Source organism: Physeter macrocephalus, chromosome 11 (genome assembly GCF_002837175.3).
Source record: "Physeter macrocephalus isolate SW-GA chromosome 11, ASM283717v5, whole genome shotgun sequence".
NCBI lineage: Eukaryota > Metazoa > Chordata > Mammalia > Artiodactyla > Physeteridae > Physeter > Physeter macrocephalus.
The window spans coordinates 178,469,599-178,539,467 of record NC_041224.1 but is presented as its reverse complement, the minus strand read 5'-3'; the positions used below and the strand labels follow the sequence as shown (position 1 = coordinate 178,539,467).

General features: G+C 55.2%; 2 protein-coding genes across 6 annotated transcripts; one reads left to right on the top strand and one right to left on the bottom strand.

Annotated features, from left to right (window-relative positions):
- Positions 1 to 10,557: 10,557 nt before the first annotated feature.
- On the top strand, positions 10,558 to 14,577 carry RTL1 (retrotransposon Gag like 1). The gene has a single exon (XM_007111183.2). It carries the CDS (start codon positions 10,558 to 10,560, stop codon positions 14,575 to 14,577), a length of 4,020 nt encoding a protein of 1,339 aa, XP_007111245.2.
- A 15,917-nt stretch (positions 14,578 to 30,494) lies between these two features.
- On the bottom strand, positions 30,495 to 65,463 carry LOC114487239 (uncharacterized). Of its 5 annotated transcripts, none has more exons than XR_003682176.1 (7): positions 65,377 to 65,463; positions 62,742 to 62,847; positions 61,812 to 62,523; positions 60,041 to 60,154; positions 55,258 to 55,407; positions 46,099 to 46,171; positions 30,495 to 30,842 (listed from the first exon to the last, which is right to left on the bottom strand). XR_003682176.1 is itself a non-coding variant. In XM_055088719.1 (5 exons), exons 1-5 carry the CDS (start codon positions 60,701 to 60,703, stop codon positions 30,705 to 30,707), a joined length of 516 nt encoding a protein of 171 aa, XP_054944694.1. In that variant the 5' UTR covers positions 60,704 to 60,833; the 3' UTR covers positions 30,495 to 30,704. The 5 variants fall into 5 exon arrangements, 2 of the variants coding, with proteins under 2 accessions (XP_054944694.1, XP_028352193.1); XR_003682178.1 differs by having other exon boundaries at positions 62,769 to 62,847; XR_003682179.2 differs by lacking the exons at positions 61,812 to 62,523; positions 62,742 to 62,847; positions 65,377 to 65,463 and adding an exon at positions 61,544 to 61,791.
- Between the last annotated feature and the right edge of the window lie 4,406 nt (positions 65,464 to 69,869).

The following is a 69,869-nucleotide window of genomic DNA, read 5'->3' as shown; positions in this document are numbered from 1 at the left end:
TATGTTGAGCGCCTACCGTGTGCCAGGCCTTTTATCTTTCCCTTCACGAAAAGCATCAAGGCGACGCTTGAAGATGGCTGTCCCCATCCTGGCAGAGCAGGCGAGGGGAGTTATAGCCCAAGGCCACCCACCTCCTCCCAGGGGAGCCCACCCTCTCTGCCCCCACGAGCAGACCCCTTAAGCCCCCATCACAGACACCCCGGTTGTAGGCATCGCTCTGTATTACGGTGAGGGATTTTAACACCTCCCCGGGGGGGATGTATAACGGACAGACAAGAGTAACAGTGTCGTTCTGGATTTTTAGTTGTAGACTGTCTTAAGGTTGCGTGACGCCCCCAGTCTTTGAGGGCCCTACCTCCCAAAGAGGCTGTCAGTGTGACAGAGCAGGGCATACGTACCTGGTCTGCTTCAAGGTCAGCCTAGGAGGGCCTCACACTCCTCCGGGCAGGGGTGTGCCACCCTGGGGGCCAGGGCTGGGCCACGCCCTGGCCTCGGGAACCCACCGACCCACTGCCCGCCGGGGACAGTGAGCCTCAGCTGCAGAACAAAGGGCTTGAGTTAGTTCCCTCCTGAGGACTCTACACATGTACAAATTGTTCAAATGTACCAATCAGGGGTTAAAAAAAAAAATCATTTTTCAGACCTTTCTATTCGATCCTGGGCCAGGCATCTACTCCCTTCCTGGAGAAAACCGCCATCTCACCTCTCCGCCACCTGGGAGGGGAGAAGAGAAAATGCCCACGAGGTCCCCTGGCAGAGGTGCAGGCCACCTCTCTGAGCCGCTGCCCCGGGGCCTCACCTGCTGCCGGCAGCCCTACTCTGCTGTGCGCTAAGGGGAGGAGTGAAGGAAGGAGTAGCCAGTGCGGACTGACGTCGGGGGCAGAACAAAACACTACAGGGGTCCGGCAAGAACAGGGGGCTTGCCGAGAGCTCAGGAGTCACAGAGCAAAGGCGGGACCCAAGTGCCGCCGGCGTGGACCTCAGCTGGGTTGACACGCGGGCCCTGAGACCGATGAGATGTGCGGCCTGGGTCAGTCCCAGTTCCAGAAGTGAGATCGACCCATAGGGTCTGAGGTTTGTCTCTGGGCCTCAGGCTCCTCTTCTGCGAAATGGGGATAATAACTAACACCTTCACGGGGTATTCTGAGGATTAAGGGGATGAAAGCAGTTCCCGGCACATAGTAAGTACTCAAGAAATATCACAGAGGGACACAAACGTAGCGATGGGGGGACTGTATCACATGACGTGATATAGTCCCAAGAGAAAAGCAGGACAGAGGCTGTGAGTGGACTGTGGTTGCTACCGTGGAGAGTGCATGCACCTCCCAAACCTAGGCTTTCATACTTAAAGAAACCCATTTATCCAATAACTTTCTAGAAAGAAGCGAAGTTCCAGTTGACGGGACGGGAGCAGAGCCACCGATCGCCTGCATCAAAGGTAAGACTTGGGGTGGGGATCTCATGCTGACCTCCCCCTGGGGGGCCTGGGCCAGCGCTCAGGAGGAGAGGTTAAAGGGTTTGCTTGCCTGCAAGAAAAAACCAGGACATGGAGGACTCAACAGCTCTGCTCAAATACTTGAGCGGCTATAATTAGCAGGTCCTGGGCCAGCTGTCCTGTCCCTTTGCCCACAAGCAAATGAGCCAGAATGAGTTGGGGATGACCGCGTGAGTGAGATTTTCGAGGAGACGGAGGGGAGACACCGAGGTCCCCGTTCCTTTGGTCTGGGCTCCTGGCGGGCCATGCAATGACAGTGGCCCCTCCAGTCCTCAGGGCCCCAAACGGCCACTGCCCACTGCACCCAGGGCCTCGGCTCCTGCCCCTCCATCCACCAGTGGAGGGAAGAAAGCCTAAGCCTGGCTTTGAGCACTGCCTCTGCCTCTTCCTTCCTGAACTGAGCTCTCGGAATCCCAGTTAAAGCTGTGAGGCCAGAACACGCCCACCCCATAAGGAACAAAGTCAGTATTAGGGTCTTGCCTGACACAGAGCAGACACTCGGGAAGCATCCATTTTAATAAATGAGCGCTAATTACCCCCATCTGGAGGACACGTGCCTTCTGCACCCTACAGCGCCCCCCCGCCCCCCGTCCCTCACTGGCTCCAGTCACGGGCGGCTTATCGCTGGGGCTGTTCAATGGCCTGGATCCGAGCGCCTTCGTCACCGCTAATTACGGCTCCTGGGCAAAGCCGCTTCACCCTCCGGACCCTGGTCCACTCACTTGCAAGGCAGGGCGTCGTCACCTCACAGGGTTAATGGGAAAACTAAAGTTGACACCATGAGTGAAAACACTGTCTGAGTCTGCCTGACCATTACAATTATAGCGGGTGTTCTAAAAGTAATAATCATAAGAGTCCTAAGGAAAATAACAGGCACAGAAATTCTTGGGAGATTTGCCAAAGTAGATTTACCTACTCGTTGGTAGCATTTCACAGTTTACAAAGGGCTTGCTGTGCCCACCTCCCCTGGGAAGGCCGTGCTCCTTCCACTATGTAAATGGGGAGACTGAGGCCAGCCTCGGCCTCCCACTCCAGCCCAAGCTGCCCTGCATGTCCCCAGACTCCAGGCTCCTAGGCCTGCAGCCACCTCACACCAGGCAGAGAGGGAGCCCACCAGAGATGCGAGAAAGTCCACCGAGACCCCTCCCAGCCCAGCTGTCAAACCTGGACCAACACTAGAAGAAGCCACCCAGCCTGTGTTCCCAACCGTGGAACTAGTGCGAGAGCCCCCAGTTCGTAAGAGTGGCTGCTGGAACTAACTTCCACCTACTCAGCCAACGCCTCCCCTCACCCCTGCTCCCCGGGGTCACCCCTCGAGCCCCTCTCAGGACCCCAGAACTACAGGAGCCAAGTGAGAAGACCACAGCCCAGGCCTCCCCGCAGAGGTGGGGAAACTGAGGGCCCCGGGGGAGAAGGGCACGCTGAAAGTCAGCGGGGGCCCCAGCCTGGCAGCCGGTACGGGCTCCTTCTCCTGCCCGCTTGCCTTGAAAGGCAAGAGAAGCCTCAGGACCAGCTGATTGGCCCGGCCGATTGGGGCAGCCCAAAGAAGGAGGCCACCCTCCCCGTGACCCTCTCCCGGCCCCGCCCGCAGGTGGCACTCTCCCCCTCCCCGGGTTATTCTGGGCAGAGCGATCCAGCTGCCCCCGGAGCTGCCAGTCAAGCGGCGGCAGGACGGGCACTCTGCATCGGAGGGAACACTGCTGGGTCAGGGGCCCTGCCCTTCACCTTGATGGCCTGGGGAGGCGAGGGGCTGCAGGGACCCTCTCCAGGAGACCTCCACCTAGCCCGGGAGGGAGGCGGAGGTGGAGGCCAGGGGGGACAGCCCCAGCTCTGCCGTAACTCGCTGTCTTCCTGAGTCACCGCTTCCCCCTTCTAGACACTCAGTGTCCCCAGTTATGTCTGAGGCCCGGGGGGGCCTGACCGTCAAGGACCTCTGTCCAGGCCCCAGGGGGAGAAAGGGGAGTAACAGAGACTAGCCGTTCTGGGTCAAGGTGAGAAGGGTCTCCTATCTGTAAGGCCCAAGGGGTCTTTCGCACAAGTCAGGGAGGTGAGTGTCAAGGCAGGGTCTCGCAAGGGAGGGACCCCCAACTTGAGCTCTGCCAGGCCAGCAGCCCCTGAAGGTGCCATGGTCCGCTGGGACCCGGGACCCAACCCCAGGTCCTCTTGGGACCCTCGGGGGGCCACCCTCAGAAGCCCCACCACCCTTCTCCTCTGCTCCCAGCTATCAAGCCGAATGCGGAGAGGGACCACGCCACTGGGCCTCACCAGGGGAATCAAGAAGGACCCCCGGCCTCAGCCTGCTAAGGGCACAACTTGACCTTGACCTTAGTTTAACAGAATAACTAAGAACGGCCTGTTCTTAGTTGAAGCCCTCCCAGTGCCCCTGCGCGCCCACCCGCACGCCCACCCGCGTCGTGGGGCTCCATTCCATCCATGCCACCAGCAGGACTGGGGCAGTGGAGGAAGCACATGGAAGACACTCATTTCCAGGCGACCGAGCCCCCAAGGCCTGGCGGTTGTGTCCCTCGAACCCAAGTGGTTCTGAGCACAGCCTTGAGGCGGCGCAAGGCAGAGAGGGGTCTTCACCTGACAACAGCCCTGGCGCCCACCTGATGGCCCCGAAAGCCAGGGGGCTCCAGGTGTGACAGCCAGCGTCTGGGAGGCCAGAAAAGGGGAACACGAGAAGCCCTCCTTCCCCTTCCCCCCCTCAGCCCTCCTCTTTCTCGCTGTCCCACCTTCTCCTCAGCAACTTGGGCCTCCGCACCCCTCCCCTGTCCTAACCTCTCCCCTAATTCCTCCACCTCCGCCCCCTGCCCCAGGCTCAACCCTGCCCCTAAACATCCTCTCATCTCCTCTTCCAAGCTCTATTTTTAAAATCAGATTTCCTTTACTGTGCAAGTGAGCTGACGGGGAGAGGTATTCGCTGAGGGATTGCCCCCCCCCCCCTCCGGCTCCCCACACCCAACCCTTCATAGACACACGTTGGCAGCCCTGACCCAATGGACCACTTGCTCAGAGGCGAGCAAGGAGCTGACCTGACCGAGAAGGCTCCAGGCACCGAAGGTGGTGAGGCTGGGCTGTCTGTGTATGAGTGTCGGGAGGGGAAGAAAGAGGGTCCAACCCAAAGACCCCACACCAGGTGCACTAAATCATCCTGGATTTTGGAGGGTTGTTTTTTTTGGTAAGGTTAAGAATTTCCAAATCAGTAGACACTTCTGAAAGAAATTTTTGTGAGGCTTGAGACTTCAACCTGTATCCAGCTGCATTCGTAGGACGGAGAATGCTACTTCCGGAGAGCCCAGAGGAGAGGCAGGGGCAGCCCCTGGGCTGCATGGGGCTGCGGCGGGTGGGCCCGTGGAGGACAGGAGTCAGAAAGAATCCCCAGTGGTTGTCCAAAGCGGTACGTGGGTCTCCGGCGATGCCCAAAGCTCTTGCAAAGGGGCAGACGGCTGAGGCCAGTGGAGCTTCAAGGGGGGTGCTCGCCAGGAGTACTAGGAGACCCCCGCCCTGCCCCTCCAAGACCCCGAGCTCACCTCCAGCACAGTATTGAACACAAGGGTGTGGTCCTCATCTCTTTGCTGGTGATGTTCTGCAAGGTTGCCTCCATTCCTTTATCTTGGAGATCTAGCATAATGCCTGGTCCAGAAAAAAGAATCAGGACGTGCTGCATGAATTAATGAATCACAGGTAGAGAGATGAGTTTTAAAAAAACAAAAGGACCTGGGACAATGAAATCAAGATGTGTCTGGGGGGCAAGAAGTAAGAAACCCAGTCTTTGAGGCGTGAAGGGCGAAAGGAATAAGAAACTGAAGCTAAGAATCGTAGATGGTACAAAATGTTGGTTTCGTGCAAATTTAGGCTTTATACCCTAAGTAATAAAGAGCAATGTGAAGATTTTTCAGTACAACAAACACTTGGCCCAATTTGCATTTCATGCTCAGGCAATTGGATTGTATGTTACGGACATGCGTGTGGAGGGTTTTAAACTGAGGAAACCATGATTAAGTCTGGGAGCCACGCGAAGACAGGGAGACATTTTGTTAGTGATGAAAATTGACTAAAAAGATTTTAAGTGGGGGGTTTCATGAATAGATTTGGGGTTTGGGGCGAAGAAATCTGGACTTCATTTTGAGAAGTGACAGGATCAAACTTTTATAATCATGCTAAGGAGTGTGGATTCTTGCCAGTGGGTTTGAAGAAATGTGATGGGGAGATTTTTGCTTGTGGGAGGTAAGTCTGCAGAAAAACACAAAATATATTTTAAGGCTTTGGACTTTACATTACAGGCAATGAGGAAAAACTGGAAAATTGTACAGAGAAAAGTAAGAGCCACACATTTAAGTATCATGCTAAAACATCTGGACTTTACATGGTGAAGGGTGCCAAAGTCTGACTTTCAGAGCACACCAAGGAGATCTGATTGATGCTGACAGTAAGGCTGAAAGACTTTGATCAGAGCAGTTACATGATCAACATTGGGACTACGCAGAGAAATGTGGAATTTATTTTGAGGCTCTGACATGATGAGATTTTTGCACGTGCCCAGGAATTTGATTTTAGGCAATAAAAAGTTCTAAGAGCGTGACATGCTGAGTTTTGTTGTATTCGATGAAGAGTGTGCAGTGAAATTACAAAATAAAATTCACATTTGATGCTAAGATTTCGGATTTTTACTCCATAATTCCACAATCAAGAGACACTGTGAGATTTCCAGTGCAGTGACAAGATCAAACTTTATTGACTGTGCTAGAAAGCGTGAATTTTATTTTAAGGGATGACAAGATCAAATTTTTATATCATGCTAAGAAGTTTGGATTTAAGCCAATAAAGGGTTTCAAAGAATGACGGGGTGAGATGTGGCGATGTTTTCATAGACCAGTCCGAAGATAAATCACATGGTAAAACGCTGTATTTTACGATGAGTAGTTGGGACTTTATGTTACAGGCTATGAAGAAACCTTGGAAAGTTTTAAATTGGGGAGTTTACACGATCAAACGTACACATTTCAGCAGAGCTACAAGAGTGGATTTTTATGGTAAAGATAGTACGATCAGATTTTTATAACATGCCAAGGAGATGCGATTTTATGTGAGAGCTGAAGGCATTCAAGCATCTCATTCGGGGGAGGGCTATGATCTCGCTTTTGAACCCTCATGCAGAGGCATTTGGATTTTAGCCAGCAAAGGGTCTTAAGGAGTGACTGATGAGAGTTTTGTCTCCAGGGGAATTAGCTGGTAAAATATATTTTATGCTAAGGTGTCTGGATTTGATGAACCAGATAATGAAGGCACATCGCCAGCTCAGGGGAGGCACCCCTTGGTACAAGCGCACACTGTCTGTACTTTATGCCGAGGAATTGGAGCACTTATGGCGAGTGATATGGAGAGGCGGGGCAGGACTTTACACCTATACAGAGGTCATATGATTGAATTTGCACAGCATGCTAAGAAGTTTGGACACTATCTTGAGGAACAACAGGATCACTTTTTTGTGTCGGGCTAAGGAATTTGGCTGTCAGCCATTAAAGAGATTTTAAGAAAAATTTCTGTGTTTGATAAGAGCAGTCTGCAGAGAAATTGTACAGTAAAATGTGTATTTTATGCTAAGGAGTTTAGGTCCTATCTCACAGGTGACTAGACACATTATAAGATTTTAAGCAGAAGTTACAAGACCAAATTCATGCATCTTGCAAGGAAATGGGACCTTTTATGACATGGTCAAATTCTGATATCATGCCTAATTTAGAGGTTTGGAATTAAACCAAAACAAGTTTAAGAAGTGACCTGGTGGGCTTCCCTGCGCCTGCGCGTCCGGAGCCTGTGCTCCGCAACCGGAGAGGCCACGTACCGCAAAAAAAAAAAAAGAAAAAGAAAAGAAAAGAAAAGAAGAAGTGACCTGGTGAGATGTGGGGTTTTATATCCATGAGTTTGCAGATAAATTACATGATAAAAATTTTTATTTTATGCTAAGTGATTGGAACTTCATATTATAGGCAGTGAAAAGAAAGTTTTGTAAGCTTTAAATAGAGAAGTTATGGATAACTTTCATGCCTCTTTTGCTAAAAGTTTAAACTTTGATGTTAAGGAGTAGGAAGTGCAAGTTTTCACAACATGCCAAGGGTATTAGATTTGAGGTTGAGGTCGAGAAAGTTGAAGGATTCAATCAGGTACCTCATCAAATTTATAAACATGTTGAGAGTCTCGGCCTTCTTTTTTTTTTTTTTTTTTTTTTTTTTTTTATTTAAACTAAGCGCCAGGTCTTAGTTGTAGCATGCAGGATCTTTAGTTGGGGCCTGCGGAATCTTTTAGTTGTGACGTGCAGGCCCCTGGCTGCGGCATGCAGGATCTAGTTCCCTGACCAGCGATCAAACCCGGGCCCCCTGCATTGGGAGCGCAGATTCTTAACCGTTGGACCTCCAGGGAAGACCCAAGAGTATAGACTTTATATTAAGAAGGAGATAATCTAGTTTTTGAATCATCTTGCTAAGGTGTTCAGATTTTAACTGATTAAGGGTTTTAAGAGACATACTGAGATTGTGTATTTTACGTTTTAGCCAATTTAAATTTTTAAATTGTAAATTTCAGCCAATAAAGGATTTTAAGGGTAGTAAGAGACCTACTGAGATTTTATATTTTAAATTTTAGCCCATTTAAAATTTCTAATTTTAAAATTCAAATTTTAGCCAATTTAATTTTTTTAGTTTTAAATTTTGGCCAGTAAAGCACTCCAAGGGTTTTTAAAGACATACTGAGATTTTATATTTCAAATTTTAGTCAATTTAAAATTTTAGCCAATAAAGGGTTTTAAGGGTTGTAGGTGATATACTGAGATTTTACGTTCTAAAGTTTAAACGTTAGCCAATTTAAATTTTCATTTTAAAATTCAAATTTTAGCCAATTTAATTTTTTAAATTTTAAATTTTAGCCACTAAAGTGTTTTAAGGGTTTTAAGAGACAACTGAGATTTCATATTTTAAATTTCAGCCAATTTAAAATTTTTAATTTTAAAATTCAAATTTTAACCAATTTAAAATTTTTACTTTAAATTTTAGCCAATAAATCATTTTAAGGGTTGTAAGAGACATACTGAGATTTTTGTTTTAAATTGTAGCCAATTTAAATTTTCAATTTTTAAATTTTAGCCAGTAGAGGGTTTTAAGGGTTGTTAAGAGACATACTGAGATTTTTATTTCTAATTGATGAGTCTGCAGATGAATTATTGTGTCAAATCTTGTATTGCAATTAGAGACTTGGAATTTTACAATAATACACAGTTAACAGGACTTTTGTGAAGAGGAAATGAGTTCATTTATACAATGTGCTATATACATATTCTCATAATGGAGATGATGGTGATTATTTTACCTAAAAAAATGTAATCTCTGCCTCGAGGGAATGACATGATCAGAATTTTCTATTATTCTAAGGCCTTACATTTTAGCCAGAAAAAGATTTCGGTGAGTTTGTGTGTCAGGAATTTTTATGCTAACAGGTTTGGATTTAATATCGTAGACAGCAAATAAACAGCGAAAGGTTTCAATCAGAGGGACTGCAGGATCAAATTTAACTGTCATGCTAACAAGAATGTATTTAATTTTGAGAAACAGCAGATCAGAATTTCGTATCGTGCTGGAAAGTCTGGATTTTAGCCAATGAGGAGTTTTACACAAGGGAATGCGTTTTTTTTTTTTCTAATAGATTGGCCCAGTGGCTAAAAAAGAGAACTGAGAAGCAGCGAAAAGCGTTAAATGCATAAAGAGCAGTAACTGTAGAGCTAGTTAACTGGATAGCCAGAACTCAATTTGCTCGGCCCCAACACAGAAGTGTGCAAATAACCCCAACCAAAACATCTCTGTAAATTCAGCCTTGGCCCACCGAAACCACCCATGATCAGATTTTCAAAAATCCATCCTAAGTCACTCAGATGTCAAAGCTATCCGATGCCCTCCCCACACCCCGACCCCTTACTGGACATCCCAGCTCTACTAGATATACCCCGATGCTGGCGGGGAAACCAACCAGCAACAGAGAAGGGGCATCTGCTAGAGCAAAGAGATTGCAGGGGCGTACGAAGATTTTTGCACAAGCGGAACGGAGGCCGAATGTTTGACGTTCCTGAGCTCCCACGGACGGCGAGGGCAATCTCGGGAGAGCGCAGATTTTAGGAGGGGTGGGCACATGATTTGCAGGTCTCCTCGACAGCTCAGAGCTGGGGAGAACGCTGCATTGGAAGCTGGTGAAAGACAGGAAATCAGCAAAAACTCCGAGTCCGAACCAAGTCACAAACGCACAAGTCTCTGGCACACAGTAGGTGTTTTATAAACGTTTCTGGAAAAAAAAAAAAAAAAAAAAAGAAAAGCCAGAATCCAGATCACTACTTCTGCCTGCCCCCGATGTCTCCTTCGAATCTGGGAGAGGAAATAAGAGCTATTTTGGGCGTCTGAGCCAACCGACGGGATAGCAGCCAAGTGCCCATTTTCTCCTCTTGCCCTGAACTTGTCAAACAGTAGGCATCTCTGCTGGAGAGCCGCACCTCGCAAGCGAGGAGGCCCAGCCTGCCAGGAGCAGCTTTGGACGGCACTGAGATGCGACCTCTGTGACTTTCTGGTGACCAAGGAAGGGAAGGGAGGCTGACCAGGCCTGTGTGCCAGGGTTGAAATGGAGCGGCTAATGCACCCTGCCAGGTGCCTGCCTGCCACTCCGGGCCCATCAACTCCACAGAATTTATGGGCTGTGAATTTCTTACAGCCACGGGGGAGTAGTCAGGCCAGACAGGCAGAGTCAGCCCGGGAGAGTAGGCGGGAAGGTCAGGGGTTTGCAGATTTTTCTCTCCATGGGATGCCCCAAGTTGGACCCAGGGAGGCTTTCCCCAGCTTCTCTCTGCTCTGCCAAGTTGGGCATCTGATTTGTCCTGGAGACCCTGGCCTCGTGAGACCCTAAACCACTGCCTTTCCTCGCACCCCCTCCCCACCCCCAGGTTCTGATCTCTGCCATCCCAGTCACCGACCGGACGCATCACAACCTTACCAGTCTTCAGAGAACACTCCTTCCCATCCGACGAAATGATAGAACCCTCTGAAGACTCATTTGAGACGATGATGGAGCGTAAGAATCCATCATCAAAACAAATGGAGTCCTCCGAGGGCTCATCCAACACCACCGTGGAGACAGCAGGCAGCAGAGCGGAGGCGGCGGAGGCGGCGGCGGCGGCGGCGGGGCTGGCCGGTGGCCTGGCCCAGGAAGTGGAAGAGCTGCCCATTGATCTCCTCCAAGACATGGAGGAGCCATCCAGTGGCCCACATAGGGAAATAAAGGATCCACCCAATGACCTACTCCAAGACCTGGAGGAGTCACGCGATGGTTCACGTCTGGAAGCGGGGGGTCCATTCGGTGGGGCACCTGGTAGAATGGAAGAGGTATCAGTCAACCCACGGGGAGCCCAGGAAGAGCAAGACGACTACACTGACCTGGCTGGGCGGAAAGAGGAGGAGCATCCCGAAGGGCCGACGGACAGCTCGACAGCAGGAATCATGGGCACGGTGAGGTCCATCATCTCTCTGTACTTCCGGATGCAAGACCTCAGAGAGCAGCAGAGAGTGGCGGAAGAGATCCTGATGAAGGGGATCAGCGCCGGCCACCTGCCGATCCCAGGCAAGTTCTCGGGCGATCGCAGGGAATACCACGAGTTCGTCGCGCTCTGCCAACTGATCTTACAGAGCTACCCGAGGATGCTCTACAGCGACCGCCTGCGAGTGGGGTACGTCATCTGCCACCTCTCGGGCTTGGCCTTGGAATGGGCCAAAGATCTGGTGGAGAGAGAAAGCCCCCTGATCGACGACTTCCCAGCCTTCCTGGAGGCCATGTCCGATACGTTCCAGTACCGCCAGGCCCTGCGGGTGGCGGAAGAGGCCATGTTCAACCTCAGGCAGGGGGATCGCGCCGCCATCGAATACGTCAACGAGTTCCAGGGCCTGGTACCCACCCTGGGCTGGCCAGACGAAGTCCTGCGGGCCCACCTGTGCCAGGGGCTCAAGGAGGAGATCAGGCACTATCTGTTCCGCGTCCCTCAGCCGGATTCGCTGGACAGCCTGATTGTGCTGGTCCTGCAGATAGAAGAGAAGCTGGCAGAGAGAAGGGCGATGCTCAGGCTGCCCCCGGAGGCCCGCCCGCGGAACCTGACCTGGATCGACTCGCCGGCTCCAGAGCGGTGGGCAGTGAGCAGCTGGCTGCCCTGCGAGGCCCAGCCCGCCATCAGCCGCGACCACCTGTTCCTGCTGCTTATGGTGAGGGTGAACCCCTACCACAGCGTGGCGGTCCGGGCCCTGGTCGACTCGGGGGCGGGTGGCAACTTCATGGATGAGAGGTTCGCCCAAGAGCACTACGTCGAGCTCTACGAGAAGCCCTACCCGCGGTCGGTGCAGTCCGTGGACGGCTCGCTGGTCGGCCACGAGCCCGTCTGGCTCTACACCGAACCCCTGGTGTGCACCCACCAGAACCACCAGGAGTCCCTGGAATTCGACATCGTTCCGTCTCCCGACTTCTCCGTGATACTCGGCACCAACTGGCTCCGAGTGCACAGCCCAGAGGTCGACTGGGTCAAAGGCCGCTGCACCTTCCACTCTCCCTACTGCCTGAAGAACTGCTTCCGCCCGCCCCCACCATGCATCGCTCTGGAAAGACACGCCAGAAGCTTGCTGCCCGGACTGCCGCCCCTGTACTCCGACCTGGCCGACGTGTTTAACCCGAAGGAAGCAGATGAGGAGACTTCCAACCAGCCAAGCTCAGACGGATCCGATGATCTTTCTGAATCAGAGCCCTCTGAGCTTCAGCAGGCTGGAGACAGTGATCCCAGCGAGACCTACTACGAGCGTCCCTCCACCGCGCCGTGGGAACCTGTGGGAGCCAGGATGCAAGAAAGAGCCAGGCGGGAGGAATACTGGCACCCGCAGGACACGCTGACCAGCAGACACGACTACGTACAGATGATTCCAGAACTGTTCGACCAGTTACACGGAGCTACGTGGTTCACGAAGCTGGGGCTGCGCGGCACCGTCGTGGAGGAAAGCATGAACGTACGCCAGACAGAAGATGTATGGAAGGCGGCGTTCGGTTTGGAGCTTCAAGAGATGACGAGCTACCAGCCCTTCCTGATCTGCGCAGACCCCATCATCCCTCAGGGCGTGATTCACTTTATCCTAAAGGACATGCTCGGTTTCTTTGTCCTCTCGTACGGGCAGGACGTCCTGGTCTACTCAATGAGCCGGGAGGAGCATCCCCACCACGTCCGCCAAGTCCTGGTCCGCTTCCGCTACCACCACGTCTACTGCTCCCTGGACAGAAGCCAGTTCCACCGGCACAGCGCCGACTTCCTGGGATTCGTCGTGACCCCCAAAGGGGTGAGACTCAACAAGAGCATTGTGAGCACCGTAACCGGGTACCCCGTCCCTGGCTCTGCGAAGTCCCTGCGAAACCTCATCGAATTCGCCTTCCCGTACCGGCACTTCGTGGAGAGCTTCGCCGCCATCACGGAGCCCCTGGTGCGGCAGCTGCTGAGCTACCGGCCCTTCTACTGGGGGCGCGAGGAGCAGGACGCCTTGGAGCGCCTGAAGCGGGCGTTCCGCGAGGCGCCCCTCCTCCACCACCCCAAGCCCCAGAACCCCTTCTACTTGGAGACGGGCGTCACCAAGACGTCCCTGCACGCCTCCCTGATCCAAGTCGACGACCAAAGCGGCAAGCGAGTCTGCTGCGCTTTCTATTCTCGAAACATCTCCCCGATCGAGGTCGAGGCCTCGCCGGCGGAGATGAAGATCCTTCCAGTACGGGCTGCCTTCATGGTGTGGTGCCGCTACCTGGAGAACACCGAGGAGCCCATCATGATCCTCCTCAACACAGAGGATCTGGCCTCTCTGAACGATGACAGGCTCACCGTACTTCTCCCCGGGCACTGGGTCTTCTTCTTCTCCCACTTCCACTTCGACGTCATGGAGCGGCCAGAGCCAAAGGGCGGCCGGCCCCTGCCGCCCGCGTGGAAACTTCTCCGGAGGAGAGCCCTCCAGCACCGCGCCGCCACTCGGCCGGGGATGCTCTTCGCTGTGGGAGGGCCCCCCAGGGATCAGGCCCCGGAATCGGGGGACGGAGAGGAGACCGAAGACGCCCTTCATCAGGACGGGCCAAGCGGGCAGAACCTCCAGCAGGAGGTCCTGGCTCTCATACCGGCCGACCAAATACTCCACAGCTTCCTCGCCCACCTCAGCGCGGCCCAGATCAGGGCCGGCCTCCTGCACTTCTTCCGAGGCCTCCTGTTCTGGAAGAACCTCCTGGCCGTGGCCGCCCTCCTGGTGCTGCTGCGGTCCAGAAGGCGCCTGGCCCTGCCGCCCGCGCCCACCCCGGACACGGCCCGGCCGCCACCACGGCGCTCCCTGCGCCTGCTCCTGGACCCGTCCCTCCCCGCTGGCCGCGCCATCGCCATCGCCACCGCCGTCGCCCGGCCGTTCGCCCAGATGCCCCCCGTCACGGGCGCCGACGCCATCCCAGCCGAGGAAGCGGCCGAGCCGTCCCTGGGCGCCGGCCGGCGGCAGCGCGACGCCCTGCTTGGCCTGCGAGCCGCGCCCGGGTTCTGGCAGATGCTGTGCGAGTTCCTGGCCCTCGGAGTCGCCCCCCGTGAGGGGACCCGCCCCCGCCCGCGCCCGCGCCCGCGCCCGCACCGCCGCCTGGAGCCGCACGTCGTCGATGAAGAGGGTGTCGTCTCGCGAGAAGCCCTGCAAGACGACCTGCAACGTTACCGTCAGTGTGGCCTGCATGACGGCCTGCAAGACACCTCGCAGGACGAGCGGGAGAGCGACGAGCGGGGGGCCCCGGGCGCCCTCGGGCCCCGCCGGCGCCTCCCCACCCACGCCGACGCCCACCGTCTGCTCTACAGCCGCGGCGCCCGGGAGCTGGCGGCCGGGGCCCCGACCCGCCTCCCGACCACCGTCCGCTCCCAGTCCACACCCAGCCGCGCCGGGGCGGGGGCGGGCCCCCCCAGGGAAGGAGCAACGCTGGGGGAGCTGCCCAGCGAAGAGGCGGACGCGGACCTCGACTGAAAACGCCTCCTCCCCTCCGCCCCGCCGCCCCACAGAACCTCCCGCCCGCCCCCCCGTGCCCCAGCCGGCTTCGCTGGGACCCCGGGCCCCCTTCCTGCCACTCCTGACCCAAGGGGAAACACTTGAGAAGGGCAAACAGTCAGCTCGCCCACCAGCACCGGTATCCGTGCCAACGGACTATCCAGCGCACTGTCCAACCATCAGAGACCCAGAGCCAGCTCAGGGCTACCCAATTCCGTCTTAATTCTCCAGGTCCCAGGCCTGCAACTGGGCGCGAGATCAATGAGAGGAGAGAGCAGTGATGGGCAGGAAATGACCCCATGACCCAAGGCCGGGCGAAGAATCGGCACAGCAGACGCAGCCGAGCAAGCAGATGCCAGGGACCCAGCCCCCTGGGGAGACGAGTGGCCACCCTGGGCCACCCTGGGACACCGACCTCGGGGGTTCCACTGACTTCTTCCACCTCCACCACCGGTGCCCCGGGCCCGACCCCGACCTCCCCCGCCGCGTGGGGCGCTGGGGCTCCTCCCCCGCCCCACCTCCCTGCAAAGCTGCGCCCGCCCCCCGCCCCGTCTGGTCCAGCTCCCTCGACACTGACTGTCTGACCCTGAGCTCTGGCTCTCACCTGGGCGGCGTTGCTCCACAGAGGGTCCCGACGTGCCCGTACTTACCGGACTCACTCGCAGCCTCAGGCGTCCCTGCGACTGTCCGGGACGCTGGCGGGGTGACCTCGCCCGGGCGGGCTCCCTCCCCCACCCCAACACTGACAGCACGGGGGCCTGAGGCCCGAGACAAGGGGAGGGGCTCCAAGCGAGACCGAGAGAGGCCCGAGACAGCCAAGCAGCCGAGAGAGCGCTCCTAGCAGACCACCGCTCTCCGCCACGGGGAGGAGACCCTCCCCGCCTTCCCCTCCTCACCGCTCCCCACCCCCCAAATAAAGCAGAGTTAAAAGATGATCTGACCCCGTGGCTTGTTCTGAAGGTGGAGGGCGGGGACGGGCAGGATGGAGGGAGAGCAGGTGGAGTGGGGGAGGGGCGGGGCTCCCCCGGGACCAGGCCCACCAGGCGCCTGGCACGCAGGCTGGGGGAGGCGGGGGGAGGAGGGCGACACGGGGAGCTGCCTCTTCCGGAGGGTCGGGATCAGGGACCCCAGAAATCCAAGTCCCAATTCGTCCCACACGAGAAATGAGGGGTGGGCCGCCTGTGCCCTGCCCCCCTAACTCGGAGGGTCTTCGAACCCAGGTCCCTCGGCTTCAGCAATTCCCCCACCACCACCCCTAGTGGAGAAGGCCAAGGTCACACGGCCGTGAAAGTGGCAGAAAAGCTGTTCGGAGGGTGCACGGCCGCGCGAAGGCAGGGGAGTCCGGGGCGGGAGGGCAGCGGTGACCGGGTCCCCGGACACTCAGGGCTCACCCTTGCCACAGCCCAGCCCCTGCTGACCGAGGGCCCCTCTGCCCGGCCTCAGGGCCCACCCATCCGGCGGCCGCCTCGGGCCTCCCAGATCCGCCGCCCCTCCGCACTGGGACCACTCCTCGCGGGGGACCTAGAACCTCCACCTGGGGAGGGCCTCCAACACGGAGGTCCGTGCGCGTGGGCCCCCGCACACCATGCCATGGGCCTTAAGTCCGCCCTCTCGGCACAGAATCTGCCCCTGACGGCCGCACCATGAGACCACCAAGCAGATCTCAGGTTCAAAGGTCAGGGGCTCTGCAGGGGCCCGACTCCCCGTCCCCCTCCCCACCCCTAAGGAAAGTCGTGTCCCTCTCGGAACCCCCCAGAGCTCTGTGCCCTCTCCGGCCCCACCCGGCGTCATGCCCGGCGCCCTCAGTGGTTCCCAGGAGCGACTGACTGACCGTCGCTCACCACCCACCCGTCTGTCTGAGGCATCTGCCCCCGACGGCAGCACCGAGAGCTCGCGGCCAGGATCCCCAGGTTCAAAGCCAGGGGCTCGGCTACACCTCTGGGCTCCTCACCGCCCCCCGGCCCCCTGCTGACCGGCTGCACCCCCTCTCCCAGCCCCCTCCTCCTCCTCTGTCGCTCCGACCCGTCGGAGCTCCTGTCACAAAGGAAGTCACACTCGGAGACCCTGTCCCTCCACCGCCCCCCATGCGTGGACTTCTTCTGCCGCTTATTCAGGAGACACTTGGGAAACCAAGGCCCAGAGAGGGCAGTTGACCTGATGCCGGCTGAGAAGGGGTCAAGGACAGAGCCGGGACTGGGGGCCTCCCCGGTGGCCCCCTCCCTCTCACCCTGGGCCCCCCCCTCCCCGCCACGCCCTGCACACCTGCAGTCACGGACCCAGGAACGACGCCCGCAAACAGCCCCCATCACCGAGGCCCCAGGAGCCCAGGGCACCCTACCTGTCTGTCTGTCCATCCCCTGACAGCAACTCCAAGAAGCCGTGGGCAAGCCCCGTGGGTCAAGGTCAGGGGCTCATCTCCAAGAACCCCAAGACCCGCTTAGTGGCCCTGACTCCACCTTGCTGGGTGACCCTGGCTAGCAGCTGTCTGGGCTTCAGGGCTGTTTTCCTATCATCAAATGGGGGGTGTGGTTAGAGGGGAGGGGAGTTTCAGGGGCAACGAGACACAATCTCCAAGGACCTCTGATTCCTAAAATCCCCTCTGTTCCCAGATGACGCTCTTCTGGGGGTTCCCGAATCCCGTGGCATGAGCTCCCCTGGAGCAGAGCCTGGGGTCATGGTGGGGAGGCCACGCCCAGCACTGGCCCCTCGCCCAGCCACCCTCGGGGGGGCAGGGGGGTCCTAGAGGCTGAACCTCCAGGGCACACCTGCTTGGTAGGGGCTGCCCTGGGCGACGGGGTGGAAGATGACCCCTCCCATCCCTGCAGCCCGGGACCTGCCAGGAGCGCCACTCTTTACAGCCAGGCCTGTGCAGGTGGAGGGGCAACGGGGCGGCCTCTCGGCTACGGTCAAACAGAATTCGCCACCGAACAACCAGCCCTGCCCTGCAGTGGGGAGTCCAGACGCCCCCTAAGGTGCACACACTTACCCACGGTGACACGCCTGCACACTCACACACACGTAGAGCGGTGGGGCCGCCGGCGCAATAGTGCTGGCACGGCAGTCTGGACACAGTGGACGGCGGTGTACTGGTCTAACTGGGGCCCCTGCCCCAGTCCAGCCAGAAGGGGCTTTATCCCCATTTACAGACAAGAGAGGCAGCTCCCAGGCAAAGGAGGACAAACTACTGACATGGGGTCCCCACCTTCCTAGAAAAAGAGTTTAGGGAACACAATACAAACCTTTTTTCTCCTGAAAGCAAGAAAAAAGTCAGCACTGAATGACATGCTGGGTTATGACATCACGGCACCACAACAAAGGTGGAAACTCAAGACACAAGACAGGTTACACAACCGCCTGTGCCCAGGTCCCCGCCTCCCTCCCCAAGACCACTGCCATCCAGTGAGCTCTGACAGCATCCAGGGACACAGGGGAGCCCCGATTCCAACCAGGTGAGGCTGCCAGCCTCTCTGCCACCTCCCTGCCCTTCCCAACCCCCCGCAGCCCCCCTCCTCCAACAGCCCGCCCATGGCCAAGAGCTCCAGCCTCCAGGCCTGGTACACGTGGACCTGTTTCTGGAAACACGTAACAATACACACTCCCCGGCAGCTGATGGCTACTCACCACTCGGATCCTGACAGGCCCATCCCTCCTGCAGGCGGCCGCAGGTCCAGCCTCTGTCGGGCCCCCCGACACAGGCTCCCATGTTAGGGGGTGTGATAGGAGCTTGAAATCCCCTCCCTGCCTGCCAGGGCGGTGCCCGCCTGCGCCCAGAGTAAGCAAGAAGCCAGCATCACACAGAGCCCATCCCCACACCCCGGCCCCTACTCCACCCATCCACCAAGCAGCACACGCTGTCCTCTCCTCACAGCTCTGGTTTCTATCCAAGGTCCTGGGCGGGAGGAGGCCTTTCCTTGGCCAACATCGAGGCCTCTCACGACGGGACCTCGATCTTCCCCGTGTCACATCTCGCTCCAACACACTGCACCTGACGGAGGCAAACACGACGCTCCCACCACCACCTGAAGTCCCCGCCTTTGCTCAAGCGGTCCCCTGGCCAGGAGGGCCTCCCTGACCTCAACAAGGACGTCCTGATGCTGCAAAGTGGGGAAGGATGCAAAGCCGGGTGGAGGCAGGGGAGGAGGAGGATGGCGGAAGGCCCTCCTGTCCTGGCTGGGGGCTCCGTGCTGCGGGCTGCCGTGGCTGCCTCGTGGGCAAATGACGCTAGCCGCGCGGGGGCTTGGTGCGGTCTCCTCCCGCCACGCGTGGGACCTAAGTTAGCGGGACAGCCAGAGTCGGCAGCCAGGGCCCAGGGGGACATGGGTCTAGCGCCCTCGGGCACCCAGCTTGGACAAGGAGAAGAAGGGGGCACCTACTGACAGCTTCCAGCCGAGAGACACGGGACCCAGGGTTAGGAATAGCTGGGGAGCCAGGGATGTCTCCAGATGGGGTTTAAGGAGAGAGTAGGAAGCAGCCGCCTGTGAGGGGCCTCAGCCTCCTGGTCATGAAAGAGTCCTGGGCAGAGGCTAAGGCCCCTCGAGGAGACCCTCCTCCAGGGGCAGTAAGAAGGGGCAGGCCTGGGAAAAAAGGGCACTGTCTCTCCGACGTCCACCTGTCTGTCCTAGGAGCTGGGTCCTCTCAGCCGCTGCCCCATCAGTGGGAGAAGCCCCAGGGCAGGCCCTGTGTCCACCTCTGGCCTGGGCCCAAGCCTGGGGAGTGTCCCACCAGGGGCATAACCTTCCCCTCCAAGGAGGGAACCTCAGAGATGGCCCAGCCCTAGGCCCTCCCCTCCAGGAACTCGAGGACTGCAGACCAGAGAGAAGACCATGCCAGGAAGAGGCTGGCGGGGCAGCAACGAGCTTGAGGACACGCCCCCGTGCAGCCAGGGGCTCAGAGGATGGGTGGGGAATGGACTCCACAAAATACATGAACGAGTGAGGGACTTAGCATGACACATGGGGGAGGGGCTCGCTGTAAAGCATGGGTGGAAGGCGGGCGCCATGTCACACACGACTGGGTGAGTGACTCAATCTGACACGTGAAAAGAGGGGCTCAGTGGGACACGTGAGGGGGGAGGGGCTCAGTGGGACACGTGTATGTTGCAGGCTCTCAGTGTAACGTACGGGGAGGGGAGGGACTGGTGTGACACATGAGTGAGGGAGTTTAGTGTGACACACAGGTGGAACAGAGCTCTACTGGCACAGCAGTGGAGAAGGGGCCTCGGTGACTCATAGCTGGGAGGAAAAGCTCAGTGTCCAGTGTCATGCCTGAGGCAGGAAGGGACTCGGTGTCACACACGAGCAGGAGAGGGTCTTCAGTGTGACAGTGAGCGGGGAGGAGATTCAGTGTGACGTGTGGAGGAGGGGCTCCATGTGACACATGGGAAGGGGAGGGGCTCAGTGTACACATGGAAGGGTTCCGGGGCACAGAGTGACACACTGAACGGAGGAGCAATGTGACACATGAGCGGGGAAGGAGCTCTGTGTGACCTGAACGGAGGGAGGGAATCAATCTGACACGTGACTGGGGGAGGGCAGGTGTGCTCAGGGGTGCAGAAGAGGCTCAGTGACACACAGCTGGGGTGGCATCTGGGTGAAGAGGGGCTCCGTGTGACTCATGAGCGGAAGTGACTAGCGTGACACACACGTGTGGGAGGGGATCGCGTGACACAACAGTGGGCGCTCAGTGTTACGTGCTGGTAGGGGAGAGAGTCAATGCGACACGCTGGCAGAGGGCAGACGTGACTCTGGTGGGGGAGGGTCACGTGTGACGCATACATAGGAGAGAGGCTCAGGGTCAGAGAAGAGGGGAGGGCGAGGTTTGACAAAGGGTCAAGAGTTACTCTGTGTGACACACGAAGGTGCAGGAATTCAATATGACACACAGGTGGGAGAGGAGCTCAAGGAGAAGCATAAATATGAGGCGCGGACTCGGCGTGACATGTCAGTAGGCAGTGCCGAGTGTGACACGTGGTGGGGAGGGGCCCACGATGACCTCTGGGAGTGCAGGAGCATTACGTGAAACGAGAATGGGGTTTGGGGTCAGTGCGGCTTAAGGATGGGGGGGGGACACAAGTGTAACACTCGAGTGAGGGGGCTCCGTAAAACTTGTGGGAGGAAGAGGGGAAGGGTATGACACATGGGTCGGGGAGTAGATCTGTGTTACAATTAAAAGAAGAATGCACACGTGGGACCTGTGAGCAGAGGTCAGCATAACACATGGGAGAAGGAGGACTTCATAGGACACATGAGCATGGAAGAGGCTCACGGTGACACGTCAGTGCGGGAGGGGGTCCGCGTGACGCCTGAGCGCGGGAGGGGGTCCGCGTGACCCCTGAGCGCGGGAGGGGGTCCGCGTGACGCCTGAGCGCGGGAGCGGGTCCGCGTGACCCCTGAGTGCGGGAGCGGGTCCGCGTGACCCCTGAGTGCGGGAGGGGGTCCGCGTGACACCTGAGTGCAGGGGGGTCCGCGTGACCCCTGAGTGCGGGAGGCGGTCCGCGTGACCCCTCAGTGCGGGAGGCGGTCCGCGTGACACCTGAGTGCAGGGGGGTCCGCGTGACCCCTGAGTGCGGGAGGGGGTCCGCGTGACGCCTGAGTGCGGGAGGCGGTCCGCGTGACCCCTCAGTGCGGGAGGCAGTCCGCGTGACACCTGAGTGCGGGAGCGGGTCCGCGTGACACCTCAGTGCGGGAGGGGGTCCGTGTGACACCTGAGTGCGGGAGGGGGTCCGTGTGACACATTGAGTGCGGGAGGGGGTCCGTGTGACGCCTGAGTGCGGGAGGGGGTCCGCGTGACCATTGAGTGCGGGAGGGGGTCCGCGTGACGCCTGAGTGCGGGAGGGGGTCCGCGTGACGCCTGAGTGCGGGAGGGGGTCCGTGTGACCCCTCAGTGCGGGAGGGGGTCCGTGTGACACCTGAGTGCAGAGGGGGTCCGTGTGACACCTGAGTGCAGGAGGGGGTCCGTGTGACACCTCAGTGGAGGGGGTCCGTGTGACCCCTGAGTGCAGGAGGGGGTCCGTGTGACACCTGAGTGTAGGAGGGGGTCCGTGTGACACCTCAGTGCAGGAGGGGGTCCGTGTGACCCCTGAGTGCAGAGGGGGTCCGTGTGACACCTCAGTGCAGAGGGGGTCCGTGTGACACCTGAGTGCAGGAGGGGGTCCGTGTGACACCTGAGTGCAGGAGGGGGTCCGTGTGACACCTGAGGGGAGGAGAGTGTCTGCGTGACACCTGAGCTGAGGAGGGTGTCTGTGTGACACCTGAGTGGTGGAGGGGGTCTTGTTACCCTTAGTGGGGACAGGCATAGCTGTTGCATGAACCTAGCAGTGCTTTTCAGCCTCCAACTGCCGTGAAGTGCAGCCCCACCCTGCGATATGATGGACATTCTCGGGTCAAAGCTGGACCCCATGGGGCCATCTCATCCCTGCAGACTCCCAGGCAGTACGCACACGCCACACCAATTCTGATTCAGATTCAGAGTCTAATAGGCGATTTAACGATCCTGAAAGTTACCGATGTTCCTTCACCAAGGAGAGAACTCCAAGTAACCAAACCTAAAGCATCTGATGACTGACACCCAAGGTCCCCTAAAACGAATCCACTCCAATACTTGAAGAGGACCTTGAAGACATCCGCCATCACTCCCCACAAACCAGTGCCCCTCCCTCGGCACATCCACAGGGTCTTGGTGGACACTAGAGGGTCCCAGTTTCTCACTCTCCAAGACCTGAAAAATGCCCAGGTGGATATCTGTCAACCACCACCTGGCCAAGCAAAGACATTCAAGTCAATAGACCAAACCATCCTTGACCACCATGATTTGAGAGAACAGAAGTGCATTGTAACAGACCAAACTACAAGGACGCAGCTCAGAATTTTACAATGAAATAACTTTTGCTTTACAAGAAATTCACTGCCTTGTCCACCATTGTCTGGTTTTACCCCCAACCCCTAACCCTCCATCACAGACTTGGCTGCCCCTCCATGACCCCCTGTGACTCCCCCTCCTCCAATGCGGGCTAACTCTGCCTTGAAACCACTCTAAGACTGAGAAGTCCACATCTTCCGCACCACCCACCTCCTTTCTCTTATGTCGTCAATTCATTCATTCATTCATTCATTTCAACTTTGGTGGAAAAAGCACAAAGTTTAGTCCTCAACCCTCCCTCCGAGTCCTGACACGTGACACTCGGGAAACCAGTCTGAGCATCAGTTTACCATCTAAAAAGGGGAAATATGTGGCCAACATGGAAGGATCTGGGCAGGACTGGGTGACCCCCATCAAAGGGGACAGCAAGGAGGCTGAGCCAGAGAACAGGGGGCGCAGTGTAAGGAGCCCAGGCTGCCAGAGGGGCTGGACTTGTGCCAGGGGCCTGGGAGCAAGGACCCTGCAGGCAGGCTGGGAGGGCCTGGGCTCCTGGTGCCATTTCTGAGATGCCAGCCACCAGCAGGGAAGAAAGTGGGCACAAGTAGGCTCTCCTTGCAGACCTCACTCAGCAGGACCTGGCCTGAACCTCCCCACCGCCATGCAGTCAGACCCGCCCTTCTCCGCCCCACGTCCCCAAGCCGCCCTGGCCCAGGCTCTGTGCCATCCGCCGGCTCTCGTGCGTCTCCCCGAGGTGTGCACTCCCACGGGCCACGTCCATTTACTTGCTGCCTGGCACAGGGCCTGGCACACAGTAGACCTTCACCGAATGTGCAAACGAATGAATGAAAGCCTACCATGTACAAGGCCCTGGGGGCCAGAGTGAGCCCCGAAGCGAGGATGATGGAGGTGAGGCAGATGATGGATGGGTGATGGCCAGGTCCACAGTGACAGAGGTGAGATGCTGTGCTCAGGATGACAGAGGCCAGGTGGAGGTGATGGGCGCCCGAGATGACCAGCCCACGGGGAAGGATGGGCCAGGCCCCGGGACCCGGTAGTTGCAGGGTACAGTGAAGTGGTGATGGATGCCAGGATAATGGAGCCCACAGTGACAGACATGCGTGAGATGGACCCCAGAGACTAGACGGGGGTGGAAAAGGAACCCAGGACCCCACGAACTGGGCGTGGAAACCTCTGAGGCTCAAGACCCGGGCAACCTGCTCAACACCCCCGCCCACTTGCATTAACAGAATACCCATCGGGTGCAAAGCTCAGAGAGCAACTACCAAGCTGACAGCCTTGCCAGTGAGGAACAGTGGATGCCCTAGACTGGGGGTCAGCCAACATTTTTGCTTGCAGACCCCATTAAGGAATTTTGAAAAGCCATCCCGCCTTCCCCCAGCCCCTTTTTAACTTGGCACCAAAGCTTTCATGCCAAGCTTACAGAGTTGCAGTGATATAACCTCCTGGTTATCACATACTAGATATGTAACATGTAGATATATATCTGTCAAAAGCACAGAGCTCATTGGATTCATCCACTCTCAACCTCGCTGGCAAACCAATCGGACAAAACAGACTTTCATCAGCAAGTCTGTCACTTTTAGCACTTTTCAATCCAGGCCAATGCGTTCTATGCATCGCGACGACAAACGTTGCCGCTCTGGATTCTGAGTCTCAGGTAGACGCGTCACCTGGGTGAGAAGTGGGTGGGGCACCGTGGGGCAGGCGGGAACTGACCTGGATGGTGCAGCATCTGGGCTGAGTGCCATGGGGGCGCAGGCATACTCCGGGTCCGAGGCTCTGTGGAGGGTACAGTGCAGCAGCCAAGGTCTGGGAGGTCTGGGAGGTCTGGGTCCAGAGGTCCTGGCCAGCGCCGCTCCCAGGCGGCGGCCAGGGAGGCTGGGCAGGCTGCGGAGACCGGCACAAAACCCAGTGCACCTTGCTCAACCCATCCTTGTCCCTCCATCCAGGAGGTGGTTGAACGTGTCCTGCGAGCTGCCGGGGAAGCTGGAGTCTGGGACCTGGCATGGGGGAGCCGAGCAGAACCCCAGGTGGGTGGGGAGGAGCTGGGGGGCTGCGGCGGGAAAGGCTCCACTCCGGGACACTGGGCAGAGCTGGTGAGTGGGTGTGTCAGCAACTCACCGGCGCAAAATGTCCCCCACCTGTGGGCGCATCGCCAAGGAGAGGCAATGCGGGGGAGGGGGGGGTCACAGAAGGGTAAGGGGTGAGGGCCAAGGCTGCCACTTTTCTGCTTGCTGTGGCTGCACTGCACGCACAGATGGGCTGACGGAAAGCTACAGGGGGCACGTGGCAGGGGCGGCTGCGGGGAGTGAGTCTGGAGGAGAGTGGACGTGGAATCCACAATCAGGGCGCCAGGCATTAGGGAGAGACCCACTGTCTCTCATCTCCAGTCACTCTCCACCCTGTGCCTCTCTCTCACACGCATGCGTGTGCGCAGGCGCGCGCGCACACTCGCACATGCGCACACACACCCAGGCGCACACACCCGTGCACAGCCAGGCACACACACAGGCAGGCTCAGGCTCACGTCTGTCCCCAACCCGGGCCAAGGCCCCCCTGCACCCTGAGCACCATCCCCCCGGGCTGGGACAGCACTTGAGCCTAACCTGGGGCAGCCACCCAACACCAACCGGGCACCTGTCTGGCGCTGGGGGCAGTGCAGGAGCTGGGGTGAAGGGGTGCAGACTAATCCCTGGATCAGGGGTCCCAGGTTGCAGAAACCTCCGGAAGCAGCACCCGTGCAGGTGGCAGGAGCCCAGGCTGCATGGGAGGTTTGATAAGACCCTTTGGAGTCACAGTCAATTCTAAAGAGGCCAGTTCCAGCCTGGGTAATTAATCCCCGACGGCCAAGCAGGGGTGCCCTGGGGGCTTTCTTCCTAGCAGAGTGGCCTCTGATTGCTGTGCACTGAGGCCCCGGCCAGGACATCGCAGAAAAGGCCGCTCCTGGTCCCATCGCCCTACGGACATGTGAGTAACCTGTCTCTGAGCCCAAGGTCTCCACCGTGACATGGGGGGGCCCAAGGAGCACCCAGCCCCTGACAGGCACACATCCGTCCACTCCTTCCACCATCAGCCACCACCAAGCAAACAGATAAAGTGCTTTGTGAAGTGCAGGTATATAGGTAACATTCCACAACGCCCTGCCAGCCCCCCCGGACCCTCACCCAACCCCCCCGAGGGCAACTCGGAGTCCAGGGGAGCTCTGGCCTTGGAGGCTTCTCAGCCGCAGAAGACAGCTCCGGGACTGTGGGCTGTCTGGGAAGCACACAGCTATCAAATTAGCCTAAAAAAAATGTCTCCCTGGAGTAGGGGCTCCCCCTCTGTTGCTGTAGCATTTGGCTTGAATTTGGCCTGACTCTAGACCACTTGGCTGTTGTCCTACCCCTTACTGCCTCTGCCATCTGTCCTCCCAGCCCACCTCCACCCACCCCCTGAGTGGGCCCAGCCTCTGCAGAGAGCTTTGGCTGCTACTGGGACTGGCTTCCCCAGAGACCCGACATGATGGCTGAGTGCAGGAGTAGGGCCAGAGCCCAAATTGTCTCCTGAGATGTACAGGGAGGGCCCTGTCTCCCACCGGCCTGCATGGGAGAATACCCCTCCACGTGAAGGGAGCTGCAGAGAAAGCTTTCCACGGGCCACCTGCCCCTGCCTCGCTCCAGCTCCCAGCTCCCAAACGATGGACACCAGTGTGGATGAGAGGGGAAGATTACAATCCACTGGGAGAAAACTGCAGCCCAAGGCATCTTCATTCCCTGCTGCCTCTAGGAGCTGAGCTGGGAGTGTCTGTGAAATCTGAGGCACGGCCCGACCCCTCCTGGGAAGGAAGAAGGCCATGATTTTCCTCTCCCTCAGTACTCGTCTGCCTCTTTGCCACGAAGCCATTTCACCAAGTGGCCACTTCTCACAGAGCAGGAGTGGGAAATCCCACCAGAGAATGTCCCTCCAAAAAGCGGGAGGAGGACAGAGTGAGTAATGGGAAAGCTAAAGCCCCGAGGGAGAGTCAGAGACAAACAGTGGCCGGGCCTGGCTCCCTAGACTCCCGGACGGGGGTCCTCCTGTGCCATCCCCCCCCACCCCCAAACCCGAGCATCCTCACTCCCTCTGGCCTGGTCTTCCAGGATGGCGCTGGGGCTGGGCTCTTGAAGAACGGGTACACAGTCACTCCGGCGCCAAGCCTTCCTACGTCTCTCGATGGGTGTCTGTGGACAATCCACTCAGCCTTCTGGGCTCTTCCTGAATCTCAGTACAATCAGAGGCAGCCTGGGGTAGGGAATGTTGACCCCCAGAGAGGTCTGGTCTTAATGGACATCAAGTAACCAATCTTTCTCTCAGCCTCAGTGTTCTCATCTGTAAAGTGGGAGCTGACTGGGAGACCACGATGGGCCATCCAGCCCTGACCAAAGGGCAGCCCTCTACACTGAGACCACAGCAGCAGTAGCACCTGGAGTTCGGTCTTTTGCACTTGGAGGGCAGGGACTGAATCAAATTCATCTCTTCCTCCAGAGTCTCAGCACGATGCCTAGCACACTCCAGAAAATCTTAGAGTTCGACAACCTTCCTGGGAGGGGCTGTATCATAATCTCTGACCTATATTAAGTCAGGAGATCCAGAAGTTCCATCTGTCCTTATTTCCACTACTGTGGTTCTACTTTGAGCCTCGCCCCCTGAAGTTGATGATGTCATGGAGTGGTTTCACATTTTCTTCACAGACATTACAAGCCCGCTGGCTCACCCATTTTGCATTTGGCTTCAGAATTTGTTGTGGAAACTTCTAGGAAATCAGCAACGGGTGATTCTAATAATTGCTTGTTCTTGGAAATCTCCTAAAATAACTTGGCCAAATGGGAGTTGTGGAGGGTGGGGCAGGGCAGTCCTCTAAGAGGACATTTCTCCTCCATTCCATCCCAGGTCTCGAGTTCCAGTTACTCATAAAAGAAGTTTTTGTGTGCACAGTTTCACATTCGAATGAATTTCCAGGAAATATCACCAAAATGATGTTGGCATCGTTAGGATGTGTTTTTCAAGAACGCTTGCTAGCCGCTCCCTTTTCCTGCAGACTCCAACTGCAGAAAATAAGTCAGTTTCTGGGATATATTATTGTAGCTATGTCTGAATGGCATAAATGGTGATATCAGATTCTCAGAACCTTCCAGTCTAAAGATTTCAAAGTCAGCACATCCAGAATCACACTCAGCATTCTCTCGTCCCAATGTTGACACTTTTCATCACTTCAACTGTGTCAACCCACGACGTTCTTACGGTTTCTGAGCAAGGCAATGTTTTCAGCCTTATTTCATTGATTGCCATCTCTCTCCAGTTTAGTGGACAGTCTGGTGTCAACCCAATGTCTGAGGGGCCACAGTGACCTTCAAGGTGCTCAGGGCAGGGTCCCAGCCCAGGACGCAGCTGCATCTGGGAAGCTGCCATCACGTCCCTGTGTACTGGGGGGCCTCCTCTGCTGTCCATGCCATCTGCACCACCCATCGCGATGGGCTGGCCCCGTCTCAGTCCCAACCTCAGCGAACTTCCGTTGCTGGAAAGAGGCAACCAGATCTGACCAGCCCCGAGGTCGTGGCTTCACGCCGGGCTGGCGAGTGGGCGTTTAGCACCTTCCCCTGGGAGAGGAGCTAAGCCGCAGAAACGAGCTTGGGTTACATTCCAGGGTCCAGCCAACTTGGCAGCCCCGTGGGTCAAGTCTGGTGTGCAGCCAGCCATGAGTCCGGCACAACTAAAAGGCATAAAACGGCACTTTGCTGCCGAGATACACGCTCACGGGCGGGCTCCATCAGCAGGGCCCCGCCCACAATCCATGACTTCTGCTGCCAGGCTCTTCCTAACACTTCCTCCGGCCAGCAGTCCCTGCTCCACATCTCTCCTTATGCATCTGGAACCCAACTTCCTGCGGGGTTCAGTACCTCCAGTGTTGCTAGTGAAGAGAGCCGCAGGCCGTGCGTGGAGAGCAGAGTCTCCTCTGCCACCTCCCGTCACGTCAAACCTTGGCCACACCCAGTCGTGCCCAGGCAAGCCCATGGCCTTGAGGCTTTCTCAGCAGTTCTGCACGTCTGAGCTTCATCAGAGGCTGCAGCTAGGGTCCCAGTTCTGAAATATCAAGGGGGCCCTCGTTTTGGAGGCCCAAGGTTCACTGGAGGCCGGAGCTGGAGTGTCAGTTCTGGAACGTCAAGGGGGCCCCTCATCATGGGCATCTCAGTTCTGGAACATCACAGAGGCCCTCCCTCCGGAGGCCCAAGGTTCACTGGAGGCTGGAGCTGGGGTCTCAGCTCCGGAACATCACAGAGGCCCTCCCTCCGGAGGCCCAAGGTTCACTGGAGGCTGGGGCTGGGGTCTCAGCTCCGGAACATCACAGAGGCCCTCCCTCCGGAGGCCCAAGGTTCACTGGAGGCTGGAGCTGGGGTCTCAGCTCTGGAGCATCACAGAGGCCCTCCCTCCGGAGGCCCAAGGTTCACTGGAGGCTGGGGCTGGGGTCTCAGCTCCGGAACATCACAGAGGCCCTCCCTCCGGAGGCCCAAGGTTCACTGGAGGCTGGAGCTGGGGTCTCAGCTCTTGGAGCGGGCATCTCAGTTCTGGAACATCACAGAGGCCCTCCCTCCGGAGGCCCAAGGTTCACTGGAGGCTGGAGCTGGGGTCTCAGCTCTGGAGCATCACAGAGGCCCTCCCTCCGGAGGCCCAAGGTTCACTGGAGGCCGGAGCTGGGGTCTCAGCTCCGGAACGTCAAGGGGGCCCCTCATCACGGACATCTGAGCTTCATCAGAGGCTGGGGGCCCACCGCATGCAAGACTCTCCTGGCCTCTCGGCTGCCCCTTGGCTGGCCGTGGCCTCATCCAGGTGAGCACGCTTGGAGGCTGTCTTCTTCTCATCTCAGTGCTGCCTGGACCCTCACTCAGCACCATGCATGTCTCCATCTTGATCAGGGACTGGGGTCAAGTCTCCTTGGCTGAGATGTGCCCGTGATCCCGGAGGTGGTGCTTTCCTTCTGCAGAGGAGCCGTGCTCGGCCCCGTGCAGTCATGGCTGGACTTGCCTGTAGTTCCCTTGAGGCACCTCCCTGTGGGGAGTGGAGGGGAGGAGGGAGGAAGAGGAGGAGGGAGACGGAGGAAGGTGGAAAAAGAGGAAGGAGAAGTGGGGAAGGAGGAGAAAGAGGAGGAGGAGGTGGTGGCCGTAGGGGTGGTGGTTGTCACGGCTTTGGCGTTGACAATGGCGTTGACGGTGGCAGTGGCAGCGGTCAACCTCTCTTTCCCACTGGTTGCGTGTCCAGCTCATCTGCTCCGGCAGAGCCAGGTGTGCTGACCCCAGGACTCCTCATGGACTCGAGTCCGAAGCTCCCTTGCCCTTGCCCCCCTCTGTCCCCATTCGGCCCCAGCCACACACTGCTGGCCAACAGCCTGAGCTTCCTGAGCTGGGCGCCCCTGCCAGTGGGGCAGGGGCTGCATCTCGGGCTCTACCTCTGCGGTCCCTCCGGGCCTGCTCAGTAGCCAACTTGTGGAATGAGTGTTGGCCCTGGGTCGCAGCCAGGCTGGTCCGGAACGGCTCGGCCGTCCGCTCCCCTTTCGTTTAAGCAGGGTGACTGCTCTACCAGGCCCGCACCAGGGCCCTGGGGATGTGTGAGGAGCGGGGCGGCGGGTGGGGAGGAGTCGCAGCTCTGGGGGCGGCCCCTCCGGGGCTCCAGGGACCAGCTCACACTTCCTCCACCTCCTGTCTCTATTCCTTTCTGGAAAGAAACCTGGCTTCCTAAAGCCATTAGAAGAAGGGGGACCTGCCCGGGTTAGTTCATCCAAAACATGCATCCATCTCCGGATCCCCCCAGGCCAGCTTTGCTTCTGGGCACCCCATCACCCTTGAGTATCCAGTGGGTAGGGGACAGGTGGCTTCCTGGGACCGGAGCTGGCTCCCCTGCCCCTCCCATCAGACGGGCCCGAGAGGAGGAGACGCCCCCAGCCAGATAGTATCCCGACCTTCACCCCTCCTCAGATTAGTAGCACATCCATCACTGTTTTTGTTAAGGCAAGAAACACATTTATTGAGAGCACAACGGGGTGCGCCAAGCCCCCGGGAGGGCACTTTCCGACCGCGTCACATGCTCCTCACAACAGCCCTGTGAGGTAGGTGTCCGATCCCATTTCACAGACGCGGACAGCGAGGCTCGGCGCTCCCCCAAGTCTCAGGGTTCATGAGGGGTGGGGAGGGGTCCAGCCCGCGTGTCTGACACTCAAATCAGTGAAGTCCATCGGTCAGAGGGCGGGGAGGCGGGGAGGACGCGCCCCTCCACGCAGGGGAGTGGCCCGGGTCCAGAGTCTTTGGGTCCGGCCTGTCCCATGGGAACGCGTGCAGGTATCCCCGTGGCTGTGGAGGCTGAGAGAGACACAGGTGCTGATGAAGGCCACCCGCTCCTGGGCTCACCGGAGGACAAGAGTTCTCATGCACACAGGCACGTTGGAGACAAGGAGCAGAGAGGGTTAGGAGACGGGTCGCTCGGGGGCCTGGACCACATGGGGAGAGGGCCCTGGCCCCCAGCAGCCATGGGGGCGAGGTGAGCACCCAGCCACTAGCCCCTTCCCTCTACCTGCTGCCCCTCAACTCTGGCGTCCCACACCTGGTCTCCTCCTCCTGCAGAGATTTCCAGAAGCATCACACCCTCCTGCACCAGGAACCTCTGATGGTCCTCACCTCACTAACCCAAATCTAGAACGCTCGGCCTTGCTAAAAACCACCCCAGCTCTCCTGTCCAACCCGTTGCCAATTAAACTTGGGCCTTTTCTAAACTATCAGCTTCCTCCTCTTTCTAAAAAATTCTCCCTGATCCTCTGCCCACTTGGACCTCAGTCCCCTCCCCTCTGAACCTGCTACATCTCTGTATTGGAAAGCAAACCCTTCCTTCCCTCGCCGTCCCCACAAAGCTGGCCGGGTGCTCCCCTGACGCCCTCCACTCGGCCCTGCAGCCCCCCTTTGGCAGTTCCAGAAAGCCCAGGGCTTCCGTGACCAGGGCCCACAGGCTGCAGGGTGCTGTGGCCAGCCCCGACTGGGAGGCCGGGTAACGAAGCATTTATTTTCACATGAACAGTCTCATTGAATCCGACAGTAACCACGCCAGATAGATGTGACTATTTCCAGATTACAGGTGAGCAAACTCATCCAGGCCACACACCCATAAAGGTGCTTAGGTGGCTTCGAGCCCCAGACCTTGATCTCAGAGCCAGTATATATGCAGTGCAGCAAGGCACTAGGCCAGCAACCCCGGAGCGGACACTGTCATTATGTACCCATTCTACAGGGGTGAAAACCAAGGCTCGGGGTGGTCCAAGTAACCCTCCCAAGGCCACTAAGCTGGCAAATGGTGATGCCAGAACCAGAACTCAAATGGGTAAGTGCCCCGCCCCTCAGCTTGAGGGGCTGGGGAGGAGGGCGAGAGGAGAAGAAAGGAATCAAGGTCTGGGGTCCGATCTCCCCCTCATTTGCTGGCTGACCAGGGCTGCATCCCAGACTGGGCATGTGCCTTACAGGTTAATGCTGATTGTCACCAATGGCGAGGACAAAGACTTTTCAGGTAAAAGACCTCCCCTCCCCAAGGGCGAGGGCTCCTGAGGCCCCGAGAGGGCGTGGGCGGGGCCAGGACACCTCTCCCACTTGGGAATTGCCAAACGCCACGTCATCAAAATCACTTGGACCACCTACTGTATAACACAGGGAACTATGGTCAATATCCTGTGACAAACCATAATGGAAAAGAATATGAAAAAGAATATGTATAAGTGAGTCACTTTGCTGTACAGAAGAAATTAACACAATATTGTAAATCGACTATCCTTAATAATAAAAAAGAAATCACTTGGACCACTACACATAGGAGTACATTTTAGCCCAAATAAAGTTTTATTCTAGATATAAATATTTCCAACAATGTTCAGAAGACAGCTATTTCCATCAGGAGGGTCTGTCCGGCGGCCGCCCTCTGGGCTGCATCCCCTGGGGTGAGCCCCCAGCGCAGACAAAGACCCTCAGGATTTGCCTTGAAGAGTCTTTGCCAAGAAAACACACCTTTTTCTCTTACAGAAACGCATGCAGATTCAACGTGTACATCAGCCGACAGTCAATTCAGCTTTTCACATCCACTAAAACCCTGCCTTATCAGTCAGCCAGTACCCGTTAGGCACCTACTAGTGTAGACAGCAGGGCTGTTAGGGTCAGAGAAGCATAGGTCTCAGAGTCAGGGAGGGGGTCTAAGAGCTGCTTAGGCACGATCTCACTGAGCTTCAACTTTCTACCTGCCCTCCAGAGGCAGGGACCCAGGCCTGCCCCCCCACTCAAGAGGACGAGGCCCTGAAAACACCAGGCACCTGAGAAAGTCCCTCCCCCTAGGTCACACAGGACCGAGGTCCATCAGGGAACAGACACCTACACACAGACCCACAGTCTACCGGGAGGAGGACCCCACCAACCTGTCCCTACAGTGGGGCCCGCCCCTCGGGAGCTTCAGACAAGTTCTCAAGGACATGGGGTGGCCATGGTGCAGACACAGCCCACTGAAGCTGTGAAAGGCAGAGGCCAAACCAGGAGGGCGGTGAGCCTTCCACAGAGGGAGGGGCCGGGAGGGAGGGACTCAACAAGATCCCCAGCTCAAGCCCACCTGGAATGGAATCTGGGATGTTCTAGCAGAACACTGATGTCCCACACACGTGAGACAAGGGCCAGGAAAGGAATTCCGTGGTCACGTGGAGACCCCTGATCCAAAATGACCGCTGCAGGGGTGTCTCCAGAGCAGGGCAGTAACTCATTCGGCCAAGTTTCCAGGTCCCACTGAGCTCTGGAGAGCGTGACCTCCACGGGAGCACTGCCAGGCACGTGGTGGGGACAGAGACACACTGGGGCACATCTGGGCTGGCAGAGGCTGGCCACGGTTACCGGGAGGGCTTGTTTGGCCAAGTGGAAAGAGCGCCCCACGGCTTTTCATGGAAGACTGTTCAGTCCTGGCTCTGACGCTCCGCGGTCCCCGATTCTCAACTTGCTCATCTGTAAAATGGGCCCACACGCCAATCAAGCAGGGAGCCTGTGGGCGTGGAACAGCCCCAAGTTTGGTTCCAGGCCCATGGAGGGGGCGGAAGACTCATTTATTTACCTTACAGTCAGGGAAAGAAGGAAGCGGGTGGAGGAAATTAGGAGCATGGGCCTTTCCCTTAAAAGGCAGAAGAAGGTGTTTTAGTCCCTAAAGATGCTACCCAGAAACCCTGCTCGGGCTCTCTCGAAACTGTCCCCCTGCCTTCCTCCCTAAGAAACACCCCGGGGCACCCACAGACGTCTGCAGAAGCCCCTCCCCAGACCAGGCAGCGACAGGTAGGGCAAACCCAAAGCAGTCTCCCTGCACGCGACAAGCAGCAGCCCAGGGAAGGGAGGCTCCGAGGAAGGGAAAAAGCCATCACTCATTAACCAAACCAATATTTACCCTGGGCCCACATCGCTCGCTAAACGCTTGCAGACGGCTGGGTCTCTGCCTCACACACCCCGCTGACTGCTGGAAATCCAATCTTAGCATAAGGTCAAGGCTGACTTTTTATTCACTTGGAACTAGGAAAGGCTTCCCTGTCCCCTTCCAGACAGCCCCCACCGCGCGACCATTCTCAGTGACAGCCAGCATTTCATTAGCAGCCCTGGGCCCTCACAACAACCCTGTGAGGTAAGCTTTCTGGTGACCCACGGCTTCGAGAAAAGGAGACCGAGGGTCAGAGAGGAAGGAGGAGTGACTTGCCCGACACCACACAGTTAGTGAAGCGCCCCCCGGATTCTCATTTCTAACACAAAACACTGACTCGTTAATCGGACAGCGAAAGTTCCATCAAGTGACACCCAAAGCAAGAGTCCTGGTTTTCGAACAACACACATCATACAAAAGTCCGTAAGATACAACAACTGTTAACAGGTTAATTAGGAACAAAATACAATCTCTTAGTAAAGGTTATAAACAACCGTCGTTTGCATTGGGTTACAATTTTGTTATTTGACCATCTGCCTATCCATCCTTTCAACAGAAATGGAAGGTGACCCCTACCACTGGCCTGGTACTGTGTTAGGCGCCCAGGCTGCTGACATTTGAGCCCAAATGTTGTGAATGGGGAGAGGGGACATTAGTGGGGAGAGGTATAGTGTCTTTGACAGCTGGTGCCTAATATTTTGGGGGGGGAGGACACCGCTGGGAGGGGTCTCTCATGGAGGATAAGTGCCGCCCACAGGCCAGACACAGCGGTAGGCAAGACACAGATGGGGCCTTCCAACCGATTCCGATTCCGGAGACAGGTGTGAACGCGTACCCCAGGGGGTCCGGGGCATTGCCCAAAGGGGTCGTCATTACCCAGCATGAAGGTTCCTGCCAAAATTACAACTATCTAACCTTCGAACGCCATACAAATTTCGCGTTCGTTCCCACAATACCCACTGCGTGTTTGACAAAAAGATATCCCACTAACCTGCCCAAATCAGGCTGCCCCTCCTGGCCTGTCATCCCACCCCCAGCCCACCCCTGGGGGCACGCGCACACCCTTTCAGAATCACAGTTCAAAATCCTAGTTACATCAAGCCTCACAACAGCCCTGCGAGGTGGGTGTGCCATGGTCTCCCCGGGAGACAGACTCAAGCTGTCACCATCCGTTTAAACCGCACGTTTGTCCAGCTCCAGGGTCCTGGCTTTGTCCACCACCCCCACTGTCCAAGGCAATAAATCAAATACAGAATTCTCAGTGGAGCCCCTAGATCTACGCCTTGTCCCAGGCAGGTAGCAGTGAGCTAAGCTGGAGGTGGGGGGGCGGTGGTGGATGCCGCCTGGCCTGGGACCTGCATGGATGCTGGGGGCTGCATGCAGGGTTCGCCAAGCGCTGTGTGCCTCGGATGCCCTGTTGTGCCAGTAGATTGTTCTGTGCAGACCCCGCGTGGGGCACGATCCTTGCATCCAAGCCAGCAATCATCCTCCCCAATTTTCTCTAAATAGAGCCCAGAATTAGCAAATCTCAAAGGGACAGGAACGACTCTAAGTTCCCCTTTGTGCAAGACCAGGGTGCTCTAATGACTTGAAAGCTCACGGCCAGCATCAGCCTCTCGTTTCAGACCCCCCAGCTCTCATTCTGGCCTCTTGAGGCTACGGGCTATGATTTCTGAGCACCAAGGAACACAGTTTGCTGATTTCTAGTCGACTTAGTTTGGGGAGGAACAAAGTTGGAGAGGGCTATCAAACTTTCAGCAGAACTCGGGTCTAGGGGTGGGAGCTAAATCAAGGGTCCCGCCTTGTTACTGACACACAAACATGGCCCCTGGCAAACATGCTCATCTTTTCCTTCCAAAGGGCATGGCTGGAACGTGTCCTGTGAGCCAGCTCTAGTATAGCACCGGCGGATCTTTTCAAATGTTTGTGGCCTGAGTGAACGAATGAAGGGATGAAAGAATGGAGGGATGAGAGTTACAACCACTGCCATCTGGTGCGAGGAAGCTGAAAGGCTGAGGGCAAAGCTCATGGCAGGGACCATGCACCAGGCAGGGTGGCCTGGGGGTGGGGGGGGACATCTCCGCTCACGGGCGGGGGAGGGGGGCCGCTCTCGGACCCTGGCCCTGGTTCCCTCACGGTGTGTGATGCATGGGAAAGCACCATGGGGAAGGAAGCCGTGTGGGTGACGGTGGCGGATGACATCCAGCTGGGACGTGCTCAGAGCAGTGACCCCGGAGGAAGAAGCCACAGATAAGGGCGTTCACTTCATAACCACAGCCCATGGCACTACACAGCCTGCCCAAGAGGAAAAGGTTTGCTTTCAGGAAAGGGAAAGGCCAAAGCACCAGGTCAAGAGACGTAGGCCAAATGCATGGATGGATGGATGCATCAAAATAATGTTGGGAAACATCGCTGGCCTCCCAAGCTTCGATGCTGGGGCAAACACGTGGGCGAGAAATTCCGATGCAGGCAAACAGCGCTCGGTGCTATAGTAGAGGGTCAGTGGGAAGATGCGGCCCTTGGCTGGGAGCAGAGGGTGTTCTGGAAAGCGGGGGCAAGCCCTCCTTGGGTCACGTGCCCTCCCCGAATGGCCACGGTGACCTTTGAGCCCCGGCTAGCCTCGGGGTGGACCATGAGGGGAAGCCCGAGGAGAACATGGGATCCATTCTACTCCTTGGCTCACGAAATTGAACTGTCCCATTTCTGAAGGAGCCTCCACTATCAGACCTGATCCGACATGTCCCCTTAATCAATTAAACCCCAAAGACCAACACGCAGGCCTAGGGGACGTTTGCTCACAGGACCCCGGGAACGTAAACGGCAGCTGATCGCCTCAGCTGATTGCGCTGAGAGGTGGCAAATGGAGGTGCAGGGGCCTGTCCTCCTCAAGGTGAAATGGGGGAGGGGGGGCGGGTGGGAAGTCCACCACTGAACTCTCCAAGACGGTAGCACGGTTGTCTGGACCCTGGAGGGTCAAAGAGATATTCCTGCCCCACAAGAGTTGTAGAGGGTGAGGTTAGAGTTTATAAGTCACTAATGCACAAGCCCACCAGGGGGATGCGGCCTTCGATACTGCTGGGCTGACAAAGGGAAAATGCCCATTTCCCAGGAAGAAGCAAAATCCTAAAGTCAAATGAAGGGTCATCTAGGCCAACCCCACTCCCACTAGTTGAATCTCCTTAAAGCCACCCTCATCTGCCTGGCCTGCCCCTCGAATGCCTCCAGTGAGGAAGGGCTCACTGCGTCCCGAGGACACTCATTCCATCCTTGACAGTCTCATCACAAAGCCATGACCCGGTGGACTTGGACAAACAGTTCACAGAAGATAAAATGCAATTTTTTAACAGACACACGTGCAAATGTTCAACCGTCATTAGTAATCAAAGCAATGCAAGTTAAAATGACAGAACAACACTTTTTAACAGAGATAAACTAGCAATATCGTAACAAAATGCTAATACATCGCTGGACGTTACAAAATGCTGCAAGCCTTGTGCTACTAGTCAGTATTCGTACAAAAATTCCTGGCCTTTCATTCAAGAAACTCAACCCTAAGAAGTTCATTTGTTCATGCATCAATCCTTTTATTCGCCCATCTTCCCTCCTCTCCTCTTAACAGTCAACCAACCACTCACTCCCTCACATCTCCATCCATCCTTCCATCCTCTCCTCCTCAGCCAACCAACCACTCCCTCATATCTTCTCATCTAACATTTAGCAGCTACAACATTTCAGGCGTCAGAGATACAAAGATCAATTCAACAAGCTTCTTGCCCTTAAGGGGCTCACAGCCTAGCAGGAGAAACCGACATACCATGAAACAGCGATCATTTCTAGGTGTGGGAAAATAATTCGTAAGAATGGAAAAAAAAAAAAAAAAAGTGGGTGTGCTAAGCCATTAGCTGTGGCATAATTTGTAACATTAAAAAAAGAGATGAATTATGCATAGCAATAGTAACAATAGCAGGTTGATGTGGTGAATGATTGACATAGCTGCTCAATGAGACACGAGGCAGCCAGTGACGTGATGAAGTCTATGGAAGAAAGAAAAATGTTGACGACGGAATATTAAGTGGAAAAGGCAAGATGTAAAAAAAATAAAAGAAGTGTGTGTGGTGAAGGATGGCAATTAGGTTTAAAAAATGAACGCTCACTTAAAAAAATTAGATGTCCATTAAAAAAGTGTGCTCATAAACAGGAATTTGAAGGCAAGAAATAAAGATGGGTGACATGTCGAATGATGGGTGATCTCCTGCTCTAGGTCATGTGCTATCCACACCATTTACATTAGGATCACAGGGGAGCCCTTGGCCCACCTGCCCCAGAGGCCCAGCCTCCGTCCTCCGCCCTCTGGAAGGCCAGCCCCGAGGCCAAGCTTCCTGAGGAGGGAGTTGGGAGTTGCACAGAAATCCAAGGAGACTTGTAGCTCCTGCTGTCACCAGGGGAAGGATTTGTGCAAGGGGTGCATGCAAAGGTCAAAGTCAACAGACAAAATTTGTCTTTTTTTTAAAAAGTGAGAAGAAGAAACATACACTTGAGAGAAGCCCTGATCAGAGAGGAGTGCTGAGATCCCATCTTGGACCTCATGAATCGGGCATGGACAGAACCAGATGGGGGCCCATGTGGAAATTCCACCCCACCCCCCCCACCGGCTTCTACAGCCCTCGAGCCCTGTCCTGAAATTCAGCATCTCAGAACTGGAGACCCTTAGAATGCTGGATCCCAAACTCTTAAGAGCTCTGACCCGATGACCCTCAGGCCCTCAACATTCCTAAACAGACAGAACTCATCCAATCCCAACCCACCCTCCCCCTGGGGCATTCTCCCACCAGCCCATTTCCATCCACGTGACCCCTCGACAGCCCCTCGGACCTGGGGAGAAGGCTCCCCGAGAGCTTTGCTCCTGTCCCTCCCTATTTCCTCTGTGCACGTGGCCGTGGCCCCCCACTTCTCCCCAATACTTTCTAAGTCTTCCTGACCCTCAGCTGACATTTAAAACCACACAAGGGTTCTTCAAAAAGACCCTCCCAGGCTCTTCCTGCCCCAAGCCCCTCCCAGCCCCACTCTGGTCCACACGATGACACCTGGGCTGTTTGGGGGGCTCTCTGGAGACCCTCTCTGAGCAGGTGTCTTCAGGGTTAATAAGTGTGCAGAGCCCCGAAGCCCCAGCGCCACCTCAGGCCCACGAGGCCCTGCTCACGTGGCCCAGACACGTGGCACTGGGGGCAGGGAAGAGGGGCTCCTGACCCGTGATTCCGTGTCCTCCATCTTCTAGATGCCGTCTGCATCCATTCAGGGCCCGCCTTCAAAGCATGGAGGCTGCCCCCGGTCCCCCTCCCTCCCTCCCTCCCCACATCCTGTCCGCAAACCCTGCGCCTCCAGCTCGCTGCCCTCACAGCGTACCTGCATCATCACTGGCCTGGACTCGAGCTACGCCCCGCCCCAAGCCTGTGGCCGGCCACTCCCTGTCCCCACCTAGGGTCCAAAGTTGCTCCGAGCGGGGTGCAACCCCCCTGCCACGAACCATTCCCTCACCTCCCACCCACCAGGTAAAACACTAGCCCCAGCCACACCCGACGCCCCTGCGCTCCCCGCTCCCCCAGCCACGGGTCCTGGGGCCAGCCACGCTGGCTTCGGCTGCTCAGGGCACTTGTTAGGAATCCAGTTTTTTTTTAATGTCCCAGATAGGAATGGGCCAGCCACGCTGGCTTCGGCTGCTCAGGGCACTTGTTAGGAATCCAGTTTTTTTTTTAATATCCCAGATTGGAATCGAGAAGTCCGGAGGGACTCTGGTCCTCATTTTTAGAGACAGACACAGGCACACAACACACAAGTGCACAAATCCTGTCCGGTACAGAGAAAGGAGACTGAACAGAACCAGGGCGTCCCAGGGGTCGGAAGCGCCAGTACAAACAGCCCCCAACCCCGTCTGGGGAACGGGGGGCGGGGGAAGGCAGGTCAGGAGGGGAGAGGACAAGTTCAACAACACACAGTGCAAACGCGCTTTCCGCCGAAATACAAAGAGTACATCGGAAAACAGTCGAGAAGACAGCAAGGCCTTGAAACGGGCTCTGGGGATGCCAGGGCGAGGGGGCCGGGATCCTGGGACCACTTCTGCAAACCCCGGGCTGAGAGGCACCTGCCCCGGGACCCCCTGACTTGAGAAGGGAAGGCAGCCCACCCCGTAGAAGACCGGGCTGGAGGGCTCCCGGGCACATTTCGGAAAGTTGCGGGAACACGATTTGTGGTGATCTGGCCCCTACTGGCCCCTTCCCAAGCCACCTGCGCAGGCCCTGGATGTGAGTGGCGCCCCTCCCAGGACAGCGCAGCAGGCGGGGCCCACCCAGCCCCCCGGGCCTCCTGCTCCCTGACCCTCTGCTGCCCCCTGGCGGGAGAAGCCTCCCTCGCAGGCGACCCACGCCCAGTTCCCACAACCTTCGGCAGGGCCCGGGGCCTGAGCCCTTCCGCCGCTCCAGGGCTCCAGACAGGGCACTGCCAACGCGCAGGACAGCATTTGCCCCACGACCCATCCAAGCGGGGAGCTGAGGCCATTCCGAGTTTACAGATGGGGAAACTGAATGAGAGCAATGAAGTGAAATGGCCCCCACAGCCAGGGTGTGACAGTGGCGCCCCGAGGCAAGGGTCCTCCTGAGCCAGCTCCTCCCGCCAAGACAGTGCAGGTAACAAGCACACAACATGCCAAGAGCCACGCCTCCCTGGTACCCACTCCCTCCAGCTGGCGGGAGCCCAGGGACCCCGAACTGGAAGAGTCCTCCCTCTCCTCTCTGCCTACGACTCCTTCCTCCCGTTTTCCTTCTCTCCCTCTCTCCCTCACTTCCTTCCAGTCATTCATCCATTTCCTCCAGTCACTCAATCGTTCATTCACTTAGATCTGACGCCTTTATTTACCGACTTCAATAGAATGACTTTCGATTAATCATAGCCCCTTGTTCATGAAGCTCTCCCTTCTCCTATTTATTCGTTTATACATTATTTTTATTCTTTATTCCTTCCTTTTGTATTTCTCCCTTTCTCTCACTCTTCCTTCCGTTCCTTCATTCTTACAAACTCAGGTGCACGGAAGGATGAACCAGGCTCCCGCGTGCGACATCCTCCTGTCCCTGGTCCAGGCAGCACCACCTCTCATTCATTCATTCATTCATTCATTCCTTTACGCACTCATGCATTTGCCCTTCCTTTCCTTCTTATTTTGGGTATTCTTTTACTTGTCAGTCTCCTGGGAAATCATTGTATTAGTCAAAACTCCATGTGCAAAATAACCATCGTTGGCCCATGTGTTTATTTGCCTTTGCTATCTTTCTTCCCTGCCTTTAGTCACCTTTTACACTTTGCTATTTATTCTTTTATTTATGGACCTCAATTGCATATATTTTATTACATAAAGATGATAAAAGGCTGGAAGATGCAGCCTTGTCTTTGGGTCGGGTATTTCCTCTGTTTTTCATTTATTCTTGGAAAGGTGTGATGTATTTATCTATTTAAGGAGTACCTATGTAAACTAATTATAGTCCCTGTTCAGACAACCTCTCTTAACTAACCATTTATCACCTTGGTTGTGGGTTTATCATCCTTCCCTTCTCCTTTTTTCACTTCTTTATTTGTTTAATCTCTCCATCCTCCCTTGCCCTAGAAAAGGGGATTGGGCGACCTCATCCATCATTAGGATTGATGACGGCCTCATCCCTAATCCTAACACATCCTTCTCTCAGACACACCCACATCTTCGTTAGCTTTTTATTTGTCCCTCCCTCACCCCGCCTTTCTCTTTCACTTAGTTTCACTTTGCCTCCCCTCACCTCTTTGACTCCCTGATGTTTTCTTTTTTTCTTGCATCTTTTCACTCTTAGGAACCTCAGGTGTCCGGAGTGAGATGAGTGACAATCCCATGGGCGACGCGCTGCTGGCCATTCCAGGCATTTCCATTTCTAATTCAGTTGTTCATGGGTCCATTCATTCTTTCTGTCACTCTTTTATTTCAATATTTATTCTTTTATTTATGGACCTCAGGTGCACAGAATTGGATTAACCATAATCTGTGGTTCCCGGAGCCTTCTCAGCACCAGTCCATGTGGGGCTCGCTTTTGTTTGTTAATTCCTCATACTGGTGATTTGGTTGAGGATTTATTTAACTATCTCAAGAGCCCAGTTTTGAGTCAGTCATAATTCCTGGCTCGCGGTGCCTTCTCGTTTTTTTGTTCTAACATGGCCCTCTCTCTCGTAGATTTACGTACGTATTGATTTATTCCTTCAATATGTTTTTATTGCTAATATCCATCCTGTCATAATTGTCTACAGCCCTCCTTCACCGCTCTCTTTTTTGCATTCTTTTATTCTCGTGAGCCTCGGGTGCAGACGTGAATTCATCAAAATCATCTTTCTCGTTCATTTGTTCACACAGCCATCCCTCTACTTATTCTTTCTTTATGATGAACCTCAGCTCTTACTAGTTATTGTAGTTAATGAATAATATTTGTTTATTATATGTAAGTACTTATCCAGGAAGTGTCTCTTCTTCCATGGGTCTATTTTCTTTTCTTTTCCTACATCTTTCTTTCTCCCAGTCCCTCCTATAATTTTTCAAACTTTTTCTCACATTCTCATGGAATGTGTTAATTTATTCCTTCAGGCATTTATTTATGCGATGGTTTTTATTATTTATCAACTTTGGGGCCAGAGATCTGAATTAATGTGGATGGTCTGTGCTAAACCAGTCCCTTCTCACAGACTTCACTGTATGACTTACTTATTTATTACCTTCCTTACTCCTTTTTTAAATTGTTTTATTTTTTTCCCCAATCTCAATTGTTTTTTTTTACCAGTCTTTCAGCCTTTTTTTTTTTTACTGCCTTTCCTTCTCTTGGAGATCAGGCACCAGGGACTGGATGAATCCTAACACCCCTGCAAGACCGGCCTCCTTGGTCACTGCAAATCTTTTTTCTCATTCACCCTTTCATTCATGCATTCATGCATCCATTCAGGTTTTCTTTCTTTTTGATAATTGTTTTTACACTTCTAGCTGGCAGGGGCACCTAACTGGATACATGATAATCTACAGGCAGTGGGCCCTCCCCTCCCTGGCCTCCCTGAGGTCCTCCCTTATGCATTTCAGCTTTGAACTGCCTCCTGGTTGGGTGGGTGGCAGCCCATCTCAGAAGCCCAGTTGTGAATTCATCACTGTGCTTGGTTCAGGCCCCCCTCTCATTCTTATTCCTAGAACTGCTCTCTCCTATATATGTATTTATCTATCTGTCTGTTAATATATTACCTTTCTCCTTTTTTCCTTTTTCATTTCTAATTTGATCTCTGATTTGTCATTTGTCTCTCATTTTCACTGTTTCTCTCTTTCACTCTCTCAACTCTTTCTTTCTTGCATTCTTTCATTCTTCAGAGCTCAGGTGCCATGAACTGATGAATCCTAACGTTACCTGCAAATGGCGTCCTGGGGCCCTGCAGCTCCATGTCTCATTCATTCATTCATTCCTTCTTTCCTTCATTCATACCATTCTTCCTTCCTGCTTATTAGGTATATACTCCTCTACTCATGGAATGAGTGCCCAGATTTTGATCCACTGTGATCTACAGTTTGGGCTGGTCCCTTATTATCACTCCTAGCCTAACCCTCTTCCAAGAATATACCCATTTATCACCTCTTAACTCTTTCTTTCTCTCTTTTGTTGCAGCTTTCCCAATCTCCTCCTTTCTCACTTTTTCTCATCTGTCTTCTTTCATTCTCCTGGATCTTTGGTGCCCAGGCAGTTGGGGGGGGGGTTAATTACAACCTTCCAACAGGCCCCTCAGGAGTGCCTGTGGCCACGGCCCCTCCCCGCCTCACTCCATCACGTCTTTGTTTCTTTAGATACTCATTCACTTGTTTATGGAGATACTGATTATTTTTTGATAGTACTGTGGCTTTTAGAATTGGACTACTAGAACCCTTGATTTATGACAGGCTATTACTCGACTCCTAGCATTGCCTTCTTTTATATGTTTATTTATTCACCCACTAATGGATTCCTGGACTGAACACTTGTTACTTTTTCTTCCATATTTCTTCATTTTTATTGAGATATTTTATTTAATTCTCTCTCTTTTTTAGTCCTTTCATGGAACAGACCTCAGGTCCCAGGACTGGAGGACACAAAACCCCGCCTGCCACACTCCCATCTGGGTCCACGTACGTCCACTGTTCATTCATCCCATCCTTTCCTTTTTTATTTTTTATTTTTTGGCTTTTTCTCATTTCAGTGTTTATTTATTTATGTGTGCCCAGAGTTAGAAAAATTTGGTTAAAGTTAATGCTCATCTCTGGTCCCCTGGGTCCTTTTTCGGTTTTAACTATCTTTTTTTTTTTTTTTTTTTTTTTTTTCCGTACGCGGGCCTCTCCCTGGTGTGGCCTCTCCCATTGCAGACAGGCTCCGGACGCGCAGCCTCAGCGGCCATGGCTCACGGGCCCAGCCGCTCCGCGGCACGTGGGATCCTCCCGGACCGGGGCACGAACCCGTGTCCCCTGCATCGGCAGGCGGACTCTCAACCGCTGCGCCACCAGGGAAGCCCTTAACTATCTTTTGAACTCTTCCTCTGTTGTTTATCTGTTTTTCTATGGCTGGAGCATGTACGTGGACTAATCCTAATGCTTGGCTTATAATAACCTGACATAGTCCTCCTTATATATTTTCTCACCCCCTAATTTTAAAAGTTATCTTCCTGCTTATTTATCATTTTGCGTCTTTCCATTTTTCTTCTTCCTTTCAATCACTTGTGCCCTTTCTCTTGCATCTTTTCACTTTGATGGGCTGCATAATCTCACCCTCACCACTGGTTTATGCGTCTCGACTTCTTATTCATTCTTTCATCTAGGTTTTATTCTTTTATGGACAAACTTTAGGTGCTACATACTTGAACCGCATGTGTTCCTTAGTCCACGGTGACCTGACGTTGGTTCCTGCGTGGCCCTTATTTATATATTGATTCAATGCTTTATTGACTTATCTGTTGATCTCCTGTGCATCAAATTGGACCTCCTTCAGGGTACACTTCTTTACCTATCTGTTAGTTTCTTCACTCTTTCATGCCTTCATTCATTTATTCATCCATTCACTTATTTGGACCAGGTAACAGAGCCCAGCAAAATGACCTCCCAGCCAGAACAATAGAACCTTCGCGGTATCTTTGACCTTCCAGCGTCTTCCCACCGAGTTAACCACCAAGGTGCACACAACCCACAGTCCTTGGCACATGTGCACGGCAGATGCAGGTACAGGCAGAGTACATGTTAGTGCGGCCAGAACACCCCCGGCCCCCGGGGCTCACATCCTACGCACGTGAGGCTCAGAGCCCAGGCCCCCTTGGCGGGGCAGGTGCTTCCCCGTGGACCCCCATGAATGGCCATCCCCGTGAGAAACCTGTTTCAAGACCCGAGAGTGCACAGAGACACACACGCTATACACGATCTCCCCGGTGGGAAACGACGGACATAGAGTTCATCTTAAAACAGACGGCTTTGTCTGTAGCCATATAAAAATATTTTGGCCTTTCAAGGCAAATACAAAAGGAACTACCCATTACCATTGCTGAGTGTCTCAGTCCCAAACAATAAAGAACTTGAAGAGGTTTAGCCGGAAACTTTGAAGACAGAAAATCTGTCCATTCCATTTTCCAGACATTTCAAGGGGGGGAAGGTAAGCGAAGGTCATTGGAGCTCGAAGCCCGTTTGAGAGGCTGGTCTCCTGGCCCGCGTTTTCTCCTTGGCCCTCTGAAGGGCCCCCCAGCTAGGCCACTTCCATCCTAGTCTGCCCTGCGGCACAAGAGCCAAAAGGGAGACTCAGCAATGAAAGGGCCATTCATTTAGAGGACTGAAAGAGGAAAAATTCTTTGGGGGTCCGGCACTTGAAGCCGCCTGTAGAATCCTTTCGCCACAGAGACGACACGAGGAGGCTGGGGGGTCCTGCCTCCGAACACAAGCCCCCCAGGTCCACGCTCAACTGGGCTCACTGGGCACCCCTCTCCCCGTGAGCGGACCACGGACCGGCGCTCACCAGTCCCTCCCACGAGGCTGTTCTGGGTGGCAGCCGGCCCCCCTTGGTGACCAACCACAGAAATGCTCCCCACGGCCCAGCAACTTACGATTTTGGAGCTGGAGGGTACTGGGGTGGCGTGTCCACGGTCCTGTCCCACGGAGGATTTGAGACGGCTGCAGCTGGAATGAGAAAGCACTGGGTCACTGAAATAGAATCTCACCCAACGGAAGCAGGGACGCCCCGGCTCCTAGCAAGCGTGGAATTGGTGAAACCAAGCATTTCGCTTTTCATCGCACTGGCTCGCTCTCTCACCCGCCAAGCTCCCCACCACAGCTTCCGGGGGTATTTGAAGCCGATGGGGCAGGTGTGGCGGTGTGGACATGGCTCTCGACCCAAGAGCCCTTGGGTTGGTTGGCGCTACCCACGATGCTTAGTGCGCTTTTATGGAACCCAAAGGCTCAGGGCCATTTCATGAGTGAGAGCTGAGCTGGACAGACCCAAAGGCTGGGGAGAAGGCTTCCTGGCAGGGCATTCCACCATGAGGGGAGGGCACCGCGGGGCACAGCCAAGCCAGCGTTAGCATGTGCTCAGGCATGATGGGAGTGCGGTCAGCTGGGCGCCTGGCCCTGGATGAGACTAGGGAAGTGGGCTGTGGACCACACCAGGGGTGTGGAGTCTTGAATGGGCAGTGTGTCCTGAAACCATGGGACGGAAGATGAAGGATGATGCTGCCTGGACAGACATCTTCACGTTAACAATTACATACAAATTTTCATCAGCACCATGTAAAAGCCCTGACCGGTTACATCAAGTCTTTGACTTCAAGTATTTGCCTTAAAGTTTTTTTTAAAAAGCGTTACATAATGACAGACACATGTCATTATAAACCTGTCAAAACCCACAGACCGTAGGACACAAAGAGTGACCCCGAATGATACAAACCATGAACTTCAGTGAATAACTATGTTATCAAGGTCGGCTCCTCAGTGGTAACAAATGTGCCACATTAATGCCAGACGTTAACAGCAGGGGAAATGGGGGGGCGGGGTATGGGACTTCTCTGTACTTGCCGCTCACTTTTTCTGCAAATCTAAAACTGCTCAGAAGAAAAAAAAGAGAGGATGTTCATTTTTTAAAAATATTTTGAGGGACTTGATTTTGAACATACATTCAGTAGGCTCTAGTGAAGGTGGCAGGTGTGGCTGACAGATGGTCTGTGATGGCTGAGGTTTGAACAGCACTGTAAGGGGAGGGGCGAGAATGATAATAAAACCTAGAGAAAAAGAAGAATGAAAAAGGAGTGGCCCATGGTCCCCCAAGGAACCCCGAGGAAGGAAGAGACCCTCTCCAACCCCCGTGCCCTGACTTAAGCCATTTGGGTACACCCCCCCCGGCTGCCATTGCACCCCCATTGCCAGGGGTTCACTCACTGGGGTGCCCAAGACCTGGCTGGGCACCGAGCGCTCACCTCTTGCTTCCAATCCCTGTAAGAATTCCTTCCCTGGCCTTGGGCTTCCCAAACACTGTTTTCCCCTAATTGGTTGCTTTTATAACCAAGAAACAGAAAGTCTTTTTAAAAAATCAGTGTCGGGCTTCCCTGGTGGCGCAGTGGTTGCGCGTCCGCCTGCCGATGCAGGGGAACCGGGTTCGCGCCCCGGTCCGGGAGGATCCCACGTGCCGCGGAGCGGCCGGGCCCGTGAGCCGTGGCCGCTGAGCCTGCGCGTCCGGAGCCTGTGCTCCGCAGCGGGAGAGGCCCCAGCGGTGAGAGGCCCGCGTACCGCAAAAAAATAATAATAATAAAATAAAAAATCAGTGTTAATCAAGCAGTCATCAGCCCATGGGTGACCGAGGGTAGACTGGTTTTCTAAGGGCTCTCTGGGTGCCCGTGTTGTGCTGGACACCCCCAGGAGAGTTTCCAGCCCTCCCCAGGAGCCTGTGAGCGCCTGGGGTGGCCATCTCATCATCACCACGGTCCTAAGATGACAATCGGACTCCAGTCCCCGAACATGCAAGCAAGACCACAGCCGCTGCCTCTTCCCGTGGGACAAAGAAACGTGGGAAAGGGCTTTGGTGAGTCGTTCTGGTTTGGTTCTCTTTGGTGTCTTTTAATAGGACCAGGGAAATCAAACGCAGCTCAGAGCATCTGGGTTTTTTCCTGCTTCTGCCCCGGGGGCCCCAGGAACCCTTAGAGTTCCTGATTGTCCATAATTAACTTTCGTGCAGACCCCAGGCTGCTCCTTGAAGGCGCAGCCCCGGCAAAGTCGTGCCTTGGTTTCCGAGCTGCGTGTCCCAGCCCTGGGTTTGCCGTGACGTATTAGCACCGCGATGCCAGGCTGAGATCGTAACAGATGGAGACACTGCAGAGATGAGTCAGCGTCTGGAACCAAAGGAAAACACAAGGCCTCCTTAGAGGGTCCAGAGGAACAATTGTCGCAAGCAACTGATGGAAGACCTCATAAATGCGTGTGCTGCTCTCACAATCCGCGCAGGACGCACTGCTGCTTACGCCAAAAACATCCTCGGGGGCTTAAGAGGATTAGACAATTCTAGCTCTGCCTCTCAAAATTTTTAAAGTTCCTCTTTTCTGGGGGCAAATGGGGCCTCATTGATCTAGCATGTCTTTGGTACAAATCATTTGTGGATGTTGAGAGCAGGGAAAGATGGAAAAGGATGATTTTTAATAAAACGGTGATTCCCAGAAATAGAGCCTGTAGTTTATACAAACGGCCATGAGCCTCGCCTCGGTTCTCACGCTCGCTACCTGTTGAGTAGAGAGCAACCTCTTACAACTTTCCCCGACAAACGCAAGCTCTTCGCAGAGCTAATTTCCTGTACCTTTGTGAAGGCCAGGGACCTGGACATTATGGGCTCATTTATGAAAATGGGAGAGGTAATTGGGACAGCTTTTGAAATCCTGTCCCCCTCTCTCTTGCTGGCCCCCATCAGCCCTCTAATTTCAGTTGGCCGGGCTATGGAGGATGTTTACATATGCCTCTTCCTGGAATTTCACTCTTTGCTTCAGGAGTGGGCAATTAGAGAGAATTAAGGCCTATTTGGCGTATGTTTACCGTTAATGGAGAGAGTGTGGCAGAGGAAGCCTTGGGAAAGGCAGTCTGCCGGTCTAATTGAAGCTGGCAATTTTTCGATCCCTCATTTCAGCTTGCAGGTATTGTAGCAACCAAGGTCACAAAACAAAGGCTGCAGCCCACCATGGTAATCACCGGGTACAGGCCTGACCGAGGGTTTTGTGAGCTCTTTATGACCACACTCTGAAGCACAAAGAGACAGCTAGAGATGTTTGCAAAACTGAGTCTGAGATGGGCAGCCGGGGCAGGCCCGGTGACTGATCGCTTTTCCAGAACTCGCCTCCCTGACGGCTTTTTCAGGAAGCTCTCAGCCAAGCAAGCCGGAGCACCAAAAGGCCCAGGGCGAGCCGCAGGGGATGGTGCGGCCAGGCCCGCCCTCCTGGGACTGCAGCCACGGGGCCAGCCTCATTACACAGCCCAGAAAGGTGTTCCAGGCCTGGCCGGCAGCCCACCTGTGTGGAAGAATGTTCCATAAATGCAATCCCTGCACCGCAGCACGCAGGCAGCCCCTTGGAGCCGCTCTGGAGCGTGAGTCCTGTTCGATCTGCGTTCACAAAAAGCTGACCGTGGGGACTGGCTGATGACTGCTCCTCCACTGCCCGGCCATGGGCGGCGGGCTTCACATCCACAGCCTGCCACCCCGGCCCTCTCGGGTCTCTGGTTTCCTCGTCTCTAAAGTGGAGGGGGGTTGTGGGACTTCCCGGGCGGTCCAGTGATTAAGACTCCGCCTTCCACTGCAGGGGCCCAGGGTTCAATCCCTGGTCCGGGAACTACAATCCCACAGGACGCTCAGCACGGCCACAAAAAAATTTTTAATTTAAAAAAATAATAATAAAGTAGAGGGGGGTTGGAAGGCAAAGGACCAGAGATCTCCAGCCAAACCAACCACCCACAGGTGACCACTGAGCAACTGGAAGGAATCCAGAGCCCCAGAGACCCTCGGATGACCTCGAGCCTGCACTGTCCCATTTCATAGATGGGAAAACTGAGGCCCAGAGGGCTGGAGACGGGGGCCTAGGTCACACCCACAGGGTGAGCTGAACATAGGCTGGAACCAGGTCCCAGAGGGCCAATTCAGGGTCGCTGCCCGACTCTCAGGTGCCCCAAGCACCCGACTTGAACTCTCTCCTCTGACTGACAGGGCCTGAGTAGCAGGGAGGTGCCCTGCTCTCAGCCAGGAGGCCAGTGGGGGCCCAGTCTGGACACCTGGGGCCCTCCCTCCCCTCCTCTGGGGAAAGGGCCCTTCCTTGCCTTTCTAGCGCTGACATCCCATGCTTCTTCTGCCTCATAGAATACAGAGAACTGACAGGCTACTGCCTCATTTTACAGATGGGGAAACTGAGGCCCCGCAGCCAGCAGTAACAAAGATACTGGCCAAGACTGAGACCCGGGACTCCTTCCCCTCATGGCAGGGACTTTGCCCCTGGTTCCTCCAGAGGGGCCTGAGCCCTCGGGGCAGTTTGGGGCAGTGGTGGTGCAAACCCTCCAGCTCAGAGGGTCCCCTTGCTCAGGGCTGCCCCCGACCCCGTGGGCCCTGCCGACTCTCCCTCCCTTACCCCTTCTGACTGCAAACACCAGCCCCGTGATCTCCGAGCCCCAAAACCCCCAATTTCTCAACCCGGTAGGAATGCCTCTATCCGCCCCCCCCCCCCCACAGGACAGCACTGAGAAAGGGCTGGGAAGGCAGAAGGGCCAGCACAGCCGTGGTCCCGGATGGCCAGCACAGACGTGCAGTCAGTCTCTGGCCCCCTGACCGGCCTCCTGCCCCAACTTTCCACCCTAGAGTTCCGTCTCCTTGGCTGTCTCTTGGGCACCAGGTCTGGTTTGATCAACTTCTTGTTTACAGGCACAGCTACCCCGATGCCTCCTCCTGAGAAACTCGCAAAAAGAAAGCCCTAGAACGGGGGAGCACGGGCACGTCCAGGGTCGCGCCGACGGGGTGGCTGGTTAGACGTGCATCGTGTCACCTCTCGCCCGCGCGCCTCGGAGCTCCCGACACACACACAAGGGCGAGGGGCCCTCAGCAGCGCCCCGGCTCCCCCCACCAAGAGGGAACACACACACACACTCCGTTTCGGGGGAAGGTAATTGAGGTTTCCTTCTTTTCATGGGAAGAAAAGGCACCTTCTATTGAGAGAATGTATTCACAGAACCTGGGAAAACTCATCTGCACTCAGCCTCCCAATTATCCCCAGGTGGCTGTTCTCCATGGGGGGGCTCCCCACATTCCTTTCTGCTGGGCCTTTGTTTCCATCTGCACCGCCCTGGGAGCTCCCAGGCTAAGTCTCCTCCTTAAGCCCCTGCCAAAGACCCCTATTCACTCCGCAAAGAGACGCCAGGCAAAAGGTGGTGGGCAGCCTTCCTCCCCCGCTACCCCGGCCCCCCGACTCCCGGGAAGGGGGACTTAAGAACTCTCCATCTGGATTTTTTTTCTGAAGCCCAAAGAAATTGGAGCGCAATTAAGAGAGTCATGACTACGCCCTCCACCACCCTCCTCCCCCGTAATTAATTCCTCTCTCACACACCCTTCCCCCAAGTCAGGGCCTACCCCGGCCTCGGCTACCCGGCACCTGCTCTGCCCTGGACCACCAAAGCCCTCGGTTAGTTTCCCGAAGCATGGCTGCAATGAAGGCTGGGATAGGGGACCAAGTGTCTAAAACCTGGAAAGCACTAGGAATTCCAGGCTGTGTGGAAATCCCAAAGATGGGCCTCTCGGGCACTTCTCTGTGCTCACCTGGGCACAGAGCGGGGGACCCTTCACCTCTGCTGGATCCAAGTGAACTCGGGACCTCTCCCGCTGGCGTTGCAGGGTGTGGGGATGCCTGGGAGGTGATACCGTCGGAGGCCGGCCCCCTCCCAGTGGATTCCCAAGGGCACCCTCGTCCCCTCCTCTCCCGGCTCCAAAACACCACTGACTCACTCCACACCCAGGAGGGGAGGCTACCTCTGCAACACCCCTTCCTTCAGACCCCTCCCCACGAAAGGGCCTGGCTTCTTGAAGACACACTCAGGCAGCTGGGACTTGGGACTGCCCATTGGAACTGGGCACCAGAGTAAAAAGCCTCCCCTCCTTCCCTACCCAGACTGGCCTCTCCCTTTCAAAATGGGGGACCCCACGCTTGAGATGGCCTCATTGGGAAAGATACAACTCTTTTCCAGAATTTTCCATCTGCTCAAACCAGGGATGGGAGATCAGGCTGGACTCAACTCCCTTAGCTCCTTGAGGACAGGGGACAGGGCTCAGAGACGCAGAAGGAAAAGGGAACCAGTTCTTGGGACTCATTTGCAACTTGTTAAATGTCACTCCTCTGAAAAGAAGATGCTCCCGGCGCTCCAGAGCCTTCCTGATTCAGCTGACAGTGCCCGATTCCACGTTGTCCACTGCCCTTTAACCCTCTGGGGCCTGAATTTGTCTCCCTCCCCACCCCCTTCTGTGTAAAGCCGCCTTCCTCTTTTCAAGGAAAAATTCATTAGCAAGCTCATTAAAGATGGGTGGGTTTTTTTTTTTTTTTCTTTCTTTCTGGAAGTCAGATTGCCCATAAAAAAAACCACATTTAAGTTCCTTCATGTAAATGAATGAATAAGAAACACATGCATCCTGCTGCCCTTAATTCTTGCTGGTTTTTGACATGATTTGGAGAAATGCGCCTGGAAATACATTTGGGGTTTGAATCACAAGTCAGGAGGTTCTAGGTCAGGGGCCATGAAAGCTGCAATCAGCCCCACAGGCAACCTGCAGGTGGGAAATTGGAGGGTGAGAGAGGGGGCATGTTCCTCCTTTCCGGGAGCGCAGAGGCTGAGCTACGCTCTCGGCCCCCCTTTCTCATCCACCTGGGGGGAAGCAGGTGGGACCCGAGGGCCAGCTTTCAGGCAAGGCCGCCAATCTCCTCCCTGATACCTGTGCCCACGTGGAAGCATTCAGCTAGAGGCGGCCCCGGGGACCAGCTCAGCACAAAGACAAATGGCCAGAGAGCCCCTCGTGCCAGGAGGACAGGGTCCTCTGCCTGTCTGGCCAGCGAGAGTATCATTCCACCCCTTACTGCTCAGGGATGGGCCAAGCCATCAAAGAAGAATTCTCCTGAAAATGATCATTTCTTTCAACACTTGATAACGGCCTTTCTGCGATTCTTGGGCTGATCGGCTGCGAAGCTGATGGATGATGTTATGTTTCAACTTCTTTAATGGAGAACTTGACCTACTTTTCTCTGTTTTCTGCGTAATAACACGCAAAACCCAGAATATGTGTTTACCTGAGACTGAGCGTTCACAAGTGTCTCTAAAATACAACACACCCCAAACACAGGCCACCCCAAATGCTGAGGAGGATGAGGGGCGGGGGGCTGGCAAAGTCTGGGACTGGCTGGGGACCTGCCTCCACCTTGACTCTGCCCCTCGGCCCAGCCCACCTTGAGGGGGTCCCGAGACACCCCTGAGGGAGAGTCCAGGAGCCGTGGGCATTTGGCCCCGTCCAGTGAGCTACACGGATCTTGCTGGTAAGCTCTGGATATGACACCCCGGAGCCCGCATCCTGCCCTTTGTAAAGCTCCCCTCCCGGGCCTCTCTTCCACGTCACTGTGTCTGCAGATGGCAAATGCCAGCTGCGGAGTAACGTCACGGGGCAGAGTCTGCCCCGTGCCCCTTCCCCGGGGTTAGACCTGGGCACACCCCCTCCAGCTCTCTGCAGCCCGCTGGGCTCTCCAGGGAGTGAAAACAATCAGACAAAGGCATCAGCCCCCGGGTTTGGATACCTCTACCCCTCTTTACCTGCACTGCCAGGTGTTATTAAAAAATACCATCCCTACCCCATTTCCAATTCAGGGGAGAAGGGCAGGGCTACAGAAGAGCTGTCTCCAAAATCTGGTTGACGGAAGAGCCTTATGGAAGCTGCGCTGGAAACCGGAGACCCTCAGGGAGTGCAGGGGGTCCAGCCGCTCTGCCCACCGGGCAGCCGGTCACGCACAGGAGGGCGCACCCCGAGGCAGGGCCCCCCGGCTCTGACGTGAGCCCCGTTCATCACCTTCCCTGTCACAGAGACAGACGCCGTGTATGAGCATCAAGGTGGTTTTGGGGGGGTTGGCATCGGGACCAGGACAGTGCTGGGCCCACTGGAGCCTCCATAGACATCTGGGGAGTTGAGTCAACTTCGCCCCCCATCCTCCAGGCCTTTCCCGTCTCCCCCCTGGACCACCCCGGCCGTCTAAGTGCCCCAGTAGCTACCCCGAATGTCTCAGTTGTGGGGCACAGAGGCAGCCACACTCCACGGGGGCTGCTGGCTCTGAAAACACCCCCAGGCCCCTGCGCGAGCCCTGCCATGGGCTCAGTCGCCCGGACCCCAGAAAGCAAGGTGCCCTCGGCGGAGAGCCCTCTCTCCCTGTCCGCCTTGCTCAGCTGCCACACAAGCCACGTCACCGCATGGGACCTCCCGGGGCACCCGACTAGACCCTCTAGTCCTTAAGGCAAAGCTGGTCTTGGGCACCCAGAGAAGAGTCCCAACCCTGGGCCTCCCGGGGCTCCATTAACGCATCTTGAATAAGTGAACCCCAGATAAACAAATGAGGGGGGGTCCCTGAGTGAATCGTGGGGCTGTAATCCCCTGCTGTCTTCTGCTCTACCATTACTGATTTTATTTAAACAAACAAAACATTCCCAGCTCATTGCAATTTCAGGGGTGGGGAGAAGAGGCCAAGAGAAGAACTCACTCAAAAAACCACTATTTGATTAAAAGACATTTTCAAGGCCTCATGTGTGAGAAACCAGCTTTCTCACAGCGACTGACGTTACCATGGCTTGTGGGGAGAAATGTTTTCCCAGCTACACAGCAAACAAGCATCCCTGTTTCCACATCTCCAAAGCAGCCCACTAGCCGGGATTAGGAGGGCATATGCACCATTATTCATTTCATTAACACGCTCAGTAAAGCTCTGTGAGGACCTACTATGTGCCCGGCCCAAGCTGGTTCTCAGGGGCCCAGACCTGAGGGGAACGCTCCCCACTTACCATGCTGGCCCACAAGGGTTTCGGCTCTAGGCAGCTTCCAGAACCCCAGGCGCACGTTTGGTGTAGAAGAGGACTTGCCCTTGGAAGTGACCCCTCCCAGGTTATATGTGTACATCCTTGAACCGAGAGATGTGAGCGGAACCTAATGAAATCGTAGTGTCCCAAAAAAGCAAGAAACTCACCCCAAACCAGGAGGGAGTCGCGAGGCACCAGGTGGGCATGAGATGCCAGGTGACCGTCCTGCAGGAGCGCCGGTCCAGGGCAACTCTTCTGCCTCTTCCATCCAGTTCTTCAGCCGACTGTCGCCGTCAGGGTGTCGAGGACGGGCTGACCTTGGGGAGGGGCAGAAAGTTGGAACGCCGGCAAGGCGAGCCCCCAGAAAAGCCACACACGCCCCCAGAAAACACACGGAGCCCAGTCTCACCTGCAGCCTGGTTTTCGGTGGAGGGAGGTGGCTCGTAGGGATGGCAATGACAGGAGAAGGTGCAAGAGGAGGGGCGCAAGAAGAGAAGCGACGGGCCAGGTGGCAGCCCCCAGACCGGCCATGAGGCCGGGGGCAAGGCAGAGCCTGGGACTCGTGGGTACAGGACAGCCGTACAGGCAGGCCCGGTAGGACATGATGACAAGGGGCCTGGGGGCACTGGGGTGGGGGGAAGGGAGCAGGACAAAGCTCTGGCTGCAGCCCACGGGCACTCAGAGCCTGGGAGGCCAGGCCCGTGGGAGGAGGCCTCTGAGGATGGTAGGGGAGGTGTGCCATGAGCACTGGAGACCAACTGGAAACTTGGGCCACCCTGAGGGGGAGGGCCTCCTTGCCCTTGGGGAGAGGCAGGCAAAAGGCAAACAGGTGGGAGGTGGGCGGGGCAGCAGGCAGGGCCAGGTAACCACAGGTGTGGGCTCAGCGAGGAAAATCAACCTGTTAGGCAGAGGGCTGGATGGGTGAGACCCAGAGGGTCCCAAGCCCAGTGACTGGGGCACAGAGAAGGGGACATGGGTCAGGTAGGGCAAGCAGAGCCCCAGGTGGGCAGTCAACCTAGCAAGGGGGAGGGGGGAGCCAGGGGAGGAGCCGCCAGGGAGAGCAGAGCAGGTGGGCAGCCAGGCAGAGGCGGAGCCTGTAGTGCTCCCTGGAGGTTCCCCGGCCAGGGGCCCTTGACATTGGCCATGCCCCAGCCCACAAGTGGGGGGGCAAAGGAGCTGGATTTAGCCCCAGGGGGAGGAACGCATAGTGGAGGGAGGGGTCCAGCTCACGGACCCCAACTCAAGAGGGAGACCTGTATGGCCAGAGCCCAAGGGGACATATACCACGGCTGCCCCTATGCCGCCACCTCAGTCCTGAACTTCAGGTATGGGGGTCCAGATCAGCCATGAGCACTCAGCTACGGGATGGGCTGGGAGGCCAAGAGGGCCAGAGGGGCTGGCGGGGACCTGTGGCCGAGCCCTGGAGAAGGGCAGGTCCCAGGCCCGCCCCCGCCCCCTGGGGTGTGAATTAAAAGCGGGCCAAGCGGCCAAACCAGGCCCGCCCCTCACACCCCTCCCCGCCTGCCTTGCCTGCAGAGCCCGGGAGCCACGAGGCCACCGTGGCCAGAAGCAACCCCCCGGCCTGCCACCCCCCGGGGACGCAGAGGCCATCAAGGGATGCGCTAGGGTGGCGGGCGCCCAGCCCGGGGCCGGGCCGCGGGCTTGCTCAGTAAGGATCAACTGTTGGATGACGGGATGGACGCGTGAGTGAACGAAGGGGTGAGACTGGTGAGGCCCCCACTCAAATGGGGCTGGGGGTGGGGCGACGCCCACTCCTCTCAGTGAAAGGACACCCACCCTCCACCCTTTCGACCTAAAACTTCTTGCATCCTCAACAACTCCCGCCTAGCAGCTCAAGTATGGCAGTCAAGTTCCTTCATTGACTCACCTGTCCAAACATACATCCCACATACTCTTACTGAACCCCACTTTGTGCCAGGCTGGTGCTGGGACACCCAAAGGAGGAGTGGCTGGCCTAGGACACCCCCAGAGGACCAGATGAGGAAATGGTGATGGAGTAGAGAAGAAAAGGTAGGTGGAGAATAGAAGGGGGCAATAAAAGCAGAAAAAACAGAAATCAGAAGAATTGGGGCCGGGGGGATCTCCTGAGCCTCTGGGATTGACTTAATGGTGGGCGCTGAGACCAGTGGGCCCTGGGAGTCACGGGGCCCACTCAGGAAGCCTGCCAGGACCTCTGGGCTGGAAGAGTGGGGCACAGGGGTCCCGTGTGCATAGGCAGCTGGGAGCAGCACCCGTCCAGGCACAGAAGGGGGACCACAGAAACAAGGATGCAGGTTAAAACAGGCTGCCATACACTCAGGAGCAAGTAGCACAGACCCCTCTGCTGGTGGCCCCAGAAGTTGAATTCAGCTGCCTTCCACCCCCTCCCCAGGTTCTCAAGTGCTGGAATATTAATGACTTTGGGACATGGATTTTAATTAGTATGTATGTGAGGATGAAAAGGGTCCTAGGGGTTTTTTTTTTTTTTTCCTATTTAAAATAAATCCTCTTTTAGAAACACCAGGAACTGCTCTATTATTCTACTCTCCAAAGAGTGCACGGAGGAGTGTAGGTTTTTGTGGGGTCCCTATTCTCAGAGGTGCTCACCCTCATCCAGTCCCCAAGTCCAGGCAACATCTGGGTCACCGCCACCAAAAGGAGTGGAGCTGCCCCAACTGGCCACCTGGGCCTCCTTCAACATTTTCATTTAGGGGGCTGGACGAGGGTTGGTTTTGTTAACTTGGAAAGAGCATCAAATTCTGATCCATGAATGCCAGGGAGCCTTTAGCCAACAAGTAAGTTAAGGAAGTTTTCAACTAAAAGTTTTCTTGCACCGAACACCTCGCTTTTCCCTCAGTTGTTTGTTTTTTTTTTTCCCCCATTTGGCTGAAGGTCTGCGTAGAGCCTGAAGTTTAATTGGAGTGATCTCATCTTGATTGATCTGCCTTGGGGTGAGAAACATCCAGAACTCAGGATTCATAAGGGCAAGTTTCCAACTCAGGCACACTTGCTCTAAAAACATTACCGGGGGACTTCCCTGGTGGTCCAGTGGTTAAGACCCCGCACTTCCAATGCAGGGGGCGCGGGTTCGATCCCTGGTCGAGGAGCTAAGATGTCACACGCCGCAGAGCGCGGCCAAAAAAAAGATAATAACAATTAAAAATAAAGACATTCATGGGCTCCTGGGAGTCTAAGAATCAGGACAGAAAGGGATAATTTTTTTGGAGCGGGAGGGCGTGCAGGACATATGGGAGGGGCACATTTAGGGGGTAAAAGAAGTGATTACAGGTTCTGGTGCTGGATCTGAGTGGTCCTGACAAATTGCTGGCCCTCTCATCCCTCTCATCCTATGTGGGGGCCAAATGTGAGCCCCGACCATGCCCTTCCCTTGGTGGGGGGACTGGGGTACCATTACCCATCCATTTCCTGACCTGGGAGGAGCAATTCCACAGGCACTGACCCTGCGGATCATTCTACAGGGCCTACGCCTAAGCCTTGACTTTTCTACCATTTGGGCATCTTAAAGGCTCAACGCCACCAGTGAGTCCTAAAAACAAGTCTGGCGCGAGGCAGAGTTGGAAACGTGCACCCCCATCTCTCTGCTTTTGGAAAACGGATCCCAGAGGCCTGAAACGCCCTGGCCCATTGCTGGTCTGCGTGTAGGGTCGAACAAAGGAACTTTCTGCAAAGCAGCCCTATCTGTGGCCCAAAGCTGCCTGCAACTTTCCACCCCCACCCAGCTCAATGGATCCCGAGCTGGGACGGAGGCAGAGACTTAGCAAAATGAATCCTGGGCTCCAGCACCAAAATCAGAAGTGTGGCTTCAGACCCACGTAGCCCGTGCCTCGCGGCCGCGGCCCCACAGCACTTATTATGGTAATCAGTGTGTTTTTCCTTCCCAGACAAAGAAGGCTCCTTATGAGGCGAATATTGGAATCCAGCAGCTACCTCATTAACGTCTGCAGCCTCTTCCCTGACAAGGCCCAAGATTAGCCCTGTGTTCATTAACGGAAAAGGGCGGAAAGTGGAATAAAACTGAAAAACACAGCTGGGGGGAGGGGGAGGGCTCTTTCTGTCGGCCATTCATTCATTGAAAGACTCCGTGTAGCTTCGGGATTTAATCACCAGCCGAGGCGGCCGAGGAGCGTTTAACCAGGATGGAGGAGGTAAAGAGGTTAAACCTGATAGAAGGAGTTAAAAACCCAAAATGGGGCAATTTGATTTGAAAGCTTCCTGGGATTTGTCACTGGGATAATCAATTTTAAACCTTTTTCCTGTTTACTTTCTTTTTGCCTAACCCAAGAAGAAACCCCTTCCTCTGGATGTGGGGTTTTTTTTTTTTTTTTTTGGTGGGTTTTCATATTTTCTAAGTCTCCCTTTCCTACTTTTTTGTCTTTGGTGCCTTTTTCTAGTCTTTGCTTCTTTCTCTGCCACTGCCTCCTCCCCCCACTTCTTTCTTCTCTCTTTAGTCCTCCCTGTGGGAACTTAACCTACAAGAGAAGCTGATGATGACCCCAATTGCATTTTCCCATGAACACTTTACTGAATTTATTTCAAGTCCCTCAAATAGTGGGACTTAAAACCTTACCTGCAAGACTGCCCACCTGACCTGCCAGGTAAAGACACCCTATTCTGCAACTGAGGAAAAGGTGGCTTGGACAAACTGACCTACCCCAAGGCCTCAGCTTTAGGTGGTTTAGACTCCAACCCAGGGTGAGATGCTAAGAGGCAGGTTCTAGGAGGTGAGCGGTCTGGATACTCCAGTTCCTAGGAGAAACTAAGAAGGAGGAAGGCCAGGAGCAGGTGATTCTGTGAAGTCTACAGGGGTGTGTCTGTCAATAGAAGTGACTGGAGCTGGAAAATGTGAGAGAAACACTGGATATGTGTCTGTGTGTCATGTGCCCATGAGCCGGAAACGTGTCCAGGGTTAACCTCCAGAAAAGTCATTACCTTAGTGACAGCCGATCAGCGGAGTAGAAGAGGTCAGGAAGCAGTGGGTTGGAGAGGAAATTGGAGGTGAGGAAGGATGACAGCGAGTGTAGACAGGCCTTTCGAGAAGCTTGGCTGCGAAAGGAAAGAGAGAGTGGCTAGAAAGCAGGGCGGGAGGGGCCCGGAGGCTCAGAGCTGCCGACAGAGCAAAGTTAGGGATTTGGAGGGAATCGCTGCTGGCCGGCAGGCCAGGTCTGAGACAGGAGGGGCCAGGGCAGGGGACGCCTCTCCCTTTACTGTGTCAGATGCCTCAGATGCCCTAATCTGAAGGCCGCTTGACGGCCTCTTCCCCTAGGAGGCTCAGGCCAGCCCCGGGTCCGGACAGGGAGTTGTGAGGTTCAAATGAATTGATGGTTGCAGAAAGGCCTTTGCCAACTGCAAAGGGAGACATAAATGCTCCCTGTAATTACTCACTGGTAGCAGGACGCTCAGTTTTACAGCCCACTCAAATCTCAGTAGGGCCTCAGTTTTCACTGACCATAAATTATGCGTCCTTACGTTAAGGATGTAAAACCCAGTGGTAAGAGCCCCTGCCAGCCTCTGGAAGACAAAAGGTCCCTCCTAATAGCCTGGATTAACTCACAGCAGATCTCCGCCCACTTCATTTGTCACCTTCCAAGTCATCCTTCCACCTTCATTTGCCACATAATCCAATCAGCCCCTTTCAGAAGCCCGGGAGCTATTGTCTACACCAAGCCGGGTTTCTCTAAAGCGGCCCAAGTTGTTTTTGTCTCGTCCGGACAAAACTGGTTGGCTTAAAAGGGGACGAAAGAAAGTGCCGGTCAAACGAGGACCCCAATTAGCTTCCAAGAGACTGTTTTCATCATCTTTGTATCACATACCAGGCCTGGTGTGCGGGGCATATTGTAGGCGGTCCAGAAAATGTTTGTTGAATTAATTCTGTTTTTATTTCTTCTGGAATTTATTTATTGAGTGCAAACAGAGCACCTAGTGGGTGCTAGCTGTTATTAACTGAGGGGGGGACAGGGCTGGGCATGCGATAATCAGGGACAGCTTCCTGGTGTTAAGTATCTCGCAATTTCCACAGCAATTTACAAAGCACTTTCATAGCGGTTACATCATTTGGCCTTCAAAAGCGCCCTGTGGGGTAGATAAACGCGGGTGTTTTTTTGTGTTGCTTTTTTTTTTTTTTTTTTTCCCCCTAATCCCCATTTAGACCATGAAAAGAACTGAGACTTGGAGAAGTTAAGCAACGTATTTAAGGTCACACCATTATTGAGAGGTGAGGCCAGCACATGGTACCAGCATTGGGGCCACCCAAGACCCCCAAGACCACCCTGGGCAGCTGGGATTTCAAACAGGCTGCCCCATTGTCAAACATTTGATTGGAAATCAAAGGGCTCTTAGTATAACTCTGGGGCAGGGGGTACGGGGCAGCCACAAATGGCAGCCAGGGTCCAGCTCTGACCCCTTCTCTTGCCAGCAACGTGACAAAATGCTTACGCTCCTCCAGCCTCAGCAACCTCACTGTAGATGTGAATCAGTCCCGTCCCCTAGGGAGGGGCACGTCTTCTTGCTCTCCATCTTTTAGAATTACTCAACTCGATGCCAAATTCATTCTCACCTGTAAATGAGGCGGCCTCACTCACATGGACATCGGACATAGAACCAACATAGGCACAGAACATCGAAAGTGCTCTGGAAATGACCACATGCACCATGCATGTCCTTACTCAAGTCAGCCCAGCACCCATCTGGGTGCAGCCCCTACCTGGTGCAGGACTAGGGCTGTCCGGAGCGCTGCGGGAGAATAAATAAGAGGTGTAAGACAGGTGAGAGGGGTAGGGGTGGACTGGCCAACCAAACTGTTTCAACAAACATTTGTTGACTGCCTCCTCTATGCCTGGCCCTACCCGAGGCTGCTTGGACTCATTCAATACTCACAACACCCTGGGAGGTTGCTCTTCTCAACCCCGTTCCCCAGAAAGGACAGGGTGATCTCAAAGGAGGTGGGGATGCCCTTGGCAGTTCAGTAGCATGGCGTTGGGGCACGTGCTCATTCCAGAAGCCCACCCTGGGCCTTGGAACTGCCACTGAGATGCTGGTCAAGCCCTTGGCCCAGGTCCCCCTCCTGAGAAGTTCCCAAAGGGACTCTTCCATTCAGAACATCACGGGGGTAACAACGGGGTGGACTGAGAAAGACTGACACCTCCCTGGGGTTGGAAACCCTCCAGGTCGCCGACATGTTAACACAAGCAGAGACACATAGAAAAGCAGTCATAGCATCAAGGCAGAAGCATAGCAAAGGTCCGGCGTTAATGACCAATGCCCCCTCACTAGGGCATTGGTTTAAGCCGTTAGCCAAGAGGGACAGCTGGTCAGTGCTGGTCCTCTTCCTCCTTCGTCGTCCTGGTCCTGGGGGTCACTGCCAGTGGCTGCTTTGTACGCTGGTGGCATCCAGGAATCCATGCTCCTAGCGTCCTCTGCAATGGATCAAAGGTTAGAGGACCCACTTACAAGCCCAAGTCTCAGTATTAATTAAACTTTAAGTGAATTAATTACAACTAAAACTAATTAGTTAAAATTTTAAATTGCCTTTTAACCGCTAATGGGTCTGGGGGTGGTGCAAGGAGGGTGGCAGGGGTGAGGGATTCTGCCCACCATGTTGTGTGTAAATTGCCACGAGGAGGGGTTGAAGTACCATGAGGTGGAGGTGAGCAGCAAGCACCTTGGCATCAACTTGGCATCCAGAGGTGGTCCTTGAAGACAGGGAGGCAAACGGATGATGTCATCCTTGAAGAGAGACCCTATGGCAGGGAGGGGGCGGGATTAGAAACCATCTTGATGACCTCTAATGGCCAGCGTAGGAACAGCAGAGGAGGGAGGGGGCAGTCAGAGGGAGGGAGGGGAGAAGAGGGAGAGGTGGAAGGGGAGAGGAGGGAGGAGGGAATGGGAGAGAGGGAGGGGACGGGAAAGGAGGGAGGAAGAAAATGGGAGGGGAGGTGGGGGAAGAGGAGAAAAGGGAGGGGGAGGAGGGAGAGAAGAGCAAAGGGGAGGAGGGAGAGAAATGGGAGGGGGTAAGGAAAATTTGATTGACAGGGCACAAGTGTTCGCGGTGTGCGCATGCGCAACCTGAAGCCCGGTTTAGCGGGCCGAGGACCATTTTCAGACACAGACCGCTAGGGGGCGCGCGGCCAGCACCCAGAGCCCAAGAGCACAGACACCTGCGGCGTGCGCGCGGGAGACAACTTCTGCGCCGCCCCCCGCGCCTGGCCCGCAGCTGCCAGGGGCATATATGGCATAAGATGGGGGGGCCCAACAGGTCTCAGGCTAGGAAGGGGGACAGGGGCCACCCCAGCTCATCGCGCAGGGCCGCTGTGTCCCCTAAACGCCACGCCTGCCATCACCAGCCAGAATCCACAGCTCATCGCGCAGGGCCGCTGTGCCACGCCTGCCATCACCTGCCAGAATCCACCTGTGGACATCGGGCAGCACGCCCCCATACACGTCCTGGGGTCCTTCTGCGCCCCCCAACTGTCATCTTGCACCAGGGAGATATGAGGATTTCAAGGAGACAGTCGCCATAAGGGTCTTTCCAGAACAAGATTCCACTTTTAATAGGTAACAACACAGAAATCGTGGCTCCAACCTCCAGAAAAGGCAATTAAACATAAATTAATTAAAATTATAAAGCCCCAGTTCTCAATACACTATTTTCACTCACTTATGGTCTCTGGACGCATGCTACAAAATATGGTACCACTAGAAATTAATATAAAGGCGACCAAAACCGCTTAAAATTATCTAGACCACCATCGAGACCCCCACCCCAAATCTCACCTCCCTTCCACGTCACCGTAAGAATTTCAAGACCCCCGCACGATGGCGCCTAATGAACCATTTTAGAGCCTCTACATCCTACTCAAATGAGCCACATCTTCCTAAGACCCTCAAAACCAAAACCGACCGAAAATAAACTAATCTGCGTCCACGCTCTTCCACGACACCCGAGGTCATGCATGCAACCAGTGCCGATCACGGCACCTCTGCCCAGCGCGAATCCTGCAACCGCTCCCCAGTGAACCCGGGGGTCTTAAAACATTTCCCCCTTAGGTAAATGAATTCAGAATTCTCCAGTAGATCCCGCGCCCGACCCCCTCAAGCAGGAGAACAAAGGCCACCTCCCCTCCCCACCCCGCCCCCCAAAATTCCGCAGTGCCACCAGCGCCCTCTGGCGGCCAGCAAGAAAACCTTCCAGAAACCTGCCACGTAGCAACCCTCTCACGCTCCCCCCTCCCCAAGCCCGCCGGCCCACAGTGGGGAGGGGGCGACGTGAGGGGGGGGGGCTTGACAGGGACAAAGGAAATGGCAAAAGGCGACTTTATCAAAAGTCAAAAGCCTACAACATGTCAGAATCTTCCAGCGACCATCACGCAACACTGAAAAGACCCCCGACCCCCAATTCTCAGCTCCCAGTGTGCAGACCCCCCCAACACGCCCCCTTTTCTGTATTTCTCTCTTCCCTCTTAATTAGCCTCTCCCAGGCCCAAGGACACAGCCTTATCTCCACCCCAGCCCACCCCCTGCTTCTGCTCTGCCTTCGCCCCCAATTACTTGACCCTCTCCCCCCAGCCGCCCCCTCTACCGAACTCATCCTAGGGGGGCTTCTGGTAGGTTTGCACTTGGGCGCCGCATCTCCACTATTTAAATAAAATAGATGATACCAGGTAGCAATTTTTCTGTCTAAATTTTGACTGGAGTAGGCTTTGCACTAACCTGTGTACTTGGATTCAGAATCCCTAGCGGATAAGTACCTCTACTCCTCACGTCTACGGCCACCAAGAACCTGGCCAAAAACTAGCGGGAAAATATTGCCCAGGAGACTCTTGTCTCGGGTGCTCTCCCCCCTAATTCCACGGCATGCAGAATACATCCGCCGCCATATCTCCCACCACTCGTGATTCTAAAGGTGGCTTCAAACACAGAAAATCTGGGTTTTGGACCCCAGGGACTGCGGCACACTGGCCTCTGACAGGGCTTTGAGGCTTTGAGCAATGAGGCTCGTCCTCATTGAAGCTCCTTCCACCCAGCCTTCCCTCAAGGACTGCACTGCAAAGTGGCCCTGTGATTTTCTCCCCCAGGAAAATGTGCCTCGAGATTTTCCTTCCTGACAGAATTTCACAGCCGATGCTCGGGGACAAGGCGAAGTGGCCGCCTTCAGGAGGAGGTCCCGGCATCTATCTTGCGGCATGTCCAGGAGGACGGAGCCCAGCCCAGAAGGGGGTGTCGTCTTCCTTTTGCACATCCTTTCGGGCAAAGGATGGCCAACCACTCACCAGGTAGGGAGGTTCTCGCGCGGGCGCCCCGGCTCTCCCGAGGAGCTGCGGCCAAGGCCAGCGGGCCAGGGCGCGCTCCATCCCAGCTCTCCGCCGTCTGCGCTAGGGGCTGGCTGGGTGGGGTTTATATCGAGGCGCAGAAGGGGTGGTCTCTGACGTCAGCGCATTCTGCTGCAATGCGCTCATTTCTCCAAAAGTGATTGGCCGGAAAAATGAGCCCCCCAGATTCTATGACAAATTGCTCTAGCCGCACCCAGATTGCAGCAAAGAAGGGAGGAAAAAATTCTGCCGCAGTGCCCCTCGCCGCCATGACCAACACCCTGAGCTCGCTGGTGCTTTTTCCTACATGAGCCCCGCGCGCCAGGCGGGCAGATTTCTGTGCACAATTTGCTGGGAGAACTGGACAAGGGGTGGTTATCCTCAGGCGGGCCGAGGGTAAAGCTGGGGCACCGGGGGCAGCGGATCACACACCTGGCTATTTCGGAACCTCCATCAGAGGATGCGGCTTAGGAAAAGAAAATGTTGCCTTCTGCTTCTTGTCCTGGGAAATAAAATGCCCCGGGCAAGATAAGAGGTACCCAAATGTAAGTCAGCGTCTGTCACCCCCCTCTTAGCCCACCCGTCCATTTCCGACTGGGAGACTCGATATTGCATCTCCGAGTCAGAAAAACTGGCTTTTGAGTCCCCAGCTCTGCCGCTTACAACCTGCGTGCCCTGAACCCTGCAACGCCCCCTCCTCTGCCAGGGGGTCCGCTTCCTCCACGTTAACAAGGGGGTACCCCCTAACCAGGGTTGTCATAATCTACACACGAGCCGTGTCCCTGCAGGGGAAAGTACTTTTGGAGGAGGACTGTGTCCCACAAGGAGACGCACAGGGTACCCCCAAGTGTGAGATGAGGTCCGCACACATGCACTTTGAAAAGCCCCCCACACACACCGCCCCCGGGGAAACAGGCAGCGACACATGTTGCGGCAGAACATAGCTGCACGGCCTCGTGCTCCGGGACTTGGCACATGAGATTTAATCCTTAACAGGTGGCGCCTTCGGCAGCTCTGCCGGGCACTGAGTGGCAAAGCGGGCAAAGCCGTCAATCAAATGTCCTCTCGCAAAGGTCAAAACGCTGTTGAAAGGGACTAAGGATCTATCTTAGGGCGACAGGTGGGTGGCAGCCGGGAGGGCAAGGATGAAGCGCCTGGTGACAGAAGAGGGGTGAGGATGAGGGATGAGTCCCAAAGGGGAAAGGCGGAGGGGCCCCGCGGGGGTATCAAGTTAGAACAGCTCCCCCGCACTTCTGAGGGGCTTCAAAGCAGCGGCTTCAGAGCGGGCCCCCCATGCCCAGCGATCCTGTAGGTAACTCTAACCCAGTCGGGAGATTCCAGGGCTGAAAAGAAGGGACAGGTCTATTTGTAAGCCCACGGCTAGCGACAGGGAGGTGAAAATGGGCCACCAGGTTGCACGAGACACCGAGCCTAGGTGGGAGGGCTCGTTCAAAGATTGAGCAGGCGGGCTATTGGGGAGATGAAGAGAAAGTGGCCTTTGGAGGCCATGGCGGGGAGCTACCTTAAAGTGTCAGATAACGTAAAAGGGGGAGAGAACCCCATTTACGGCCTGCGGAGCATGCACGGCGCCCCGGAGACTAGAGCCACAGCAGCAGGACTTGCGAAACAGAAAGGGCCGCCCCAACCGCGGATGTCAAGAAAAAGCTTCAAAAAATCATGGCTCCGAGCATCCTAGTCAACAGGAGAGCGTTTATTAGCCACGGTATTAATAGCTAGGAAACAGCCGGAGCCAGCGGGGACCAATCAGCGGCCAGGAGCCCCTGTCGTCAAGCCGGCGCGGCCAATCAGACACCCGCAGGCCCGGTTGCTAGCCTCTCGGGGGCAGAGGCGAGGGGTGCGCATTGTCATGGGGGCGCCAGCTCGCCCTGGGCGCGTGGGAGGCCTGCGTGGGAGCCGAGGCGGCCACCAGAGAGGCTCAGCGGTCACGCACTCGGGGTCCCTGGAGGCAGTCCTAGAGACAGGGCCTCCTGGCGTCATCTCTGCAGCCCCAAAAGGACATGAGTGATGCTCTGGGAGGAGCCCCCGGCTGTTTGGGGTGCCTCTGAGAGGCCCTGGAAGGAGAAACTCCAGATGGCCAATGCGCATCTCTGTCCTCAAGGCCTGGCCCCCGGGAGGAGAGGTGGGCCTCCCAGCGCAAAGGCCGCCTCTCTGCTTTTTTTTTTTTCTGGGCTCCCTGACTCCTCAGCCTGCTGTTCAGAGTTTAACAGTAAATCCCACTCCTCTTTTTCAAGGTCTCACTGACAGGCCAAGGTAAAAGACCCTGGAAATTCTATGTTTCTGACAAAAGCGCCGCGGGTTTGAATCCCAGCTCTCCGCCCTCGTAACTGGGAGGCTGCTGTCCAGGCCCTTCACTCTGGGCCCCTATTTCCTCATCTGGAAAAAGGAAAGAGTTGGACAAGATGGTCCCCAAGGAGCCCTCCAGTCCTGCTTTGCTTGATTTGAATGTATACATCAGGCGAGTCAAATGTCTTCCAGAACATTCTGCATGACAGTAATTAGTATCAGGTGTATCCTGCCGTCCATGTGGTTACTTCATCATGCTGCTTTTCTTTCCATTGTATTTTATTTTAAACAGAGCTCCATGGCAACATGTTTATCCTTCTGGCTTCCTAAAAGAAAGAAAGAAAGAAAAAGATAGGGGGGAAAAAAGGCAAAGAGAGAAAGAGTGCTGTAAACTAATCTCTACTGAGCACGGTTCAACCACACACAAACACACACACACACACAAAATCCATATGTTTAAATGTTTTCGTTGGCTTTTCTGGAGCTCAGAACCTAACTTTTTAAATATTTGTTGGTCCAAGGCAAAAAAAGAAATAACTTGAAAGAGCTAAATCTATGGTAATATTTGGACCCGAACTGTTTCTCAATCTGAACAATGTCGTGCATGCTTTACTTGCTCGAAAAGGACATTTGAGGGCTCAGATTCATATCTATAGGGCAAAACAGACAAGGATATCCAGGTTTGAGAAACGGCTCACTTTCTTTCTGTACATGCTGAAACCCAACTCTCCTGAAGAGCCCTGGAGGAGAGCCAGTGTCCCAGGCGCAGGGCTTAGCCTGCTGCCTCTTTCTTTTTTTCTTTTTTTTTTTTTTTTTCACGTAGATCTAATTCAAAGCATACATTTTTCTTCTTTTTTTTAATTCATACTTGGGAACCCTCAAAAGCCGTGTGAGCAGTCTCCTATCCACATGTACATACTTGTGAGCAAAAGCATACAAACGTCCTAAGATTCAGCCAGGAAATGAAGACAAGCTCCTCCTATAGCCATCTTCCAGGCGTGGGTAAATGTACTCTCTTCTCAAAAACAGTACTCGGGCTCTTACTGAACAGCGACCCCTGAGTGCCTGCCCCTCTAAGCAGGCCTTCCCAGCCTTCCAGGTAAAATGCTCGAGTTCCCCGGAGATCTCTCCTCCAGGCCCTCTTCCACACATGCCGAGGGGGGCTACAGTGATAGCTGATGCTCCTGTCTTCCTGATCCCTAGTTCCGGTATCAGCCTCTGTCAATTCAAACCACCCAAGATCACACGTCCCTGAACCACCCCCAGCACCCTTAGACCTCATCCCAAGTCAGAGAAGAAGGACACACAGAGGGTCTTCCTATGAAGCTGCTTTGGAGTGAGGGAGCCTGGAATTGTCGGGTACCACCTCTGTGCCTTCTGTAAAGTACAAGACAGGGCATCAAGCCCCCAAGGGTTTGGGGGAAATGATCAAATACAGTCCTGTCTTCTGGGATGCTGGAATTGACAATACCTCTTCTAGAATGCACACTGATCTGTGGCTCCCATGCTAGCCAAGCTTCAGGAACTTGATTTTGCCTTCAAAGCAAAGTCTAAACGTTCGAGTTTGGCGTTTAAGGACTTGTAGGAGGGGCTCCCTTTTTTCTTTCTGGTCACTTATCCAAACACAGTTCCTGCCCCCATTTCCTGCCGGTTGGATGCTCGGAGGTCCCTGCCGTGCGTCGTGATCCTGGGCTTGTTCAGTGAGAGCACCACGGCTGCCTGGGCACTTGTGGATTTTCTCCCCAGGAAACCTGAGTTCCGGGTTCAGCGCCAACCTTTGCATAGAAGAGTTTGCCAAACTGTAGGTACTGAAAGACAAATAAAATTCAGCGCCTTTCATAAAAGGCCACGGATAGAGCTGACTTCCCAGTAGACTGCTGGCCTTCCGGGCAGCGCATTATGTGTTGGACTCTGGGGTGCGTGGTATGTGGGAGAGAGGGTGGGCATTGCTCTTTAGGGATATTTTTCATGACTAGAGCCAAGGAAAAAGAGCTGAAAGGTAATACCCCAAATTATCCCCACATACCACCACCCCCGCAAACCATTAGTTGTTCGGGGTGAGTAAATTCTGAATGATTTCCTCTTGTTTCTACTTTTGTGGATTTCTCTACTGACATGTATTGCTTTTATCATGTGTATTTTTTTTAATG

What these genes read in the sequence shown, in the direction of transcription:
- RTL1 (XM_007111183.2), top strand. Translation starts at nt 10,558, where the DNA reads ATGATAGAACCCTCTGAAGACTCATTTGAGACGATGATGGAGCGTAAG.
- LOC114487239 (XM_028496392.2), bottom strand. Translation starts at nt 55,693, where the DNA reads ATGTCCTACCGGGCCTGCCTGTACGGCTGTCCTGTACCCACGAGTCCC. An exon ending in CGACTCCCTCCTGGTTTGGG is followed by an intron (nt 46,172 to 55,257) that starts GTGAGTTTCTTG and finishes TTCTCATTCCAG; the next exon opens with CTGCAGCCGTCTCAAATCCT. An exon ending in TACCCTCCAGCTCCAAAATC is followed by an intron (nt 30,843 to 46,098) that starts GTAAGTTGCTGG and finishes TGTCTCTCTCAG; the next exon opens with CCTCCACAGCCACGGGGATA.